General features: G+C 39.1%; 3 protein-coding genes across 3 annotated transcripts; all 3 read right to left on the reverse strand.

Annotated features, from left to right (window-relative positions):
• Positions 1–1,057: 1,057 nt before the first annotated feature.
• Positions 1,058–5,334, reverse strand: myd88 (MYD88 innate immune signal transduction adaptor). Its single transcript, XM_028005296.1, has 5 exons — positions 4,884–5,334; positions 3,956–4,087; positions 2,698–2,875; positions 2,352–2,443; positions 1,058–2,253 (listed from the first exon to the last, which is right to left on the reverse strand). Exons 1-5 carry the CDS (start codon positions 5,191–5,193, stop codon positions 2,099–2,101), a joined length of 867 nt encoding a protein of 288 aa, XP_027861097.1. The 5' UTR covers positions 5,194–5,334; the 3' UTR covers positions 1,058–2,098.
• Positions 5,335–5,536: 202 nt separating this feature from the next.
• Positions 5,537–13,703, reverse strand: cry-dash (cryptochrome DASH). Its single transcript, XM_028005295.1, has 14 exons — positions 13,510–13,703; positions 11,843–12,015; positions 10,528–10,621; positions 10,181–10,311; positions 9,927–10,075; positions 9,553–9,641; positions 9,376–9,449; positions 9,187–9,276; positions 8,645–8,724; positions 8,500–8,559; positions 8,252–8,409; positions 7,984–8,103; positions 7,648–7,824; positions 5,537–7,120 (listed from the first exon to the last, which is right to left on the reverse strand). Exons 1-14 carry the CDS (start codon positions 13,570–13,572, stop codon positions 7,013–7,015), a joined length of 1,566 nt encoding a protein of 521 aa, XP_027861096.1. The 5' UTR covers positions 13,573–13,703; the 3' UTR covers positions 5,537–7,012.
• Positions 13,704–14,296: 593 nt separating this feature from the next.
• On the reverse strand, positions 14,297–55,491 carry map3k22 (mitogen-activated protein kinase kinase kinase 22). Its single transcript, XM_028005098.1, has 18 exons — positions 55,093–55,491; positions 44,078–44,161; positions 43,687–43,731; positions 38,317–38,414; positions 36,621–36,658; positions 32,458–32,557; positions 31,007–31,123; positions 30,726–30,840; positions 28,792–28,925; positions 28,141–28,214; positions 27,092–27,153; positions 24,914–24,985; positions 23,942–24,106; positions 22,608–22,756; positions 22,349–22,480; positions 20,094–20,223; positions 17,580–17,757; positions 14,297–16,680 (listed from the first exon to the last, which is right to left on the reverse strand). Exons 2-18 carry the CDS (start codon positions 44,094–44,096, stop codon positions 16,452–16,454), a joined length of 1,857 nt encoding a protein of 618 aa, XP_027860899.1. The 5' UTR covers positions 44,097–44,161; positions 55,093–55,491; the 3' UTR covers positions 14,297–16,451.
• Positions 55,492–56,206: the final 715 nt, after the last annotated feature.

Below are 56,206 nucleotides of genomic sequence, written 5' to 3' on the forward strand. Positions count from 1 at the left end.
GATCACTCGGCTGACCCGCCATTCTCTTGTTTCTTCTCTCAGTTTGAATGAAGGCTTTTCCCAGTCAGAGCGGAATAAACTTCCGCCACCTAGTGGTTGAATTTTTTACCCAAGTAATTACAGTTGAATAGGTCCCAAATGCGGATTCATATATAAACAATCTTATAGTATTAAAAAGTAGACGTGGGTGTAATGACATATGTATTTTTCTCTCACAAAAATATGTCTAAGCCACGAGACAAGTAAAGAGAGAAATATGTATTGAACTGTGGAAAAAAGAAACAGTTCCGAAGAAAACTCAGATGTCCCAGCTTTTACTAGCATGTAAACGCACCATCTACACACAAATCTTGGAGCTTCCACCGAGGCGTGAAATGAGTCTCAAAAATAGTTGTGCACTCGTAACCGGATTTGTGTGTAACTGCAGTTTTGTGTGTGCGTACCAGGTGATTTGTGTGTACTTTTTCAACATGTATTTTATTTTTAAGGTTTACAAATCCTGTTACGCACGCACAAATCTTTTTACGCACGCACAAATCCTGTTACGCACGCACAAATCTTTTTACACACGCACAAATCCTGTTACACACGCACAAATCTTTTTACGCACGCACAAATCGTTTTACACACGCACAAATCCTGTTACGCACGCACAAATCTTTTTACGCATGCACAAATCCTGTTACGCACGCACAAATCATTTTACGCACACACAAATCTTTTTGACACTATTTTCACTCCATAACCTTTCGACTGAAATAAATACGAATATGTTCAACGTCTTTCTATTTTCTCTTTAACATAAAAGGCTTGGCAGAGCGAAGAGGCGAATTTCTAGCCCGGGTAAACAGCTAATAATAATAATAATAATTTTTTTTTAAAAAGCCACGGAAATAACAGCTTTCACGTGAGCTCCCCCCTTTGTAATGTTAGGGTTCAACAGCGCCATCTGCAGGAGACTTATTTTTATTTCACAATCACACTGGATAAGAGTGACTCCAGAACAGCCCGTGCTTTCAGATGTTCCCACGCACTTTTTCAAACCAAAAACTCCCCATAGAATAGAACAAAAGGGTGGTTTTATTTATAATTATTTCAAACAATCATTTTCTAAACATTTATGCAGGTAAAATACACACTCATTTATAATTAAATAGTTCTAAAAATTCATTGTAAACATATAAATCTGAAACATAAAAAGCACGAGGCAAAGAGCTGCTAAGCTTGTGCAATAATTACAGTCACAATTTCACTTCCTGCTCAGCTCCAATCTTGTCTTAATGTTGACTCAACAGAGGAAGTAAATTAGACACCTAAAATAGCTTGTACGGAAAACGTAGCACATCCTGCACTGCATCTGAAAAGATGTCCTACACTTAGAAAATAACAAGCAATGTAACTTTCATACTTTAGTAACATAGTAACTTTAGTAACTTTAATGTTGTGCCAGATGAAATGAATTATGATGGAAATGTAAGGGAAAGTAAATTAAAATGTGCTAAAACCCTCAGTGTGTTCCAGTGCAAGAACAATACACACAAAGAGAGGGAGAAAGTGGCGACAATATCTATTGGCATCCCTGGTAAATATGTGTAAAAAGCCTTAAAATATTTATTTGATTTATTTTTCATTTTATTTTACTTATTGCAGTAGCACAATCTCACACTGAAAAATAAAATATTTACCCTTATTTATAGAGATATACTGTATCTTATTATAGCACACATGGGATTTTGAATGTTTGTTTTGCCATTCAAGCAGATAATGTATTCAAAACAAATTAATACTGAAACAGAGGCAAATACTGAAAGATGACACTGTCTTGGAAATAGGACAGAGGAATGGTAAAAAAAAAAAAATCCATTTCCTCCAGCCTTTTTCCTCACCAATCCAACATATAAAAGATGAAGGTCTGATGTTTCTAAAATTTTCAGCTTGTGGTCATATTTTAAGGTTTTTCACATGTCTTTAGCAGACATGCCGATAAATGTGGAAACAATGCATTTGAGTCTGCAACATCTGATCATTGTCCAACATAAAACTTATAATGCAGTAAGAAAAGGCACCCACAGATACAAATCCACTCCTTGCTCTGCGGTTAGGGCAATGAGAGCGCTTTGGCGAGCCGAACCCAGAACCAAGCCTGGGTGCAGGGCCGAGTGTAGTCACATACTGTCAAGAAACGCAGGATGCTTGGAAACGGTTTTGTCATCGACTTGTAGACCACCGGAATGAGACGTTTACTTCGAGCCCCTGGAAAATTTTTAAGGTTTAGTTACGGAGTTTGTTGCAAAATACAGATTTAGGCTGTTTTAAACTGGCAAGAAATAGAAAATAAAAATCCTCTTTACCAGGGCAGAGGCTAAGAGCGAACTTGGTCTGAAAATCACAGGCATCGCTGTCCAGATATTCATCAGAAATCACCACCACCATCCTCTTACACCTGCACACATGAACACACACTATACAGTCGTGAGTTGAATGTGACACAAAAGTAAAGTGGGGAAATTTGAAGACTTTCAGCACATGAAAAGCTTTTCTGTTGTTATTCTCATTCTATGTTTAAATACTAACAATCCAACTTGTTTGAGCCTAATTAAGTCTCCACAATCACTGAAAGTTGAATCTTGCTGCAAAAACGTTAAGTAATTAAGAGTTGCGAAACAAAGAATATTGTATCGGAAACATAACGCCCACCTTCTCTCAATCAGCTCACTGGTGATGGTCCACACACATGAGCCTGGGAGTACATTCCTGTCGAACACGCAGAGTTTCAAGTTGTACTCTGTCTGCTCCAACTCCCGGATCATCTCAAGGACAAACTCAAAGTCGCTCTGGCAGTAGCAGATGAAGGCATCAAACATCTCTGGGATACCTGGGGTCAATGCGTTTCGATTACTTTCAGCAAAACTTTAACTTAGGGTAAAAAGAAAAAAGGTACATTAAATGAAACCCAAATGTAAGACATTCGCCCACACAATCATGGTCAAAAAAAAAAAGAAGAAAAAGAAAGATTTCCACAGAAGTCCAAAGCCGTTTGTTGCATTTATGGCTGATGTGCAAAACATGAAAACCCACGAGGCTGTGCACAAAAGTCAGAGTGATGCAAACTTTCTGATAAGGTTAGTTCAAGTTATCTCAATTCTGAGATAACTTGGAGCTTTTCCTGTGTTGATGCTCTGCTCAGAAACAGTGGTTAGACTTAAACTACTACAATTATTTTTTTGAGAACATAGAAACAAGTAGCTCTAATAAGAAGGATTTTATAGTGCAGAAAGAATGAAATAGGGCCATTTCATATTAATGAAAAACACGTAACTTTTTCTAAGCTTTTTTCAAAATGCCTTGGGTGGTCGTAAACAAACACCGTGCAACACGCCATACACCGTCTGCACAATGAAACATGGCTGCCGCAGCATCATGCTTTTGGGTTGGTTTATTCCATAAAAAAGCATGTTCATGTGTCAGAAGGCGACACACAGAGTCTGTGTCAAGATGCTTCACTTTTCCAACTTTATCTGTAAAAAAAAAAAAAAAATCTATATGAAATAAAGCTTCATTTTTCGTCCACTTTACATTTTGGGACAACTTTATCAAATGAAGCATAAAAAATATATGAATTTGTGGTTGTAATGTATAAAAACGAAGAACTTGAAGGAGTACAGATACTCTGTAAGGGCACATGCACTTGTCTTTTTTATTAGGTGAAAGGTGTTCCTTATCTACTTTGGCTGAGCATCTCAGTACAAGATAAGCAACATGAAGCCTCTATTGTGATGAACCAAAGACATCCTGCAACCCTTATAGCAAACCGATCACTGAATTTGAAACTACAAGCTAAAATACTTCTTTTGAAATCAGCATTTCAGCTGATCTAGACTGTGTCAAACACATCTTTGTTGTAAATATTTTACTCAGAGAAGAAGTGTAATAGTGAATTTAGAGAAAGACAAACCTCCTGGGATGTCGTCCACAGTGATTCCAGACCTCTCTGGTGTGCGAGGGACACAGCTGTCGACCTCAGGAACCTGGACTGGCGGCTCTGCTTTCTTCTTTTGGGTCTCAAGGTATTTCCTGACGTCCTCGTCTGGTGTCAAAATATACACGTATATGGATGTATATGGAAATAAGGAAGACACAAAAAGCAATCAAAAGCAACTTCAATGTGAAAAAGTAAATGTCCCAGTTCTAAGGTGAAATCAACCATTTAGCGAACTGACACACATTTGCTCTTCTAGGACCTGAATCACTTGTCATAATTGATGGAAACATGAATTTGTCTCTCAAGAAGAAAATCCCGAGGCAGAATGGGCAAACCAGCAGTTCTTGCCATATGCTGCCCCCCAACTCACTTGTCATAATAAAGAATAAAGTGAAAAATTTGTTTATGTTTTTTAAATATATAATCCAGTAAAGTAGGCATGACTAACTGTAAACCATTTGCATATCTAGATTAGGAAAAAACAAACAAACATGTTGACAATTGTTTTTAAGTTTTAGTGACATACTGTTGAGCAATAATTCACACACTGGATGGACAGAATAAGAATCAGATGAAATTAGGATGTACTTGGTAGAACAAACGGGGATCCTCTCATGTTCGCTTCATGTTCGACTGGATTCAGTCGAAAATGAATCCAGAAAAAACCCTACAAAGAAACCTGCAGCCCATTATTTTTTATTTTATTGCCGGTGAATAACATCAAAAATAATCGGGAGCTCAAACCCCAGAAAAAACCGGAAGTTAGACCGACTACGAAAACTGTAATGGCCTTAGTTAAAAATGAACCCCCAAATTATTTTCCGCCTTTGGCCGGTTCCGTTAGTCTATCAAATCAGTGAATTGCATCACTATGTATTAATATTTTGTATAAGTTGCGCACCTATCAAAGCTCGGAGATCTTCCACGATGTCTTTCCTCTCCACCTCCTCCAGAATAGAGACCAACTTTCCGACCGAAGTCTCAGAGTTCCGAGCCGCCCAGTCGTCTAGGATGGTCTTGGTGGGGTTCCTGGAAGCCTCGTAGTTCTTTATCTCCAGGTAAGAGAAGCCCATGGTCTCCGCGACAGCCGTCCAGTCGGCAGCCACCGTGTGTTTGGGGTTCAAATAAAGTCCCAACTTTTTCCTTACGGTCACATTAAGCGCAACCAGAGGGATCGAACCAAGATTGACTTTGGAATCGGTACCGTCCATGTTGAAAATAGTTTTTTTGTTTTTCCCCCCCCCCACGTCCTGGATTCTGTTTAAAATGAGTGGAAAACAACCTCTGGTGGCGACTGGTGTGATTTTTGAAGGCTGACTGTGTAGTTAGGCACAGCCCACCTGGCTTTTAGTGGAACAAGGAAGTGTTCGCGGCCGACTGCGTCACATCTGGGAGGAAGTTACCCCTCAGTCAGATTCATATGGTCATCTGTCTGCAGAGAAATGTTTAAAACTAATGTTGGCAGAACTGCTTAAGGTTCTCATTCACATAACGCTGTAAAAAAAAAAAAAAACCAAAAAAAAACAACTTTAAGGCACTTTTTTTTTGTTCCTGTGGAGTTTTGACAAACTAACTTTATTATCCAGATTCATTCAAATAAAGATATTGCAGCGTCAAAATCAGGTAGATAAAATAATCCGTATTGCATGTCCACCTGGTTGTAACAGTCATGGCGACAAGAGGGATGAAAAATAAAAACGAGAAAAGTTCTCAGTGGTTCAGCTGCCCAGAACAGGAAGTGAAGCTGAGACTCTGAAAAGAGTTTATAAGGCACATGAAGTGTCTTGCAAAAGTATTTATGCCTTGGACTATTTCACTCTGTCACATGACAAGCAAAAATGTATTTTATGTGGTGGGCTAACACAATTCTGAGAATCATGGCATGCATTTTCATTCAGCCCTTCCCGAGGAGATATTTTGTAGAATTATATTTTATTGTAACTGCAGCTGCAAGTACTAAGTTATATCTAGAGGAGATTTGTAAAGTTCTACCCATTCTGCTTCAGCTCAGACTGGATGGAGAGCAGATGTGCACGTCAACGTTCAAGCCATGTTACAGATTCTTTAGATTGGATTTTAATCTATCTGGACTTTGACTTGGCCTTTATAACTAATTGATTTCTTTGAATCTAAAAAAATCCTTTTGTATTCTGGCTGTTTGCTTGGTGTAAATGTTCTAAAGGAAGTTGAACCTCCCACACAAGTCTTTTGAAGCCTCTAACAGGCTGTATTCTCGGACTGCCCCATTTTTGACTACATCCATCTTCCAATCACAAAGTTGTTGCTAAAGAAAATCTTCCCCATTGCATGACGCAGTAACTACCCTTTTCCACCATCAGGCTATTATGTTCAGAGTGATGTGCACATCAGCCAAAAGGTTCAATGTTCGTCTTATTCAACCTTGGTGTCTTCTTTTACTACATGGCTTGTGGGAAACTGCAACTGGGACCTCTTTTGGATTTCTTTCAATAGCCTTTTTCTTAAAATGCTTCAGCGACAATCCGATTTGTGGAGTAAACGAGTAACACTTGTACTGGCAACAACTTTTCCCACATGAAGAGCAATTCTGTGCAGCTCCCCCAAAGCTCTCAGGAGTATTTTGCTGCTTCTCTAAGTAATGCTCTCCTTCTCAGGCCTGTCAGTTTAGGTGGACATCTACGTCTTTGTACGTTTCCCAATCGACAGGGCTCCGCAAAATGTTGAAATCTTGGGGAATCTAAAAGCAATGGCACTGGATTTAGTGGCAGATGTGTAAACGAAGCTAACTACCACATTTTTCAGATCTCCTATTTTAAGCAAATCTTTGTGTTAGTTTGTCAACACAAATCCAAATAAAATACATTCATGTGAAAAAGTTCGAGGGGTGTGAATGCTTTTGCAAGGCTTGATAGTATCAGTTCAGCTTTCAGTAGCAAACAAATAAACATTCTCTTCAGACAACTTCCCTATGTAACTGTGTAAACATTTACAGCACATGCAACTCTGAATTTGCAAGATTGAAGGACCGTCCATCCTCTGCAGTAAGACATCTCACAGGTTTTTACTTCTGGAGAAATAGAAGTCGATGCCTTTATCTCGATGCTGCTTGGGAGTGTGAGACGGGCCTTTCTTTCCTCTTGGCAATGGTCCTGCACCGCCCTGCAAAACGAGGTCAACAAATGTTGACTTGTATGAATCGACTTTATCATAGATAGCTAGACATTGAAGAGTGTAAAGAAAAAAAAAACACTACAGGACTGAAAATAAACTGCATTGATCTTCTTTACAGTAAAATGATTAAATAATTCATGCATAATAAAAATTACCATACGATAAAGGTTTGATTATGACTTAGACCATTTCAGAAGAGTAGGAACCCTGACATTGAATCATTTTTAATTATAAATACAAGACATTAATAGATAAAAACTAAAATAAAAAAAGTCTGAGTTATATTATATATAACACCCAATTCATGATAAAATCCTTCCCCTTAAAAGTTGGTTGCTATGATTTCACAATAAAAACTATAAGTTGTTTTTTCAAGAAATCTCTAAACGCTACTTATATGTAATGATTCAGGAAATGCATTCTCTTTCTCTCACCATTGTTTGCAGCTGTTATAGAAAAAAAAAAAAGCACCATTCTCTTTGAGTTTCCACTTCCCTTTTCTCTAAAACACCTACCGGTTTCTTGCTAAAGTGTCGACTCCATTCAGGCGCCGTGACAATGGGGTTTGGGTAAGTCTCACCGAGCGACACACCAGAGTGTGACAGTGTAGCAGAGCTCAGGTTCCAGGGCGTGTGAATGTCTGCCCCTCTTATAGCGCCCAACTCTGGAACCCATCGGCACACGTACTCCCCCTGAAGCAGAAGCATGAGCCCAAGTTTATGCATCAGTAGGTTTTCACAAATCTATGCTTGTGACTGTAAAACAAAGTGTGACTCAGGTACTTTGTTTCCATATCCAGACAAATACAGAAGGTGAATAAGATAAGCTTAAAACGTTTTTTTAAAACATACGTTGTTGTCATAATCGAGAGCTTGTTTGATCATGTTGAACTTCCTGTTTTCTCTGGGGTCATTTCCTATGCCAGCGCTGTACAGCCAGTTCCCATAATTGCTGCAGACATCATGATCAATCTTTGCAAGAAAAGGAATAAATTAATCAGGGTAAGCATGGAGAAATAAAAAAAAAAAAAAACCCTGTCAAAAATAAAATTATTTGGATGGGCTTTTTTTGTGGTTAAATAAGCTGATCAATAATATATTGAATGTCTACACATCATACCAGCAGATATTCAAACCACTCAGCTCCAAGTCTCCAGTCAAGGCCCAGATCCTTTGTAAGGAAGCTTGCAACGTTTTGTCGCCCCCTGTTGGACATGAAGCCTGTCAGCGCCAGCTCTCTCATGTTAGCGTCTACAAAGGGCACCCCTGTACGGCCCTCTGTAAGTGCAAAGGTCACAAACAAACCAAGACTTACATGAATTTATTCTAGCGTGAGACTATGATCAACTACATGCCATGAACTCCAACCTTTCCATGCATCAAACAGCTTCGTATCCATCTTCCATGGAACAGACTTTCCTTGAAGCCCTAAATTTAAATTGCAACACTGTATTTTAGATCTGCAGACTATATTTACAACATTAATAACAGATCGAACATTTCCTGACATTACCTTTGACCTGAAACATTTTGTTTCCGTACTTAATGCCCACAAACTTGAAGTAGTCCCTCCACAAGAGCTCAAAAATGACCCTGCAAGACAAACAAATTTCAAACAATCATGACCAGATTGTTTTATGGGTGCATCATTTTAATGTTTCAATAATTTGTCACATTACAATTACAAAAAAGATTTCTTGTACAAGTAAAAATGCTAAGACTGTTGAATGACTTTTCATACTAATACTAATATTACTGAGAGTAATACACCCCAATCGTGCACTGCTTGGAGGAAAGCAAACACTGCCAATCAACATGAACACAAAATCACCACAGCAAACAATGGTGATGGCAGCATAATGTTGGGGGCGGGGGGAGTACTTTTTTATGTATTGAAGCCTGCGGCTTGTAATATGACAAAGCGTAATAAAGTTTAAACACTATGAATACTTTTGCAGGCCACTGTCACATAATTCTATTTTTAAAAATCATTATTGTGTCTTAACTTCTTAACAAAATGATACAAGAAGCACTGATACAAGTACGAATACTGACCAGTAGGTGCTCTGATTCGCTGTCCGCTCCCTCTCATACTTTTTGATCTGATGGTAAATATACCTCGGAGAAATGCATCCCAAAGCCAGCCTGCAATGTGGTATCATAGAAACATGTTAGAAAAGCAACAAGAAGGGAAACATTTGAGAAATAATCCACAGTGAAAGTTATATTTAAAAGAAAACTCGCCATGGTGAAAATTTAGTTGAGTAATCCACCCCGATCAAGCCGTTACGAGTTTCTTTGTAAGTCGCCACAGCATCCTAGAAAAATAGGCAGGACACTTTATATTTCCTCCCAAAAATGTTTTTGATCAACAGTATAAAAATAAGTTTGTATATTTTCTGTAATGCAGGTTGCACTCACAGTGTCCCAAAAATAGTGTTTGAGTCTTGCAAGGGCACTACTTTCTCCACCAGTGCAAGGGAAAGCTGAGCGCGGATCAGTCACCGGCTCTGGATGATTAAACGGCACAAAAACAATGAAACACAATGATTCATAAAGGCTCAACTATATACAGGGATCCATCTAAACCAAAGCTGAGTTTTAATGAAGAGATTCATGCTCGACCATTTTCCACTGAAGTTTGACGTGGAGAAGTGGATTTACACACGCTTTGTGAATATGGAAGAATGTGGAGCTTTAGGAGTCCAGACTAGTTTGAAAGGAGGAATATGAAGACATAGAGGGAAAGCACTGGAATTAAGCTCTTCTCACTGAACAATATTGCCATCATTTACCAGTCTGCTGAAGGTCCTCCGCTGTGGGAATGGCTCCTTCTTCCATCCCCGGGGGAAGGGGATTCAGCCTCTCGGGGGTTAGCAGCACAGGCCTCACCCTGCTCTGGCTCTCCACCGTCTTTCTGAACTCAGTGTACACATCAGGCAGCCTGCAAGAATTAAACAACATTCCTAGAATTTCTTTCTCCTGGAGTAGCTTCTCTAGCATGAATCAGATTTGTTTTATGTTCAGCCGAGCAGCATCCTCCCCACACCTGGATATGTGGTGGAATGGCAGGTCTTCTCTGTGGAACAGCGTGGAGCCCCAGCAGGTGTGAACTTTCACGTTCAGCTGAGCACAGACTTCCTTCACCTTTTTCTCCACGTTCAGCTCTTCAGAGGCAACCTGGATTTGAGTACATGAAGGTAAAAATATGTTTTCAAACAGAATCATGCCTTACACAAGGTACTCACCTACATACACACTGCAATTCCTATGTAAAAAAAAAAAAAAGAAGAAGAAAAAACATACATCTTCTACCTAAATATGCACTACTTTATGTTGGTCTTGCACATAAAATCACAATGAAATACAATAAAGATGAAGAGAACATCAAAGTACCTCTTCATGGAAAGCCACGCTGCTAACGGAGCCGAGCTGCTTGATAAGGTCAGCGACCACCTCCTCCGGCTTACCCTTCCTCACCACCAGATTGCTGTCACACAAAAAATAAATAAACACACACGACTCGCAGTTGGCATAATACCATGCAGCTGCATCCTGGGCAGAGGGATTGCTGGGCGGAAAAAGTTATGGGAACAATGTGTGCACCAGCAATGTTAAACCCAGGTGTATCCTGATCCTGTCAGAAACGAGTTAATGTAGTCCTAGAAAGCTAAAAACATTTTCTGCACACGCTGTGACTTAGAATATATCCTCAAATCAAGTAAGCAAGGTTCTGCCAAATGTTTGGTGTAAAAATACTAGACTTTTCCAGATTCAACATTCCGGGATTCTCAGTTCTTTAAGCTAATTTTCAAACTGAAAATACTAAACTTGACTATGAATGTACGGCATATATTTCTAAAGTAATGAATGAATATGAAACCTAGAAAAACCCAAAACAAAAAAAACCAGAAGGGTACTTGAAGTATGAAGTAGACAAGGAAACAGCACAAGGAGGAAAGGAAGAAAGGAGAAACAGAGAGAACACAAGCAGAAAGGAGGACTCAAAAAGGGAAAGTAAGTAGGGATACAAAGAATGAAAAAACTGAAGAAAAATGTGTAAGAAGGTATTTAGGATACATGGAAGGAAAGAAAGGAACGGACAGAAGGATTTAATTGTGGAACCAATTAAAGAAGGAAACAAGAAAAAAAGAAACAACCACAAATGAAGAATGGTATATTTGGCCAGCCAGCAGAATACAGTTAATGTAGATGGAAATTTTTTGCTGACACATTTTTTCAGAAGGAAAATTTTAGGTTCAACACAAATTCTTTATGTTCTATGATCGCGGTTTTTGCTTTCTATTTGATTTGAGCAAGTAGAACCAAAAATGTCCATCAATTTTTACTCAGAAAGACCTGGGTGAACCCAACTTCGTCATTTTATTTTGATTTCTAAAAATAAAGAACAACAAAAGTTTTAAAAGAAACAGTGACCCATATCCTGGTGTTGTTAAGAAGAGACAAAAAAAAGCTTTATACAAATAAAAAAATATATCTTTTTATGGCCTTTAAGAACTTTCAACATGATGATTTTGGCCCAGGTGACAAAAAGTTTGGTCATTTCTGGGATAGGGATTAAAGACTGGAAATATATGGACTTATCTGTGCCCTTATTTTATATTTACATACTTTTCCAGACTGTGTGGGAGCCCTGTGTCAAATCTCCAGTCCATATAAATCATATAAAGCTATAAAGTTAATAACGAACCTGCCCTTGCTGAGAAGCGTGTTTCTGAGGTCTCGGACGCTCTCCAGTAAGAAGCGCAGACGGAAAGGTCCCGTCTTTGGCAGGTTGAAGTTGTACGTGCCCACATAATGTCTGGGGTCGAAGCAGTACAGAGGGACTATGCGTTCGGCATTTCTCTGAGCCCAGTGGAGGACCTGAAAATCAAAGAGTACAATGTCAGGATTGTTATAAATCTGAAAAAAAGAACATAAAAAAAAAAAAAAACATAAAACCACAAATGTAACTAAATCATGTTGCCTGTTGGTATTTAAAACACAAAATCTAGAATTATTTAGTTTTTTCTCATTTCAGACAGGTTGTTGGATGTTTGGAAGGATGATATTACATATGTGCACTACTTCCAAGAGAGACAAACTGACTGATTAATAGGAACTACTGTATTTTCCATCTTTAAAACTAATGTAGTGCCATCCAACACTCTCAAAAAGGCTGTTTCCAGTCAGCATGCTATGAGCAGCATGTTTGTTAGCTGACTACCTACAGTGATTTAGCTGCTCAAATTATCCGTGCAGAGCAGAAGATTCATGCACATGCAATGGAAAATTAGAGTAATCAGTTAACCAAACTGTCATATTTCTGGACTGTCAGACAACCAGGAGAGAACCCTGCATTCAAAGGGAGAACGGCAAAATTCATAGAGATACTGCATAGTATACTGCATAGTTTTTAATATCGTTTTAAGTCTACGTATTGAAATAATTGCTAAATGTTATGAAAAACATCCTGGCAACTGAAGAAGTCCTAATTGCATTAGTCTTAAATGTAACTATGTAATTTTACATAACTCTAACTCATATTATACCCAACTAAAACAGAAATGATCAAAATATTGAATCATTTTGCAGGATGGAATACTACTTCAATATACTGGTTTAAATAACCCAGTCAAGGGAAAACAAACCCTGACTTTCAATGATACACTTCTTTTGGTATCATAGTTGAAGCTTTAATATTTTTCTATTAAAATAATTGAAAGATATTTACTCCGTAGCTATGTTAGGTTTACATTGCATCATGTAAACCTAATGTGCAGTAATTAAAAGGAAACATCCAAACCAAAATGTCTGAAGAATTCATACATAAAATGCCCTCATCTAGAATTTATTAGATTAATGCCTGTTGATTTAGAACACCCAATGCTGTATTTCTTTTTTCATATACATTTTGTAAAAGTTGGGAAAAAAAGTGAAAAATAAAGGAAACTTTATAATAAATACACAGCAGGGTAATAGATGACCTACAGGATTTATTAAGGTGACTTTGTCTTGACATATTAAAATAGCATAACTGACAATGACAGGTTGTACTATAAGTGACGAACATATAATGGTAGTTTCGCTGATAGAATAAATTCTGACTAGTATCTTTATTTTACTCTGAAGTTGAGGCTTTTATTCTAAAGGAAACGGTGCCGGAAGTAAAAAGTTTATTTCCTTGTGTAATTTGATGCTGTTTTAAATGTGTAGATTTCTTTTTTCAGTGGCCCCTTTTCAGGAGATTAAACTCACCAGTAAATACAGCAAATATAAATGCAAATGTTAGCTAGAATTTATTTTACCTCCACAATTTAATCATTCAAGTCCGAACAAAACATTACCACACGTTTATTTGCAAGTTTACATTCTTACCTCATTGTCGTGAAGTCGCAGGTCGTTTCTCAGTAAACATATTACAGTACGAGAGGCTGACATTGTAGTTTAGTTTACAGATGAACAGAAGTTTTAAATGAAAAGTAATAAAACTCCAGGCTGACTGGAAGAGCTTCGTCCGTGTGATACGTCTCTGTGTTGCTGCGGCTGCTGTTGCGTTCACGGTCACGTTTTCAGGCACGACGTTACAAAACCTCAGGTTTTATAAGAAGGTTTTCTAACAGTTGATGAGGAGCATCATTGTTTTCGCAGTTCAATATAAATTGTCTTTGTAATTTGCTTATTGATTGTGTACTTAAGACTAACGTACGGAAGAGGATTAGGGCCACTGAAAACAAGAATTCAGACTTTAATCTCAATTCTGAGATTGAGACAAAAATAGAATTTCCTTTATAAGAATATCCTATTCGTTTAAAATGAAATATATATATCTATCTATATATAGATAGATATATATATATAGATAGATATATCTATATATATATATATATTTATATAGATATATATATATATAGATATATTTTAATATATATATATAGATATAGATATATATAAAGGTTAGGTCGCCAGTCTGTCGCACAGCAGTGTTTCTGATTCTGATTTGCTTTATTATACAACAAACCATAATAAGACTAACTATGCTGTTTATATTTCTCACTATTTGTTTTGTGCATAATCTCATGCACAAAACAAATGAATAAAATGATGTAATCAATGAAGGTGAAACAGAAACAAGATGGAGGAAAAAATAATACAGAATATAGTCTTAGACTTTAGATTTATTAAGTTAAATGTACAAAAGATCGATGACTTGATACATTTCATGTTTTAAGGCTTTGTCATTTCAAACAAAACAAGCTCTGTGTCAATCAAAAGCCTTCCGGTCCTTTAATATTGCCTGCCAGCTCTCAGACAGTCATACACACTCTTGTGGCAAGTTGTTTTTTTATTCTTTTTAGCTGCAGTAGTCTGCTGTATAACGTAGACTCTAGTCAAATAGATCTGCCTATAATGTAAAAGAGATTTAATACAAAAGCGCAGAACAAAGTATTTACAGAATAAGTAACTCGTGGGTGTGCTCTCTAACAGAGCAACCTTACAGGGAAGCACTTGGCTTTGGCAGTGAAGATTTTCATTTACAAAGAGAAACAGATAAGGCACCGAGAAGGGTTAAAAACATTTGATCGTTTCATAAGTGCCAACAAATCGTAGCTACATCCAAAGTCAGTTTGTCCCTAAGGTTTTATTTAAGGAAAACAGTTTGGTTCTGTGAGTGTCACACAGAGCAAGATGTGCTGTCAGCTCGGAAAGTGGTCCATCTGATTAGAGCTAAAGGAAGGCATGGTGGCTCACTGGATTGATACTGAACTTACAAACATAAAGAGAACTTCAATCTGTTTTTTCTCAATGCAGGGTTCCTATTAAGAGTCTGGAAAAATATGGATTTTCTTTTCTAGTATTTTCCAAGTCAGTAGACTTTAGACTTTATTCTCGAGTCCATTGTCTACAAGCACTCCATCCATCCAAACATCCGTTTGTCCATCTAACCATCAGCCTATCAGTTTGGTAACTGAATGGTTTACAATTCCACCACCCATCTTTACATGCATTTGTCCATCCATCCGACTGTCCATCTATGTCTGTGTAACCATCAAGCCATTAATTTTCCATCCAGCTATCCATCTGTCCATCCATTCATCCTGCCTACTGTCGAGACATGACACTAGTTTATAGTTTATACTTTAAAAATTGCTAAAAAGTAGTAAGAATTTCAGCCTGAAAGTTTGTCGTGCTGCTTAGGAACCCTGCAAACATTTAAAACACCACAGTAACGTAATGCATCAGATTTGGTCTGTGCAGTTCAAAGTGCACAAAGCTGCCATAAAGGAGAAAACAAGGCTTTTAGGGCTCTGAGGTGGCAAAAAAGTCCGCTGTGACTAATACTGCATGTTCTGCAAATCCTCTTTGGCCAACGGAAAATGGAACAAGGCTCACCAAACGGGTAAGATGGGATGATGGGATGACGGTCTCTGACTCATACAGCAGTGTTGTTATTGCTTAAGAGACATTGCACGCAGTTGCAAATGTTTGGTTTTCTTTACATATCAAAATAATAGTAAAAAAAAAAAATATTAGAAAAATATCTCCTCGGTTGATTATCTCGCACATGTAAATGTTTCCATACATGATATCAAAAGTGCAACTTTATAACATTCCTTCTGAATGGGGTTTGGAGTGCTAATAGGAAAAAGGAAAGGCTGTTAGAAAAAAAAAAAAGACATTCATACTTACAAATCATTATTGTAAGGCAATGACAAAAATGTATCATATTTGTCTTAAAGGTGACAGTAGAAATGGGATCTAAAATGACCGTGCATGTTGTATAAAAATATTTTTCCATCTTAATTTCATTCAGTTGAATTAAGCTGATGAGGAAGTTACAGTACTATCAGATGTGAGCGGCGTCACCAGTCAGTCACAATGTCAACTCATTGTGGAGACGCTGCAGCGAGACAGTAAGACGGGTAAAGAGAGACCCAGACAGCTTACAGCCTCTCTGTGCTCCAAGTTTGGCCACTTTTCCTTCTCTCTCCTTGAACAATGTTGACCCAGATCCTTTGAGACTGTGAAGTGCCACCTTGGCGGCCCGTTTCTGAGGCAACCAACGATAGATCCCTTAGATGACTCTAGAGGTCTGATCGCAGTCAGCCCTGCCTCTCAGTAAACAGTCTGTGTTGAGCCAGGCGTTGAGAACTGAAGGAGTACGGACAAGGCAGACACTGATCGATTATAGAGCAGGGAAGCTGGAGAGTTGCTGAACCCTGCAACCAGGTGACGGGAAGAGGGGGAGGAGCCGGGACCGCCGAGGCCATGGAGGCAGGCACGGAGGGGGGGTAACTCTGCCAGGGGTCCCTCAGCGTTCAGAAGCTACCCTGGACAAACGGGTGGCTGAGCAGAACGTCCGCCGTGGGGCGCCACTTCTCCTCCACAAACACTTGCCGCAGGAAGTCCCTGCACGAGTCAGACACACCCTCTGGAAGCATGGGCTTGGTGGGCTGGGTAGCAATCTTAAAAATGGCAGCCATGGCCTCGTACTCGGCCCAGGGAGGTTTCTGAGTCAGCATTTCAACAACAGTGCAAGCAACACTCCTGAAGGAGAACAACACAGGAACACAGATTAGTTTTACATGCTCAATTCATCATAAAACACTGCATCATACATGGAGCAAAAGTTTTGACTCTTCCCTCATTTGTCTATAACCTGACTCTAATTTGCTTAGATTTTTTGTAAGAAATACTGTTTTAGACATCAGAAAGGTCTTTTAAAGTTATTTTTTGCACTTTAGATGATTTATAACTCATTTTTTTGTTGATTTATAAAATTAAAGCTGACCTCGACTATCTTGAGTTACACAATTGATTACATCAGCTATATGTCAACAAATCTTGGCCCACAAATCATCCAAAAAGATTACCTTTTTTGGAACTGTAGCTTTATTTATTGAGTCATTTACAGTACCTTTTAAAAGTGCTCATGATAGTTACATTTAAAGAATAAAAATGGCCAGGTATACAGATTGGGTGGAAACACAGCATTAAGCAAATAAAATCTAAGGAGAAATGCCTACGCTTTAGATTTCTACATTAAAATGTCACCAGAAAAATCTTACTTCTTGGCAACACTGCATAAAGTTAGAGGTGATTTTTAGAGTTTTGCATATTTACTGTACATACCAGTTTTATATACCCATAAACAAACGGAAATCATGCATTTCAAATGTTAGTGAATACCACAACTAACCTGTAATACTCACCCAGCAGTACGCTGACTTAAACCTTTATTATGTTTTACATAATTTAACAGTAAAAAATATAACATTTTACAAAATGTGTTCATATCAATTTGCCAGAAAATGCCACACAGTTTTAACAAAAGTCTCATGAGGTTATTTCAGTGCATTTAATGCTGCTTTATAATTGTATTGCGCAACAGATTGATATCCCCTCTGGGAATCATTCCTTTCTCCCCCATCTGAAGGTATTCTTACCAAACATCAGCTTTCCGGCCATATCCCTCCCCGTTTATCACTTCGGGGCTCATCCAGTAGGGGGTGCCAGTGACAGACTTGATTCCTGTTCCAGTCATGCAGATGGTCTGGATCCGTTTGCTCGCTCCAAAGTCTCCGAGCTTGACGTTCCCAGAGGAGTCTCTCAGGATGTTAGCACCTGATGGGACCAAACAAAACGAGCTCAGAGCTTTTCATGACTCCTCCGAGAGCTGCCACGGAGAGTTCGTTTACCCGAGCCAGCACGTCCACTGACTTCAGAGAAACTGTTGAAGTCAAGAGCTTGACTAATCTGGCAGGCTATCTTTTAAAATACCAACTGAGATCTTCAGGCTGTCATTATATGCATTCTTTCCTTCCTATTTATTCATCATCCACTTTCCCTCCCTCTAAAGTGATTGCCAAGTGGGCTTATATGTATCAGAAGTTCAAATGCTGAATGAACTGCTCCACTTGAGACAAATCAGACCTCAGCCCAGTTTCCGCTATTTCCGTAGTACTTTTCCAACATGTCCGTCCCACTTCCTCTGGGTACGCCACTTGTTAGATCAGTGACTAACGTGAGCCACTTGCCATTCGCCCTCCACACCCAAAGAGGGATTAGATAGCCGCAGAGAGCGACTTGGGAGACTAAAACTGTAACATTTACTTGCTTGGTTCCACTTGAAGCACATATATTGATGTTAAGTCATCTGAAAACTCAGGGATTTCCATTTGTTTGCCTTCTTTTGAAATATTAGCTTGAGAAAAAGTCTCAAGCTATAGTCACATACCACCTGAGCTGACATTTTCTGTTGAAGAAAAAAGATGTTCTTGTGTGGTGAGCTGACCTCACGCCATATATTAAACGTGTAGAACATTTCCAAGTGGAAAATCCCACCCACATGTGCTGTCATGGAGCCTGGCTGTGTCCCGGGCGACCCACTATCTTTTTTTCCCTCTGCTGACACAACCAGACGGGATGTTTCCCTCTTTCTTGGCTGCTGCGGCCTAACGAAACAGCGACTCCCAAAGCTGTGGGCAGAAAAACCAAAGCCTTTCCGTCCGGTGTCGAGCATTTTTAGACTGGCCACCTTCACCAGCGTGAAGCCTTATATACCTCAGAGGAGATGCGAAAATAGTGCAGTTTTCCATCTACGTTCTGAGTAAGAGAAATTAAATGAGAAACTATGGGAACAACCTTAGATGTTGAAAAGAGGATTTTTTTTCTGACAGACCAACATGAAAATGGTGAATGTGTGAGAAGTTGGAGGCAAATAATAGGTGGTTTATACAAATAATCTTAAAAGTGTGGCAAGCATTAGTTCTCCCTCTGCCAACAGACCTGCAGTCTTTTGGGGTATGTGCATATTAGCTTTACACATCTGTAGATTAGGCCTGAAAGAATTAATCAGATTAATTGTGATAAATTGATTTTGTAAATAATTGTCCACTAATTTACTAATCAATTAATCGTTAACAGGAGTATACAGACTCAAAACAGGAAGAAACAACAACACACAGCAATTAAGTCAAAACTGTACAAAACATATTTACATTTTAGATAAGAAAGACTTTGTCTGTAAATATGTTCAACCCAGAACTCTTCAAGTGGCATAATTTTTGCGTAAAATTTATTAATAGGAGAAATCCTGTAAGGTACATTTTGATATCCAATTATTAATCAGATAATCCATAAAATAGTCACCAGATCAGTCCTGTGCTGTATAATGTTAAGTCAAGAAGAAAGAGCTGAGATTTTCACTTGTAGAGGATAGAAGTATTTTTTTTTTAGATCCTTAGCTACAAATAATGAAGCGTTCACTCAAGGAATGCCATTATTATATTTTAGTTAGTTTCTTATTTTAAGAAGGAATTGGATTATTTGGGTTTCTGTTTGCATTTTTATATTTATTTATAGTATTGCATAGAAAAAACCTGAAGTAGTTACATTAAAAAAAAACTGGAGAATGTTACAATTAATTGCCCAAATAATCAATAGAATAATCAATTACTAGACCAATTGTTAGTTGCAGTCTTATCACAGACCGCAAATTTTGTCCGTCTTTGCAAACTGGTTCATGCTCAGTCACACTGGATAGAGAACATCTGTAAACGTCAACTTTATGTGTGTATAACGAGATTAAATTATACACAAGTATATTTTACGCTCCAAATACCAGACGACTTCTGAAGACGTTTTGTAGGATTTTATAACGTGATTGAGCAAAGTGGAGTGAATACAAATGCATGCCACATTTTTTTGCACGTTTATTTGTAAAATGTTCGGAAAACTATGCATCATCTTCAACTTCACTGTTGAACACCACTTTGTGTCGATTTACCACCTAAATTCCCCCTAAAATACGTTGAGGTTTGTGGTTGCATTGTGGGGGAATGACTACTCTCAAAATGTTATAGTCTTCTGAGCGACTGTTCAGTTTCTCTGAAGTTTTAGAAGTCATAAATCAAATTAAAGCTTCTCTTTGACTTTTACAAGATTCCAGTTTCAGTCACCTTTGATGTCCCTGTGCACAATCATGTTGCTGTGCAGGTAGGAAACTCCCTGAAGGATCTGCCTGGTGTATCTTCTTGTCACCTTCTCCGTCAGAGCCCCGTAGGCTTTCAGCTGGTCCTTTATTGAGCCCTGGACGGACAGAGTAAGAGCAACAACAGCTTTTATGAGAATGTGTGGAAAAATGAATCACGCTTGCAGCGAGATTCATCATAGCTACCGATACACTCAAATAGAGCTATTTTTTGTAATGGAAACAGCGCCTCGCTGCCAAATTCCAAACACAAAAACCAAATATGTAAACAACGCTGGAAGAGGATTGTCTGATACTGAGATCAAACGGTGCTTTAGTTCCTTTTTTAAGTTCTTCCAAAATAAATCTTTGCAGAGTGAAAGTGTGATCCAATACCACTTAAGACGAAATAAAAAAAACAAAACAGTTCTCTTTACTTTCAGCTGTCAACAACACAACTCTAAGACAAACCTCGAGCTTAGCCCTCCCACTCTAAACCACCGGCTTCTTCCCTGGGCCACTCAAGTTTTATCGAGGACAGACCCACAAAATCGTTGGCCTTTGTCACCTCCTCTCTTACATCAGCCAACTCCAACACACTATAAATGTTTCCATTTCCAGACAATGTGTGACTAAGACCGAGAAATTAGAAAAAAAAAAAGATCAACAGGCGACAGTCTCTCACTAAGGAGCTCATTTTCACAGAAAATGATCCAATAAAACAGACTGTTCTGCTCACATTAACCACTGAGACCATGTTTGGTGACAGCTGGGGACGTTTTTCAAATTGTTTTCTAGCTGAAATCGACTGCAGGAATCGTTCTTAAAACAGACGAGATGAAACGAACGCTATGCAGAATGTTTTTGATTGTCCTCATAGTCATCATCAAAAACATTTTGAATTGAAGCCACAGTTCCAGTACAAAATTCTTTAGCTTTCCTTACTAATTATTTGCAAAATAATGTAGCACTGATCCAAATTTTCCTGGGTTACTAATGATTTCCAGTTTTGTTTGAGTTTTTGAACAGTTTTTTTCTCTCTCTCTCTAAAGTAAAGAAATAAGCAAATAAGATACAAAAGTAAATAAGATACAAAAGCCAGATGTGGGTTATTTGATAGCGGGGGTATTTTTTTAAATCTTAGTGAAAATGAAGCAATTACATAATTATCCCATTTTTGCATCACAGCTCATGTCCACAATCTTAATCTGATGTGATTTTTCTTTAACTCAAAAGGTGCATCAAAGTACTCACTGTTTCTTTATGCATCTGTAGACCAGAAATGGTTGATGCATCCCATGATTAGGGGTAAAACAAAATATCAGCATTAGCTTTAGTAAAGCATCAAACTGAAGCCTCATTTGCTCGTCTCTGCAAACTCACAGCAGGAGTCAACCTCTGTCTGCAGCCGATCACTGATTAGCAACAACTCTAAGAAATTTCAGTTTTGACAGCTAGATTATATTAGCCCTAAAGCAGGATGGGCACCTAGTTAAAAATGTCTGTTGCTAAATACAGCAGAGGCATTGCAACTTAATAAAATCAGACAAGCCATGTGGACAATTTAAAAGTTTTTTTTCCTATAAATAATTGTTACTTTGAAAAAAATGTCAAAAAAAGGAAACAATTATGGCTGGATAATCTGATTTATCCGATTCAGTGAAACTCCATCCAACAGTATGAATATCATATTGCCTTCTTATGACAACTGGAAATAACACCAAACTAATCTTGCATTCTAACAGTCCTTTGCAGTACTTTTAATGTGCAAACTGATACTAAAGAAGCATGTACTGTTGAATGAGGGTATTGAAGTAGCAACCCAACAGTGGAACCACAGCAGTCACCTTCAAAATAAAAGCGTTTTCTTTTCACAATACAATTAGCTTTGTGTGCAGAATTTAATGCCTTTTTGGTGTAAAATGCTCAGGTCTCATCTAAATAAAATGGAGGGATCTAGTGAAGTTTTAAAAGCAAGAAGATATCCTTCTAGCTTCAGGTTCTTATATGAATCAGAACCAGAATATGCACACAGCAGTCACCAAGTTCTCACCTTTGAAAATAAATGTAGCAGCTCTCTTCAGCATAAAGTAGCTAAAATTTATGCTCAGTTCATGTTTGTCATGTAAGTATAAGCATTATTATGTTCAAAGTTCCCACAAAACCACAAAAATAGCTTGTTTAAAAAAATTAAAAAAAAAACAGCATTCCACAAGCATGAGTACTAGATGTCAGAATACACACCCCAGGCATGAACTCAACAAAAATGGTGAGTTTTCTATGCTCCAGGTCCCGCAGACAGCCGTAGTACTGAACGATTCTCTCATGATGCAAGTTCTTCAGCAGCTGAATCTCGCACTCCAGAGCATTCACTTCCTACAGAAGAAAGGTCACTTAATATCTTTACATTTATTAATATTTAGCAGAAAAGAAAACACACACACACACACACACAAAAAAGTCTAGTAGATTTATTCCAAACAAATTTGCCCACAAACCTCACCTTGCTCGTTTCTTGACTGTCAGGATCAAAGGGCACCTGCTTGGCAGCCAGCTCGCGGCCTGTGTCTGCATCATAGCAGAGGTAGACCTCCCCGAACGCCCCTCGTCCCAAGAGCTTTCCCTGCCGCCAGTTGACTGGCGCCCGTGGTGCTGCAGAAAACAACACCAGATGATGAAAACCCACCGCTGGCAAATTTTTTGTCAACTAAGCCCCTCGAAGACAGACGGCAACGGCAGCACTGTGATAAACTGATCTGAGTGAGCGCCGAGTCCAAAGCAATAAAACACTACTTAGACAGTAAAACCCTCCAAGACAAAATGTCAAATCCACCTTGGTTTGTCGAATAGCTCCAACCGCAGACCCTCTCAGATTCAGGGAAACCCCAGATAAGACAGCCAGGCGGTGAAAACCCGCAACCCGCCGACGCAAAGTTGTCAAAACCTTAGAAAGATCGTCTCAGAAGCGCTCATCCACTCCAGTCCCAGACTCAGAGACTTTGTTTTGGAATTAGCCTGCTGCTTTGTGGCCGCATTAGACTGTGTGGTTGTGCGTGGGTGAGGACAGTGAGACGGAGACGTCGACCACAGACTGCTGAGCTGAGCTCTGGCAGGATGACAGAGGCTGTTTCTGAACAAACTGCAGATGTGATCAGTGAGCCTGAGACATGCACAGGTCTGCGTGATCAGAGAGGAATTATGCCTGTGGAGACTTACAGCATTACTGTACATCACTGCTGCTCCTTCACACTCTGCATCACCAAGAATTAAAATAAGGCTGACGGAGGGTTGAAGGGAGAACGGATTATCTTTGATTTGCCTTTTCGGCATAACAACTGAAGATTTTCCCCACTTGTGTTAATGGAAAGCGCTTTGCTGAAAAAAACTGTTTAAATATTAAAGCATGGCTATGTTTTATCAGTTTATAAGACTAATTAACTCAGGGTTTAAGAAAAATAATATCTATTTATGGGTTTAAAGAGAAATTAAGCAACAAATGGTTACAAAAAGCCAGATGTTCAGAGTTCCAACTTAAAGTGTGAAGATTTTCTGGGGGGTTTTATTATTGTAAACAGATTTTTTGCCCCATTTTTGGTTTGCCTCTTACACAGTGTGCAAACATTACCCCCAGCCTTTAGTTTCGCTGCCTGTTTGGATTCAAAATTACATCACACACAAACATCACAACTCATCTGCAGATCGATTTGTTCATCCAATGTGGCTCTCAGACATTTATCTTGAACTGAATTTTACCTTCAGTGGTCTCACTTTGTCTCTTTAGCACATTTTTGAAAATAGTCTTGCATAAAGGTTTTCGGGTTAGGCCACCCTACTCACACTTGGCTGTGCCGCGCTGGCAGCTTTTGTCGGCAGTCCGGCCCAGCGAGCGCAAGTCGCTGAATGTCAGCGAGCTGTCACCGTTATAACTGCGTGTGCGACTGGAGGGAACCAGCTGGAAAAGGTTCTCCTGGGGCATGAAGCTGCGCGGGAGTGTCCTGCGACCTGCAAGCAGAAACACATTGGTGAGGTTTTTTTTTTTCCCCCTCTCATTCTGTTACTCATTAGAGGCCAAGACTCAACGCCGGCCAGAGTCTCTCACCACTCAGTCCCACTTCCCTTTAGACAGGAAGAAGGCCGCTGTATTTTTATACAAGTTTGGGTTCGCCACAGGGAGACGTAAATCACAGCTAGTCAAGGTTAGCCTCAGAGTGAGCAATTACTTGCAGCTGCCTGGAACAGCGCTGCAACACTTAATACACCAAATCTATATGAGAAAAGTGTTTCGTCAGGGACAAAAAAAAGGGGGGAATGTTGAAGTAGAAAAATTATAATTCAGAAGGGGTCAGCTGCCAGACACCAACAGGCACAGAGAGCACATGGTTCCCTCAGTGCGTATGGTTCCGAACAGTGCCCAAACAATGTATATTCATAATAAATTGCATTAATGGAGTATATTTTTCAGATTACCCACCAATAATGTCATTGTATGCTTTCTGCTATGTGTAAAGCAGGAGGTAATTATGGAACTGACACACCAAGATTATCTTGACTGATGTCATTCTAAGATATATAACTAAGATCTTATTGTGAGAACCTGGAATTTTCCAGCCAGGAACTGGTAATTGCTTCAATCTCGACAACCTGCCATAATATGCCAGAAAAGAACTCTTTAATTAAAACCAACATGCAACATTTTTGAAACTCGGACAGGGCACATTTTCAGGTATTATCAACCTGACCATTAAGGTTTGTGCTTTCTTTATTTTGTCATAACAATCTGTTGACTTTGTAGTAAAGGTGATTTCTTACGATCGCCATAATCCTTGCTGCGATTGGGCAACTGGAACTGCCGTGGGAAAGTTCCTCCTTTCCCGTGTCGACCTGAAAGAGGGAGCAAAGAAGCAAAACCTTCATTCGCTGAAACACTTAGTTTCCCCTTACACCCATCCACCTCTCAGTACTTCTCACGTCAAACCTCATGCACTCCTCTTCAAATGTGCACCGACACACTGATGGAGTGCAATGATTAGAGAAGCTCTCATTTCCATAGATCACGTCTGACAAGTCCCAATGCACTGTTCCTGCTCATCCGTGCATGTCAAATCAGAGTTGAGCTCAGCAGAATGACACGCAGCTTTCCACACATGTAGCCCCGCTGCTGCGTCACCCTGATGCAGCCGAGGCAGAAATTGAAAACAGTCCTCCACTCTGTGGAGGCGTATTAAAGGCAGGTGGGGAGCCCCGTTGACGCACGTGAGCGGCGACCCTCGCAGCACACGCGCTAGCATAGGAGTGGTGGTTGTGGTGCTGGTGGTGGTGGTGGGGAGGGGTACTGGGTCTCAATTGGAAGCAGCTGTTCCGTCACATGATGGCCTGCTCTCGCGCTGTTATTGTGGTTGTATCCCCATGGAGACAGGAGTTATTTTCTGTGTTTGGTAACATGGGACGGAGAGGAAAAATCTACTCACAGGGAATGATAAACATTGTAGGGCCTGACAGGAGGGGGCTGGGCTCTACATCTGGGGAGAGGAGAGCCTGTGTGTGCAGTTGTGTCCTAATGTACCATGCACACGATCTGCAGCATTTCTTTCTTTTTTTAATTCGGTGCATGATGGGGAGCGAGCGGCGCGAGACAAAAAGAAGAGAGCAGATTGGGAAAGCTGCTCCGCTCAGAAGAGTTAGTGTGGCGTTGTCTGCCATGCTGCTTTCTTTGATCCGTGTTCTGAAGACACAGACGGGAACCCAAGGGACCCGAATAGAGGGGCTTCAAGGGGCTGATGACTGGTCATGAAAAGCCACTGCTTATTAGGGCTACTAAAACAATGGTAAAATGAACAGCGCCCTGAGACCACTAACTTTAATGCGTTGTACTGGGATTTAAAGTGATGGATCAGCACAGAATAGAGCATGTGACGCAGAAGGAAAATTACACATTGCTTTCAACAAACTTTCAAATAAAAGCTTGGACTAATTTTAATTTTGATTCATTAATTACATAGATTTTAAAAAGATGTTAAAAATTTTAACTTAACTCGTTGCATTTTTCTGTTTTTCATAAAAATGGTCCCCAACTGAATCCTTTTATACTGTGTTTCAGTATGTTCTTAATTCAGACGTCCGCAAACAGCAACAAAGTCACTGTTAATTTTTGCTTCAAAACACAATCGAAAGGGACGGGGGACAAGATCATTATTGTGTACAAGTTCGGCTCAAAGGAGCACCAAAGCTATTAAAGCCTAAAATGCCATCTCAAAGGTAAACATGTTCCAGCAAGCGCAGACGTCCCCGACGGTAATGTCAGTGTTCACAGTTCACATTTCTGAAGTAGTTTTTCCAAGAAGTTATGAATGATCAGGAGTTCCTGAAACACTTGAAAGAAACTCCCTTGAGATTGCACCGCTCAGTTGGCTGAGTAACCTAAATACCAGATTTTAACACTAAATAACATTTTTGCTGAGCTTATGTTGATTCAATCAATGATTTAGCAGCAAAAAGGAGTCTTACGTTGAAAAATTTGCTTTCTTTGTCAATATATTGTTTTTGATTAAAAATCGATTAATTTCAATAATTAATTGCAGACCCCGCAATTAATATGATAGGAAAAATTTTAATCAAGTCACAGTACTATTAAAAATTTTAATTTGGCGGGCATTTGTATTCATTTCCCCCAGTATTTTGATACTCCCAATTACCTTCAGGTATCATTTAAATAGTAAGTAACATAATTGGAACTGCATCTCAGCTGGTATGTGATGAGGTTTATTAGAGAACATTATTCAACAAAGACCATTATAAAGACCAAGGAACACAGAAGATAAGGATACAGCTGTGGAGAAGCTTAAAACAGGGACTTAGAACTGAAGACTGTTAAGTCCATCATCAGAGCATGGCACGGATCCAAATCTTTTGATCACAGCCGTCTAACTAAACTGACAGACTAGACAATCAGAGCACTGAAGTGGCTGCAGTAGATTGTCTGTCTCTTACCTTTGTATTCGTAGTTGAGGTTCAGGTAATTATTGTCCCGGTTGTTCTGTGAGAACGGAGGGCTGAAATGATAAAGAACAAGTAGAAAAAGTTTAGGAATCATTTGCTTGTTTGGTTTAGCCCTAATTCCCCCCTTGTCTTCAAAACAGAGTCTGGCTGAGAGCTTCGCAGTAAAGGGGAGCCTCAAAATGCTGCTTGTGTTGAAAGTATTTTACAGTTAGACATGCTGGGTGTTTCAGAACAGTGTTCTAAATTAGAGCAGATAAGCTGGAACCTAGTTGTAATAATAATAATAAGAAGAAAACAGTGAGAAAAAACGTTTTGGCATTGCTGACCTGGCAGTCAAGCTGAGTGTATTGTATGTTCTTAAATGCACTCCCTCCCATCCCCGGTTCTTTAGCCTCCAAGCCTTCCACTTTCCCTGGGTGTTTGTGACCAGCCCCTCCAGAGAGTGACGTCTCTGCTGACCGCAGGGCGGCGCGGGGCCACGAGACCCTGGATAAGGGGCACGCATGCCCGCTCGCGGGGAAAAGTTCCATGCACTTGTTTCCTGCCATTGTTCTGCAGCCTGGAGCGCTGATAAGCCTTGTGCAGGTAGAACTGTTTCCGTCCTCTGGCTCTCTCAAACCTCGCTCTGGCTTACTTTTTATTTTCCTTTCGACTCTTATTCAGTCCTCTCTCTCTCTCATGTCGGTTTCTCTGTTTTTTTCCTTTCTTGTTTTCTGGCTCGGTCTTTTCATCGTCTCGCTCTGTCCGTCACATCTCCCACTCAGTGACCAATATCCTTGCTCCCGTGATAACAGAGGAATCCAGGCGTCCAGATAAGAAGTTTAGTCACTATGGCAACAGCAAAATGACCTGATTCCTATATTCTTCCCACACAGTCAGCTCAGGAAAGGGTCAGTTATACAAACTTCAATCTGTTGCTGCTTTGGTTAGTGGTGTTTTTTTTTTAAACCAATCTCATATCACTAACGCTGGTTTGGAAACATAAAAATTCATCTACATAAATGATGACCATGAATCCCAGCGTCTGCACCAACACTCACCTGTCCAGAGCTTGATCTATTGACTGACAGCTGCTTGACAGCGAGTTGCCTGCACTGCCGAAGGGATCCAGCATCTGACAGTTGCAATGACACAGAGAGAGCAAAGGTCACATGAGCAGACAGTGATGTGGTGGAGATGGAGACAAATGGATTTAAGTCTCTAGCATTTTACTGCACAGCAGAATTCAAATAAGGATTCAGGAATTTTCACAAATGTCAAGCAGCTGCATCAGAATTAAAAATGTTCATTCTAGAAAGCAAGAAAAAACCCAGCTTTTTTTAAAGTATGAAAAACTTGAAGCTGTGAAAGGTTTGGGAACCTTTGTATTAAAAAGTGTCAAAAGTGAAAAGAAAAAAGTTACACCTCCATTTCACTAAAGAAGTTAACTTTTTGAAGTTGACATCAGAAAACGTTTCTGAGATCGACTTTCACCTTTTTTGGTGTCTTTTTTGCTTTCACAAAATATGAATGCATTAAACAAGATTTTAAAATATCCTTCATAAATGTAAATGTCTGCAAATGTAATTTCAGATGCTGAATGAAATCTTTTCAGCCTTAAAATGAAGATCACCAAACATAAAGACATTTTAAGACCTCTCAGAAACCCTGAAAACTGTTGAACAACTTTTGTTACGCGGAGCAGAGCTTACGTTCTGGTCTGGGGTCTCTGGGATGAACTCCCCCTCACTGTGGATGCTGGTGTACGAGCCCTGACGAGCGATCTGCTGCTGCTCCTCGGGGACGCTGCCTGGGGGCGGGGACGTCCGACCGGTGTGGAGAGAACCTGAGAAAAGCCGCCGGTTAGAGGATGAGAAGCAGAAAAAGATGAAATGCAGCCGAATCAAATGAGGGTGAGGAGATAAAGAGCGTCGATTGAGGGAAGACGGAATAGGAGGGAGAGAAAACAGTCAGTCTGTTATTCTTGGATTCAAGTTCAAGAGAGTCGGAGATGATTCACTAAACCACGCTGCCGCCACCTCTAACCTCAATTACTGTGACAAACGTTCGCCCTGCCATGCTGCTGCAGAGCCTGAGGACTTGTCCTTGTAACACAGACTGAAAGTATCACTGATTGAGCTGAGAGGGATTTCAAGAAATTCACGAAAAAGAAAAATGCTTAAAATGAACAATCAAACGATCAGAAACTACAAATCTCTGTTTAACACAGGTCAGTGTTCCTCACTGCATGATCTCCCTCCCCTCTCCTGCTGTTGAATGTCTTCAATGTATCCAGGCTCACACTCTTTGCTCAACCATAGACTGTAACCGCTCTCCTGTCGCCTCCTATCTGCCGCCACTCCTTCTCCTCCTCTTTTCATGCTTACAGCAGGAGAATAGATGTAGCTGATGGGTACTGGTACAGGGACAGCATTCAAAAGGAGATAGATTGGCATGAAATTTCAGTGCTTTTACTTTAAACTGGAAAATGCAAATGGTTTGCTGCTGCTCGTGTTTAAGACTTGGAACATGACCTTTGTGAACAGAGCTGATGTAAAGGACAGAGAAAAAGCTGCTCCGCAGAGAAGACTTCCTCTTCACGCCGAGTTACCAGACATGCCAGGAGGGACAACAGACCTGGACTGCGCTGTGTTATCCAGCCACAAAGACTATGACACGACACCAATCTGTCTGGGAGGATTACTTTGACATTTTGGGGAAACATTCGTCTCACTCGGAGTTCGATTAAAAGATTAAATCTACAATAATCCGCTCTATATTTCCTAAAAAAAATTAAAAAATGTAAAATGTCAAATGATGCCTTCATAAGGTAAAAAGGGATTCTTCATACGCTGGTGGTGGCTTGCTCTGAAGGAAAGTGCGTCCTTGCTTTGACATGACGTTTCCCTGCCTTCGCTTACAGTTTGCGTCTTCTGTTCTGACCAGCAGCAGCCTTCATTTTGCCAAAAACATTTTTGTGACAGGCAGAAACAGATTGAAAAATCTTGAAAGTAGAAGATTTCATGCAAAGTGTCCTGATCTGAGTTCTTATACCCAGCAGATTCCCACTAACAGGTTTTATCCTAATTTATTAAGTCTAAACAACCCATAAGTAAAGATGCACCAATCAGAAAAATCAAGGGCCATTTCCAGCATCAAACGCCGCATTAGATTGCAAGAACACTATTAGTAATATTTTTTATCCTTCCTGTGACAATATCACACCTCATGTGTCAAATACAGTAATTATTGCCAAAAATAATTTTATGGTTTTAAAACAAAGACAAAATAATTACAGAGATTAGAGTTTATGCCCTGAAGAATGTAGATTCTTAACTTTACTTTGAGATCTCCAAACATTTGCCAGCATTTCCAAATCCAACATGTTTTCAGACAGAGGCTGAAAGCTAGCAAGGAAAAGATAGCACAACTCTGGTGTTCTCCTTCTAGCCTTCCTGTTGTCTGCTGTAAGTCTTGCTCTCTCTCACTATTTTGCAGGTGGATTGGACTACAGGCATTTCACAAATTTGTTGCATTTTACTGCGACCTGATGGGTCTTAAGGACATGTTGTTCAGAGACCAGCTTTTTTTGGTTTCTCAGTGCATCTTTACCCATGACTTTTCCGTGAGATTAGTGGAAGCTCACCTGTTGAGTGTTTGCGGACCCTCTCCGACCCTTTGAGCAGAGAGCCCTTCAGGTCTCCTAATGACCGCGATGACTTCATCTCACTCTGCTTGTCCCGGCTGTTCACCTGTAGATACTGCAAGCAGGAAGAAGAGGACATCAGTTGAGGAAGTGAGGGCAGTATTACAGCCTTATTCATCGCTCTTTCTGGAAGAAGTATGACTTTATTCAAATCTGACATTCATGACCGCAGCTGGGGTTTCAATGATGCACATGTACAGTGAACAATGAGAGCGACTCACAGGGTTGTTTTTAGGGGTCTTCAGCAGAATCCTGAGCAGCCCGTTAGTTCCTGAAGTGTTGCCCAGAGACAGCACCGCCTGATCCAGGTCCTCCTGGCTTTTCAGCGGCAGCAGCAGCTGAAGGACCAAATACAAACATTACCTTTCTTTTCTTATTGTTGCATAATGCAACAGCAGTTTCAGAAAGGTTGAGATGGGAAAGGATTCTTATTAAAGAAAGTAAACATTCTTTTATCTGATTTTCCCTGTGCACTTAAGCTGAAAGTCCCTCTTTAGGATGCAGATGCTTTCTGGAGTTTGACAGTGAATGTTCACTTCCTGGCAACTTTTAAAATCCACATAAACATTTGAAGCCGTTTTTTTTCTTTTTTCTTTTTTCTTTTTCTAACGGGAAATATGACTGCACTTTGAGTTGCATTTCTCCTGTGAAGTTGCTCAGGGAATCGCTGCACATTTGTGTAATAGGGAGATGAAAGGCAGTGCAAACCTAAAACTGAAAAACTGAAATGTTTTCCTTCATCCATGTTTTTTAAAGTCTTTTAAAGCTGAAAACAAAACAAACGGAAAGTACTCCATATCTTTTGTGCTTGGCTTTGTCTCATACATTTTGTTTTTCTCTCCTATGGAAAGTACTCTGGCTCAATGCCAACATGCGTCTCATTGCTGCACAAACCCATTGATGGACCATTTGTCCATCATGGCATTTTATATGAATCTGACTGTGATTTGATTGTCTTGGAATAATTTGCATCAAACAAATATGTATTCTGACGGAAATTGATTACAGGTAATACAATTTCAATTGGTTTGTCTTATGAAGTGTGAACATGTTTCCTAATTTAATCTAGCATTAACATTGATGAATAAATGTTTATTATTCAGCCACACTCTGTAACTTGGTACTGATTACTAGGTTCTGAGTGGGTTGTTGTTCTCTTTCTGCAAATCTGAAAAACAAAATCATGGCTTTTCTGAATAATTAGGATGTTAGCACCTTGGAGAAAGAAAACATGTTTATGCAGCTCACACAGTGTCTGAGGTCTCCTAGAAGCATCATTAACCAAATCACTCAGCTACAGTTTGCAGATTTCAACAAGTGAGACTGTCACAAAGTCAAACGTTTACTGCATAATTACCACAGTAATAGTATTACTATTACTATCACCAATAGTAATACTATTACTATTTTTGGTAATAGTATTACCAAAAATAGGTAATACTATTTTTGTGGTGTTGAGATAAAAGATCTGTAGACATAGCATTCATCATCCATTTTATCTCTTTTCTTTTCAACTACTTCCTCTTGCAGTAATTCTGGGTGTTTGTAACTACAGAAGAAAATGTGTAAAAAACAAAAAAAAACACATTATGTGTATTTTCACATATTTTCTGTTGTTGCATTCATTCTACTCAGTCTGTACAGTGTTAGAAAATAACCTTCCTTCTCTTACCTCCTTCTCCATAAAGAAGAGGTCCATCTGCTGACCAAAGGCCTCTGTGACTTTTTGCAGAAGCTCTTTGATCTTCAGCGGCCTCTGAAACGGTATGATCCTGAAATGGGGTGGAAACATCAGCAGCGTTAGGAATCAAAGGGATATTTATGTCACATCTGGGTGCAGACACTTTGCAAGGAGATCCCTCATAAACAGGAATTAACATTTTCTTTTCTGGTGCTTTTGGTAGCCACAAAATAAGTCATTTATTTCACGAATGTGGCGAAGAGAGCGGAAAATGTTCAGGTCGGGCTGGGTCAAGGAGAGAAGAGTGCAAAGGCGTGCAAGATACTGACAGCAGATTAATCAACAAGGAAAAAAGCGAGGAAATAAACCTTCTCAGAGAAAATGCACAGTCTATCTGCAGTTATCTATTCAGAGGGATCATTTTGTCTTTCAGTCTGATTGCAAGAGAGTGTGTATACGGGGCAGCGTGTTTGTAAAACTACATGCATGAGCGTGCTTTCCAATCAGAGTATGCATCGGCTGCTGTTTCAACAACGGCCGGGGTCTCTCCGCTAAGCCAGCACAAAGGCAGATGGGAAACTTCCTGAGAGGAAAGAAGGGGGGCTGAAGCGGGGGTTGGGAGGGGGGGGGTCCAGAGCGGCAGCTAAAGCCGCAGGATGTGTGTCTTTCCCTCCTCTTTTAGAGAGTGACAGAGTGATAGATATAGAGACGTGGAGATATTTACAGACTGCGAGTTACAAAATAAAGGGGACAGCCTGAGAAAATAAGACTCTCTGCAGCATGTCTCTCTGCCTGCTTTCAGTCTCATTCTGCTTGCAAAGAATCTGCAGCCGCCACTAACTCTTTATAGTATACTGATAAAAGAGCTTGTTTTTATCCCATCGCTTCCTCATCAGAGGCCAAAGCTCTGCCTATCTTAATGACTGCTCATTGGTTCCCTCATTTAAATGAGAGGATTCTGGGAATCGGCAGACCTGCAGATCAGAGGCGAGCAATGGTGCAGCTAAACGCTCCCCGACTGTTTAGATTCAGCGATGATGTGTGCGATAGAGAGCAGAAGGGATGTGGCAGAGGGCTAAAAAGGGGGTTCTGCGCTAAAAGATATGGCTTTCCTTCCTCTGCAAGCAAGCACGGGGAAGCAAAGTTGCAGAGAAAAAAAAATAGAAGAAGGAACAGATTTGCAGATGAAAGATTGCCTTCACACAGCGCGCTGGCTCTGTCTTTTCCTAAAAATCACAAACATACACACACAGAAAGAAAAAAAAAAGAAGAAAAGAGTAAAGGTCTGGCTCTGGTCCTTCACTCTCTGGCCAAAGGAAGAGAGAGACACTCTGCAGCGCTTATTTCCTGCCTCAAACCTTCAGTGCCTGCCAATGAAAAGAGAAACCTTCCAGTTTGAGTCCATTGTGGACAGACAAAACGATTATCCTGACTCATGGATTCCTAATACCTAAAGTGCTGCAGATGCTTATGGGATATGGCATTATATTTACACAGTTCCTGCACAATCCAGTTGTCTTAAAGAGCGAAAAAGGTCCCACCACGGAGGCTTACATAAATAAAAGAAAAGTTTGCGCTTCTTTTTTTTTCTTGTTTGCTAAATTGAAATGTGTCCTTAGTTGCTAGCTCGTGATATTTGAGGGATGGAGGCTCTTTTCTGCTCTATAACCAGAAATAAAACAAATATTTAGATTTTAAAAAGAATATGCACTTAGCAAGATTTAAATTGTAAGCAGAAATGCTTTTCAGTGAAAACATAACCAAAGCTTCTGTTTATTTAAATCTTCTAACCTTTTATGTATGCATGGCAAAAATGCCAGTAAATAATGATTTACTATTAGGTCTTTATAATACTTGAAAAAAATGCACTAAAGTTGGTAACTAAACAAAAATTTAAGTCTACAAGTGTTATGCCTTCATTACGAACACGCACTCTGGACAGAGATTATTCTTTCGACAGAAAAAATGAAATACATAGTTTTCATTCAAACATCACAGTTTTATTAATAAACTTGCTATAGCTGCTGCTGTATTGGTAATTAAACAAATTGACCTTATTATTCCCTTATTATTCCACCAGAATATCTTAACATCATCTTAAAACATTTGCTGCTGTTTTTAACAACAAACATGACCAAATCTATGGTATCCAGAGCATGGATACATTTAGTTTATATAATTAGTTAGTAATTGTCGTTTTTTTTAAACCTCCTCAACTGAAGGATACTAAGACATCTTCTTGTTAGAAAAAGTAGAATCCCAGTAGAATCATGATTTACATGAAATCAGGTCATGTGTAACCTGGAGCTGGATGGTCAGTGGGATAACATGAGAAGAATAAACATTAGGGGTGTAAAAAATGCACTTATACCCAGTACAGCTCAGTTCAGTGCACAAATGTACAAAAAACTGAACTCAATTATGCACCTGAAGCAACTAATTGGCCAATTAGTTGTGGACAAAAATCAGCTGATTTCCAAAAAGTTTTCACTTTTTAAAGTTTTAGACAACAATAAATTCAAATTTATAAATTTAAAAAAAAAAAAACCTTTTTCTTTACTGCTGACCAAGGTTTAAAAGATTTGTATCTGGTTTACTTAACACAAGTAAACCAAAAAAATGTATGGATCGTGGCTTTAAAACTGAGATAAGTACCAAACTGTGATTTTCTGTGCACCATAACAATCCTTGTGAATATGTATTGAGTTAACGCAAGAGGAAATGTCTTGTGACTGTATGAGTGGTGCCTCCGCAAAGGGAGATGTCTGTTCTGGGAGACCAGAGTGATGTGAGCAGGCTCATGAGGAAGAGCAGATAGCCGCGAGGCTTAGAAAACAGAGGGAGGCAGGAACACAGAGACAGCAGCGTGGAAAAACTTATCTCTTCCACAGCAGCAGCCAATTAAGGCTGTGAAAAAGTGGAGAGGCTCATTGTGGATCCATATTCTGCTGGAACAACATGCTCCTTCTCACTTGTGTGAGCCTGCAGCTTTCTAATCACCAAACCAGTTCCTCTTCCTTTGGTCCAAATAACTGTGAATGAAGGTGGTGGGAATTCATGTAGTTTTCGCCTCCGTTTCTCCTCGCTAGCAGAATAAAGTGCATCAAAACTAGTCTTGAGATGGATAAAAACAGGCCACCATTAAGTTTCTTCTCAAAGACCCACCATTAATCCTATAGAAAATGTGTGGACAATGTAAAAACAAATGAGAGCTGCATAAAGTTCTACCTTATTTTTTGCTCTGCATCACACACCTGCAGCTTTTTCAACCTCTTATTTTGTACTGGTCACAATTCAGAGGCCAATTTCAGAGAGGAAGAGGATGTACTAATTTTATTCCAAATAAATCTTCCTTTTACATTATTTTGTTATATTTTGAGAAATTTCTGTGTCAATTCCTATTAAACACACCAGGTGACACTAAGCTATTATGAATGGATGCAACACACTTGGCAGAAGAAGAAGCATCCTCTCCTCCCACATTCACACACTTCCAAAAAAGGAATGGAAGAGGTGTTAGCCATAGTAGGAATTAATTTAGGATTAACCAGGAAACTAAAGGTCTGAGGACTTGATAAAAAAGCCAAACGTTTCCCAGAGCAGCCAAAGACAGAACAACATGAGCTTATTTCACATGGAACAAAGTTACCACCATTCAGAAGATTTGCTGTTTATTCTTACATACTTAGTGGACAAAGTGTTCCAAAGGTTTTCATCAAAGCGTTAAGCACTTTCTATGAGAGTTTTCCTCCGTTTGAAGCCAGTGATGAGATCAAACAGCACCAAGGATGCAGCATGAGATAAAATATTAATTCAGGGTGAGGAGAGGACAGTGAACTGAAAGACTTCCCTCTCTCCCCGCCTTTAATCACTCCCTCTCCTCCAGACCTCCGTGCATCTTTTCCACTCTAAAAACCGACTCTGGAACACAGAGCCTCGGCTAAATAATCCAAGCAGGAATTTTCCTTCTCTTTCTGCCACTCTGGCATGTAACTGCGATTTCCTCCCTTAGACACAAAATCCCCGACATGGCAAAGCAAAACAAAAAAGATCCAAACTGACAAAGTCTGAATGTGGACAGTTGAACGTAAAAAATAAAAAAAAAGAATTTAAAAATGAAAGAAAGAAAAACAATAAGGAGGTTTCCAACATACCGCTTTTCTCTCTCATGCTCCAGCTTGACTCTTAAATCCTGTTGAGAGGAAGAATAACAAGAGAGAGGAGTTACAGAGGTGGAAAGTTAAAATGATTCATGGCTGTATGAGGGATTTGGCCTGAAGAATAAAGCTGGGGAAAGAAATTAGGTGAAGCACTATGATGCCTTTTGTTTTTGTTCAGAAATAAAAAAAAAGGAGGACATGACAGTCTGTGTGTGTTCTTGTAAAAGTCTTAACCAAAGGGAGCAGGAATCCAGAGGAGCCTGTAAGTCTGCATGAGGTCATTTTGATAAACTAACACTGTCATCATATCAGCGCAGGAGATTGGGTGAAAATTAGGGGGAAGGGGTAGTTGGGAGTTTACCCCTTCTGACAGAGGAGAGCCGCTGTCCGGGCGGAAACTCTCTCTGCTCCTCACCAGCTTGTTTACTTCTCCTCATAAACACTGCCGCTTTAAGAGGATTCGCCAATTATCATTCCATGGACGGGGAACAAACGTGTGAAGAGGCAACTTGAAACCAGCACTGCTTTCATTGACCAATCCTGCATTTACTGAGTTGATTGGTTTCAATCTCGAATGAAACTCAATCCCAATAAGCTCTTTCGTTTGAGAATGCACCTTTACTACAACCTTTACCTGACTTTGGCAGCAAACAACGTCTCAGTCCAGAAAAATAAATCCTGACGACAGAGTGGCTGAGGAACTGCGAGTCAACGCCGGTCAAGGTTAAAGGAACAAGTTAATAAATTGCTATTGAAAAAGGATAACAGTCAGATTTAACTTAAGGAGATATTTTAATATCCACCCCTCATGATGCTTGAGGAATGTTAAGGTCAATACTTTTCCTTTTTCTGGGTTAAATGAAATCATCACATTGAAGCTTAATCTGCCAGATATAGGAACAATTGTGGGCCCATCGATTTTGTGTAACTTTCTGGACATTCGGGTGCAAAACATTAACCTGGCTGGAATTTCTTTAATGTTCTTCTAATTCAGGCTTCTAATTCTTCGCATGGCACCGTAATTCTGGCATAAAGACAAACTTAGAACAAATTATTTTTTTAAATCAGAAGCACTTTTTTATCCTTAGCCAAATATCTATTATTATTATTATTATTATTATTATTATTATTAAGCTAAGCTTTTCACCTTTGACAAGTTTAAAGAAGCAGAATTAGCTTTAATGTTCTAACATTTAAATCAGTTTCAGTTCAGTAACTATAAGTCAAGTTTAAAACACCAACCTAAGAAGGTACAAAAGCAAGAAGCAGTAAAATATTAAATTTTTTATATTTAAAAGCTTTTAAAATTATGAATCAATGTAAAAAGAACACTTAATTTTCAAGAAATATCTGTTTGATTGATGGAATATTCGAGCAATAAAACACTAAACAATCAGCTGTGAGCTTTATTAGCTAAAATCAATTTTATAAAATTCAGTTAATATGTGAACATTATTTATAAACAGAACTCTTTCCTGTAATACTTTGTTGCAATTATAGAAACTCATCTGTAAAATCTAAAGTTTTTATATGGAAATTAGTATTTTCCATGACTTCCTAGTTAGTTTTGTAACGAGAGAAGGTGCATTTGGACATAATTATATTTAAGCCAGTCAGACATTCTGGATGATATGAATATTATAGCTGCAGTAGCAGATGAGATATGAATGCATTCAGATGTGATGTGTACCTGTTTGTAGAGTAAGGTTCTGTTTTTGTGCTTGTGGCTGGAGTAGCGACCCAAAGCGGCCAAGTCCTGCATGATGGAGTTGAGCGCCTCCTCGTCATCTGCAGCCAGAAGACGCACATTAAAAAAAATAAAACGAGAGAAATAAACAGACACAACTTAAGTTTTATTTTATAAAAATGAGTCATGAAATTAGCGTCCACATGGAGGCTTTTTTAACAATTCGATTTGACGACTGTCATGCAGTTAAAGCTGCAGCTTGTGTTGCCTCAGACCACACTTATGAGGCAACACCTGGGCTGCTACTTCCTGTTCTTGCACCATCTGTCGAGTTTCCACTAGTGGGAAAATTCCAGTGGTTGTTCGCTAATTTATTTTATTTTTTTTTAACTCACACATGCTTCTCAATCGTTTGCACTCAAACAGAGGGATCTTTATTAACTGGGTGCTTTCAGCGCTGCTGTTGATGAATCAATAATATTTAATAATGCACAGAGTATATCTATTGCATGAGTTTCTGTTGCATGAGGCTGTTAGGTTCTGAGTTTTTCCCTTTCTGAATAGCAGCAACTTTTTTCAGGCAAATAAATCAAAACGGGTGAAAGCTTAAAATTGAAAGCGAACATTATTTACACTTAAAAGTAAAATGGGACAAAATTTCTGTTCCCGACATCTCTCTTATGCCATATAAACACACACGCTCCCTCATGTAAAGGAGATAATCATGCAGACGAGCGTGTCAGGCATTACCATATCAAGAGGCGTTAATGGAAGCGATTATCCGAGCCGTGTCTACGGTATAAAGAGGAGGTGGTTGACCTCCACTCAAGCCTGCCTGCTGGATGAATGAGTGACGAGCACATTCATGGCTAAAATGCACACACAATTTTTCCCACGCAGAAACCAGGCCAGGTGTGTGAGACAAACAGCACCTGCAGGAAAGACCGCATTCTTTCAGATGAAGAAACGCTCTGGAAGAGTGTCTCCGCGTGGAAGACCACTGGGGACGTCTGGAGGCCGGCTAACACAGGCAGCAGATGGGAGCCGAGATGAAATTTGATCCCGCTCCATCCATGCGGCCGGCTGTCCGCTGGCAGCGGGTCTGTCCGCTGGGTTCACCCTGAGGTCAGGGGGAGACCCTTTAACTTAGGGATGATGTTACTGATGCATCACTGTGACTTTCTCTGCTCACGTCTCAGAGGGACTAGAAGCAGCCAGCAGTGACTGAATAAAAGTGAATGTCTCTATGAACTCACACCCCGAGTTTCACACACGCAGAAACTGAAAATGTCTTCCTGAGTGTCTTTGAAGAACTTGTAAAAATAAATATTTAGGATTTTGGAATGCTTCTGCTGTTACAATTACAAATAAACCAAGAAGGTTACCAAAAAAAAACAAACCAACACTGTAAATAGATTCACAAAAAATGGTGGCAAAAATCTTTTTCATTTTTAAAAGATAAACTGAGATAAAGCCCCATCAATTACACAGCAGAAATACTGAAATTACTTTTTAAATAGAAATTAAATTTTATTTGTTTATTTATTAGCACTGATTAATTGCATCCTGAACTTTCTTTCCAAAATAGCTTTATCTGTAAATATCAGCTAATAATTAGTGTTAGTGTGTTATTGGTTGAAAAAATGGTTTAAGGGGAGAACATAAATCGCACGGCAAGTCTGTTTGCTCTGACCTGATGGTATTAAGAGGAAATGAAAATTCTCCCTGGGCCATTTTGGTTCTCAGACATAAGTCCTAAAGAAAACCAATGGGATGAGCTGAAGAGAAGAGAGCATAAAAGAACATCCAGGACTTTGGACAATGTAGATAGTGTAAAGACTAATGATTAAAGATGTTTTTCTCTGCAAGCTACAACCTTGATCTCAAAGGACTGAAAGCAGGAGTGAAAACTAGTTGTATTTTATTTTTATTGTATACAAATATGTACATTAATGCAGGAGTTTTTTCCCATTGATTAATTGAGCTCACATTAATTCTTACTGCAGGAGTAAAGTCTTACAAGAAATGCTTGAATCTATGTCACTGAATTGTGTCCTGTTTTGTTTGTAGGTCAAAATCCACTCAGCAGAGTTTCACTCAACCCAGATTTATCAAGAAAATGGCCTAGTTGCTCTCTAGGAAACTCTAACCTTTCAACCCTGATCTATAAATCTGTGAGGCTGGGTAGCTAACATGAAAAGGCATCGATCCCCCTCAGCCAAACACATAGAAGTAGTATATTATTATTTATTTTTTCTGTCCCTAAACCCACATTGCAGCTGGAGTGAGGTACGAAATGACCCACAGCCCTCTGCTGCACAGCACACTCCCTTCACTTAGAGACAAACTAAATAATGGAGCGCGATAAGAAAAGTTACACCCACCATATCTCAGCTCCAGTGCAAATAGTGGAAACAGTGCAAGGGGTGAACTGGTATTCTTAGAACAAATGGCGATAAATCCGGCAAAATATGGTATAATTACCCACTCAAATACGTGTAGCTTTATTAAGTCAGAGCACTAAAAATAACAGAGTTGGAATAATATGCTTTTCCTGTCTTGCAGAAAAGTTGCCCAGTTTTTTTTTTCCTGTAGCAGAAAACTTTATCCTACAGGTATTTATTCATGTAAACAACTCCCATTTTGACACGGACAAATCACCTCCAGTATCTTCCTCCCTGAGTTTCTAAAAGAAAGAAAGGTGATCACACGTGTAAATAAGCCCCATACTTCTACAAGCAAAAATGTGCAGGGCTTCACGCCGAAACTTTATTCTTGATACAAACACAGGAGGCAGAGGTAGTTATAATAATCTGTGGCGTCAACAGAGGTGAATGACTAACAGCTCGGTCCGGCCTGTCCGAGCAGGAAGGAACTGAATCACTGCTCTGAGCGCAAGCAGGCAAACCTGGTTTATTACTCCACACAGGAAATTCATGGATTTCTGACTGACTCAAGGAAAAACAGTTTTTTTTCTTCCCTTTGCCACTCTAACTGTAGAACGAATATTATGGGTGCCATCTTTTTTCTAGAATGAATGGCTTCTGTCAGTAGAAAAATACACAACAAAGAAATAAAATACGCTTTAAGACTTTAACCTATGGCTACTTCACTCCGGTTGATGTCTAACCAGAGATCTGCTTTAGATAAAATCATGTTTCAAAATGGCCCAGTCAAAGTCCAGAGGAAAATCCAATTCAAAATCTGTGCCACAAGTTGAAAATTGATTTTCAAAGCTCTTTGGAAAAGAGTAATAAGCAAAAACAAAAAAAAAATCAAGGTGGCAGGGAAGTTCCTCAAAATCAGTAAATGCAGCAATAGGCATTCTAAAGACTAACTTGGGGGGTTGAATATGAATACTTTTTAAATTATTTGTAAAACATGTGGAATAACATATTCATCATGACTGGGATATTTGTGGATTTTAAAGTGTCAAAATGAAAAAAAGTGTCGTTAATACTTTTGGAGGGCACTGAATAAGACAGATTTTTTTGTGCCTATTCTATTATGAAGCATTTTTCATAATGATGGGCCGCAACCAATTTCTTCGTCATTTATCAATATATTGTATGAATATGTCTTATATACATTAAACAAAACATTTTAAAACAGAAAACCTATCACAGAGTCTCTCTAGTGATTTGTTGAGCCTGCACAGGCCCGGAGCTCTAGACTAACCGAAGCCCTCGCAGTCAAGGATACAAAACAAACACAGTCCCACAAGTGTATGGGATTGTGAGTTTCTTTGTAGGAGGCTTGGTTTGTTGCCTGTGGATAATAGCAGCGTGGGGAGAGCAGGAGGCTGACGGGTGCAGGGGGCAGTCGGTGTGTGAGAAATGCGTGGTGGTGAACAGAGCCGGCCTATAAATGAAATTATTACCTCACTCGGGCCTGATTCACGGCCACTCGCCAAGGTAGAGGCCAGCCAAGGCTAACCGCCAGCGCGGTGGGAAGCCACACCAAAACTGTCAGTGACTCAGAAACTGCCTGCAAAAAAACTCCTGAAGCAGAGCGAGTGTGACCAAGGATTTGGATCCGATGTGCCGAACAGTTTGGGATACCTGCAGTTCGTTTCCTGAATTCCCCCCTTCAGTCTTGAGAAAAATGTGACCCCCAAAAGAACAGGGGGAATTCCAGGAAGCCGGGGAGAGTGAGCAAAGTTGCACAATGGAGACTGATTACAGGACATTGCGTCATCACTGCATCTTTTTTTTTCCCCTCCCCTTTTCTCAGGATTAAGGTGGAAACCGTGAAAGTGGCAGGAACTGCTGTCCGAGACAGTCGACATAAAAGGAGGCGTCTGCTTGCAGCTGCTGCTCAAGCAAACTAAACATGCGGGCTCGCATTTTTACCTTAAGTTTGTTTGGAGAACAGCCTCTGTTTTAAGAGACGAGTATTACTACTTGCAAATCAGTGCTGTGTACAGACCAGGAAGGCTGTGAAGAGTGAGGCAAACTGCCTGGAAAGACATTGAGGGGATTTCCTTGAGCCGAGAGACACATCATGGCAAAGGCATCCGGCGGGATTAGCAGCCGGAGCCAAAATATGTCCTCACTCCCCTGCAGCAGCCAGGTCCAATCTCTGACGCACAACACACGCTCAGATGCACACACATGCCAGCAAGACACACTGTAAACACCAGTCTCTGCTCAGCTTATCAAAAAATGAAGCACAGTCAATTTAAGACCTAATGGATGTAATGTTTAAGTGTTTAGAGTTAATCTTTAACTAGGAGTAATAGCTCTGATGTCATGCTGGGAATTGTAGGTGTGTAACAATAGCTGTGCAAGCAATGTTTGCACAAGGCTTGTCCCAAAAGTCCAGTTTTTGATCAATAACTTGACCAAATCTACATATTGCATGACTTTTTTTAAAATATTGATGTAATTAGATATTGTGCATACAGTTAGGTGGATGCATAAAACTGCTACTTAGCTTCATCTGCTCCTTTAGCTATGTTCAACAAAGACCTGTTACCGGAAGTAATTCCTTGCAATGCCAAGGAGCACCATGTTGTTACATAATGTCTTTATGTAATCACACGCAGTCATTTTTGGTATTTTTGCTTTCAGTAATGCATATTGCAATAAAATAACAATAAAAAAGGGAAGGATATTTTATCAGAGCACATGAAAATGAAGATTTGTATTTGTTTTAGTGTGTTTTACATCATGTAATGACTAAAAGATTAGCGGGAATGCGTCATTATAGTTTCCCTTTTTAATTTTCTCTTTCCTTGACTGCTTATTAGATGTTATTGTTACTAGATTGTTATGTTATCTTACTAGATGATCAGATTTATATTATGTGCTATGTTAATAAAAAAAGTAAATTTCCCACATTTCTCTAATTTAAGCATTAGTGCTTCATTACCTTGTGTGTTCCTGTGCTGTCCAGGTCCATTCTGGAGACCGTCATCTGTAGCAGAAAGAAAGCAATATTCGTTTAGGATCATGATAGAAACAGCTCTGAAGCAAATATTTTAACTGCTGATTGCTATTCTTCAGAAATCTTCAGGCAAGTTCCTTAATCTTCAGATGTGGCTGGTTTAAAGATCAATGAAGGTACAAATCCAACATTTCCAAATGATAATGCTACTTATCTCGCATCCCTTTTTTAAATTATAACTTTGTCCTTTTTTGAATTGCTCCTATCTGTACTGTTCCTGCCAGAGGAAGTGTAGAGGATGGGTGTGTTTTATGTGTGGAAGTAGAAGTTTCTATATGAACGCACATAGAGCAACCTGCTTTCAAATGCAACTTACCCATGTTTACTGTCATCATCAGGAAGTGGCCCTGTTGAACTTGAGCACGGAGCTCAACTTCTCTCTGAAAACGAAGACTTCACCCTGAGGCAAAGAAAAACAACAGGTTTTCAACATCCGTGAACTGGGTCATTTCTCCTTAAGCTAGCTGCATAATATTTCTGTGATTACACAAAAACAATGACTAAACAGGACGCAGGTGGTGGTACCAACACAAAGGTTTTATTTCCTAAATCGCTCTCAACGCTGGTGTTATTTACTTAATCTTTTCTCTAACCTGCTCTCCTGAGATTGGCATATCCTTTTATGAAAAAACAACAACTCAGCAGCCAAGAGCTGCGTTTGATGCTGGCTGGTAACGCACGTATCTTTATTGCCTCTATCAAAACTGCAAGAGAGTCTCATTGAGGGAATTCCTACTGTTTAATGATAGAGCCGCATACCGCCTAAATCCCATGATGCAGCCTTTGGGAGTACAGGAGAAAAACCTGCCTCGGGTTAAGGGCATAAGCTTTCAAAGAATAAAATCAGAGCTTTGCGCTCATTAGGTGACATACACCAAAAAAGGAGCATAACATATAGGAAGAATTATCTAGCTCTGAAGACAAAGCTTTTCGTTTATGACAAAGGAAGAATGCTGAATCATTGACATTCTGCCCTACTTGACCCAAATACCTTTCATACATGTTATAGCAAAAGATTTACTAAAATGCCTACTATTCTTGGAGACAATGACTGTGCCCTATGAGAGAGGCCTCATAGATAAAATTCACTCATGCTGAGGGACATATTTGTTTGTTATTTAAGAGCAGAAATAGAAAAGGGGAACAGGAACTTTAGAAAAAAAATAACAAAAAAATAACAGCTGCTCCACAGTGCAACAATGTGGTTATGAGCTCATATGTTATCCATTACAGTATCTATCAATTACCTTAGCGGAGTTTTCTGCATATTTGTGTACAGCAAATAGAGCAGGTTTAGACCTAACACCAATCTAAATATATATTTTAATTTGCATTCAAGATGTCATATTTGAGGCCAGGAACAAATACCGGTGAGGAAATTCAATCTTTAAAGCCATTACTAGGCAATACATCTGCTTATGTTAGCACTAACTTTACAATGAAAAAGGCCAGAGGTTCGTTAAATTAAGTCAAAATGAGAATTTTAGAACTGAGCTGCTGGTGTTTTTTGTTGTTTTCTTTTCCCACCAGAGAGGTTCCGGTTCCTAACCAGTGCTGGTGTTGGAACCAGTTCTTAACCGGTTCTGAGAAAGAACTGGTTTGTTTTTCCACCACCCCAGAGTCAAGTCAGAACCACGGCATTGTGACAAAACCAACATTTTTGTAGTATTGTGTTTTATAGTTTTTAAAATGTTTAGTTTGACCAAAAATATTCAAACTAAATTTTGGAATTTTAAAATATGAAACTGACAAGGTTTCAATCTTCTGCTCTTCCCAATGATCCCGCCCAAAGCTCCTAATATAAGATGTTTATTCCTTTAGCAAATCAGCATCTGGGACTGTCTGGGATATCTCCAGTTTTTGGTGCAATGGCCAAAATTTACTTCAGAGGTCACAGAAAGAACTGGTGCTTAGTAAGCTCTAGCAGCAGGTAAGCTGTGGAACCGGTTTGGTGGACAAAGTATCACAGGATTACAGCTACTTATGTGTGTGGTTTCAGACACAGTGTTAGGGCCCCTTGAGTAAAATAAGTTAAGTTGCTGCATGAATGTCTGATGCCCAATTTTTGAACATCCAGTCCAATTCAGAGACAGATTTTCCTCCTACCCGAGTAGTTTGGCGAAATAAAAAGCAAATATCAGTTTGCTATACTGGATTTACTCTATCCAGGCCATTGCCTTCCACTAGATCCTCATTTCCCTTCAATGCTTCTTCTACAATTTGTCCCATTGAGCTTGATTTCTCTGGTCGAATTTCAACCGGACCAACTAGCAAACAGAAGGAAATTTGTAAATAATCCAAATGCTGACATCACTCTCCCACGTAACAGCCTGGCGATGCACTTTCATGTACCATGTACCTACAAACACTTCACATTTCCTTAGGATTCGTTTTGATCCCTGATTTTAATCCGTGACTGTTCATGTTTTCATCATGACTGTTCACAGATGAATATATTTCCAAACAGCTGCATTTTTCTTTTGTTCAAACACTAGTAGAGTAAACTAGTCTAATTTCAGATGCAGAGCAACAAGTGGGGGAGAACCGCCATGTGTTACTCCATCCTTTGGCCACTCCTCCAGATTCTCTGGCATTTCGTTGGAAAGACTGCCAACTGTAGCAACTGCATGATGGAACTGTAGGATATATATAAACATTTGATCTTAATTGTTTTGGTAAGATATAGCAGGATACTAAATACAAGTCGAATATGTGATGTTCCCATGTTTTGTGCTACATACAAGTAGAATTGGCAGGTATCACTCAAAAGGTGCTTTTGCACCCTTTCTAGGGACACAAATAATTTCAATATCGACTTACTTTTGCATTTAAACGTTTTGTCTTGTTTGCCTTGAACAAATCAAGCTTGTTTTCTGGCTTTCAGTGTATGGAGCAATCGTTTCAGTGAACTCGTATGAAGCAGACATTTGACCTCCTTGCCATACTTGTACAGTTTTGGCCATTTTGCACTAAACTCTCATACAAAATTATTCATGCACTACACATAAATTCATATCACACAGATGTTTATTACCTGCATTAATAAAAGACATTCATCCATCTATTAGCATCTATTATCTAAACTCGCCTATCCTTGCAAGGTTGTGGTGCTTTTGTCCAGCAGTCATTGGTCATTCTTGTAAAAATTGTACTTTATATTACAGTTTACATTAATTTTGTTGTAGTGAATAATGTTGGAAAAAAAATAAAGCTGGTAAAAACTTGATAAGAGACAAATTATCTGGTAAATATGACTAAAAGGTAAGTGGTTCTTCACTTTGTACAGGCATGTTCAGCTTCTCAAAATAGGCTGGTTTTCTCAAGTGTTTTGAATCTTCTAAGTCTGTGTACTGAAAATACCACTTGTCCCTAATACTTATGGCAAAAAAAATGGTTCTCCTTTCTCTTCTTGGATTAGCGAGAAAACTTTTCACAACCACAAGAAAAACGGGCACGAGAGCAATTTAAAGATGAAACACAGAGGCTAAACGTCTTGAATGCTAAAACATTTACAAGAATAAACATCGTATGAGAAATGACACTTGACTGGCCAAAATGGATTGAGGATTCAAAGTGAAGATAATAAAGAAAAGTAAGACATCACCTGATGACAAGTTTCACAGTGCGAAAAGAAAAGGAAATCTGATATCTTCACTGCGAATATCTGAATTAGCCTGTGCTTGTTTGTCTGCTGCCACTGACCACGCATGAAAGAGACGAAGAACATGACAGGTGGTCTTCCAACACCATGCCGCCCAGTCTGTCGATGCCATGCACACACACACACACATAGACAGTCACACACAAGCAAGCCTCTGTCCTTCTGCTGCCAGTCACCAGATGGTCCATCTGCTTCGGCCCTCTGCACAGCATGATGCCGAGCTGGAGGTGCCCACTGATCGCCAGCCCACTTCTCCACACAAGTGGGCAATGTGACAGCCCTGCTTATTGAAGATCAAATACTAAATAGTGCTCCTCCTGTGCTTGTTGCTCAGCAGCCACACGTACCGAGTGACAGGACTGTGTAAAACAAACCTGCAAACATTGTGACACATTTCTCGTGGATAAAATCAGCCAATAGGATAAGGCTTCTCACTTTCGTCAAAGCACGAAACACCACTCTAAAGCCGATCAAAAAGGACATCCCTGGAATTTCAGAACCAGCCAAAAAAAAAAAAAAGTGGAGCTAAACTCTTTAAACTTTATACTGCAGTTTTATTTTTGTTGCAATGATTGAAGGGAGAGTGCAGCCCAGACTATGCGGGTCAGCATGTATATGCTTGTGAGCACACACTAAGCTCTTACAGCTCTCTTACATCACCCTCCAACCAAGCAAACACTGTAATGCTGGCGTTGGTCTCCAAGGGAACCCCCTCTTTCTTTAGACTGCTCAGCAGCTGCCTGGTGGTCTGAGCAGCATGGCCTCATATCTGACATCACTGTTGTGGAGTCCCAGAGTAATCAACATTTCTGAGGTTAAGTATCTAAACACTGTGGAGCTCAGAGGGCTTCCATCTCCCAGCTAAGGCCAAAGCAGATGGTCCGCAGAATTGTGGCAATTGGTACGTTCTGCATTAGAAAAGATGCCAAATATGCTGCCCCCCCCCCCCCCCCACACACACAAAAACTTGTTTTTGTTTTTTTTTATCACAGTTAGCAAGGCATGCGTTTTAAGAAATTACAATTTCAAAATTGGAAAACTTTATGTTGTCATAACATGACAGGGGAAGGACACTTCACTTTTCTCTTTCTGACAAAAGACACAAATTTAGGTTTTTGAAAATATTTCTGGTCACGAAAAACATGAACAGTCATGTTGCAGAAACTAAAGTAACACCACAAATTCCTCACTAAAACAGGCTATATTTGGTTGTTATACTTGAGATAACATATAAAGAGCAAAACAGTAAAATGGCACAATATTTCATACAATTAGCCAGGAATAAAATAAAGGAACAAAGCTAAAACCAACAGAATTTGTGTGAATCTCTGAGTATATAACAACATGTATGTACAAATTAGTCCTGGTCTTCCAAATAAAATCTGAACAAATTTAGTACCTTGATATCTAAAGCTGTTCTGTCAGTATTTTTCAGATCAACTTTGTCAAATGCTTAACTAAGATTCAGCAATACCATACCAAATGTTTTAGATATATCGTTGAAGATGTGTATTAAATACAACTTTTACAAACATGGACTCCATTCTATGTTGTGGTCAAAAAACAGACAGAAAAACAAAATGGACATATTAAAGGACATATAACTATAAGAAACATTGAAATACTTTAGCAGCAGTAAGAATATTTATTGCTGATTTGTTATGAAAATCATTATAACTTACTTGGTAAAATGCCATTTTTTGCTACAAATACCATGATACCATTATTTTTACTCAAGCTTTTGTTGCTTTGAGACTCTAATGCAAAAAACCAACTGCGGAAAATGCATTTTTAACATATTTTGGAAAGATTACAGTGGATTTCAGGGACAGTAAACAGAAACATTCAAACTCTAACAAATATGTGAAGGGAAAAGTACAGGTAAAAATGCATTCTGAATCAGTAAGTTTGAGATAATGTCCCTTGACTTAATGACACATCACTGATTGTCTTAATCACACAACGTACAGGAAGTGAAGGGTAATTAGTAAGTCGTAGCTATTTAAGTGACTTACTCTTTTCACAAAGGTCAGCGGTGGGGGTGTCCTGCATCCTGAACGAAGGCCAAGACTGCCGTGTGGCTTCCCCACATGAGTCATAAGGTGTATGTAGGCTGATTCTGGGAAGCAGGACAATACAGCATGTCCTTTCACTCACTAATAAGCCAGACGAAGTGTTTGTATTCTTGTCTGAGGAGCTTATTTTGTTTGAGGTGTAAGCTTTAATTTTAGTGTCCAAACCCTTCCTCTCTTTGCTTTGCTCACGTATGTCATTGCAGTGAGGAAACCAAAGCTCTTACACTGGGCCTTAAAATCCACATATAATTTTTGATGTCATCGTTTGTAAAGTCCTAACTTTTGTTTCAAGTGTAAACAGAAATGTCAAGTCTAAACATGTTGAGAAAAACTAAGAACATCACCAAACAAAAAATATTATTGGGTGTGAACTTTTCTTAATCTTACAACCATGACTTATTAGATGCATAAAAACATAAAAGCACCAGGTGACAGAACCAGATAGCCACGATTCTGATTTGTTTTTGTTCACTATCGATGAATTTAGCAAAGCCAAGTGGTCAATTGTTTTTAAAAAAGCACACGTTCTGTTTCTAAGGTCAACTATGTGTTTCAAAATGAAGTCACAGGAAGCACAAAAGGTGTAAATGACATTGCTATAAATACAACTATATATTTTTTAATAGTTTGCCACTTATACAGACTGAAACATGCCTTTTTTGGTACCCCTCCTGAAGTGCTAATGCAAATAAGAAACTAGCAGATGAAATGACAGCAAGTCAATTTAGTCATCCATATATGATAAATACTTCATGACGATAACAGAGTGGTCTGTAAAAACAGAAAATATCCATTATAAATCAGTTGTGTGGACAAAATTGGCTTGATGATGTAAGAGCAAAATGGGTCAACATTATTAATGGCTTATTATGAAGTTAGTCACAGAAACTAATAGTGTCCAGTGGACAAATATCTTATTCTGATTATTCTAAATCTAATGCCACATGGACGATGATGTAAACTATAACTGTGACACCTTGGATTATTTCAAAATGTATTTGAGATTAAGAAAAGTAGTTAGTTTTATTAACTTGGGTAGCACCTGGACCATTTCTGCTACGTACGAGGCTACTAATCTTTTTTTGCCACAATCACCTGAAGAGATTACTCAGACCCTATAAATCCTGCAAGATTCCAGGTGACGATCTACAAGTTAAATAAAACTTTCACAAAATTCACTTATGACAGGAGAGATTCTCGAGATAACGTCGGCTTTACACTCATCCGCCACTATATTAGATACACCTAATTTGCCGCTGACATCCTTTAATTCACATTCTGCCTTGGAGCAGAAGCTCAAGCTGCTGGTAGTGGTGGCATAAGGGTGTGGGGATATTTTCTTTGCACACTTTAGGCTCCTCAGTTCTGTTTGACTAGAATTTAAATGCCACAGTCAACTCAAGTATTGTCCCTGACTATGTCTGTCCAATATCATGGCTGGATCTTGCATGCAGATATCTCAGTCTGACTCTGAAGTATCCTCAGAATTGAGATAAATTAAAGAGAACTACAATCACTATCAGCTGATCTAAAAATAACCAAATGTACAAATTCCCCTGCTTTAACTGTCCACAACCCACCTAGTGCCTTCCTCACAAAACTCTACAGCAAAGGGGAATCTCTGCAATCTGTAAAGTAAGCTGTCTTTTCCATTATGAGATGATGTGCTATTACAAGCACATTTATTTATTATGTTTCTCCACCCAAATGAAGCCAAGCAGAGCAGAGACGCAGCTCATAGACTTGAATCAGTCATACGAAACAAAGTGTTTGAAAACTGCAGTGCTACAGGAAGAGGCACGGGTTGTAAAAATACAGCCCATAAAAATTACCTTGGAGCGCAGTGTTAATAAATTTGTGGTATTTCTAAATGACTGCAATGCCTGTCCAGTTGCTGCATTTTTTTTTAGCACTGTGGGGACACACTCGTCCTCCGTGTTATTGTACGACCCAGAGTGTGTGTAGTCTATCCGGCTGTCCTTGCAGCCTCAGGGCTCCATTTGCTGCTGATGGCATTGTCCTAACATCCAGACAGGCCTCGCAGACAAAGCTCAATCGAGACAACTTCCTCTGAGTTTCTGGAGCGCCGACCTCGCTGGAACCTCGCTGCCCTTTCCCAGATAAAGAAAGGAGACCCAGACTGACTTTACATAGCACCATGAACCCTTTCACTCTGACAAGATGCTGTCCTGTTGTAAGCTCAGTTCAAATTTGATTACATTTGCATTTTTGGACTTTGCAGCAATGACATTTGATAATGGTGAACAAATTTACAGGGAAAACAAATCATAAATGTTACATCTCTGTACAAAACAGCTAGGAATGTTAGGTCTAAGGACATTTTCTGAGCCTTTTGGTGGCAAAGATTGTTCCCACTGATTCACTCACTCTCCATTTCTAATCTTGCCATCTTCTACTGATCTATATCAATAAAAAGGTTCAACTTACTCAACATTTTTCACTAAAATATTACTTACGCGCTCCAATCCAGTGCATACTAGCAATGCAAAAAAAATGTAATTGGGGTGATGTTTGGCTGCAACTCCCATCCAGTTCTCCAAGTTAACCAGAGTTTAGACCAGAGCATTTTATCAAAATCCCGGAAGAACAAGAGCCAGACCAGTTCTTCATTAATCATAATGTAAATAATAAAATCACTACATTTACCATGGTTATTAGTGAACAAAGATATCATTGCAGTTGTACAATCACACGCAATCTCTAAGCCCGGAATATAATTGTGCCCCTGCTTCTTATTACTAAAATTAATCCAGCTGTCAAAGACACAGATAAACTGATATTTCAAGGCAAAAGAACAGAAAATTAACAAAACAACACTATTTTGCTGGGATTTTTTGCGCTAGGCCAAAAAAAAAGTCGTGCCTCACTGTGAAGTGAAGGGAAAACAATACATTGTTTCTAAATGGTTTTATAAGAAAACAAATAAATATCTGTCTACATCTGTATTCAACTCCTTCTTATACCCCTAAATACAAAAATATTGCAGTTAGGGGAAGAGTTGTAGTAAGTTTGCACAACCAATATAAACCCATCCACATAAAGGAGAGCAAAATTCAGAAAATCAGACAAGTAACCTAATAATTCTGGAGGAGCAGCAGTGAAACACAGCTCATGAGGGAGACAGTCTTTTGACATGTCAAAAAAATTCTCTTTGCAGCTTGTCATAGGTCAACTAGGGGACACATAACATATTGGACATGAGTCATGTAAATAACCCAGCAAACAGGTAAGAGAAGTTTGATGAGAAGCAAAATGGAACTTTCTCCCCTACAGTAATAATACTTTGCATGTCAAAAGAGTAACATCACACTGAACACACACCATTTCCAGAGTGAAACATGGCAGGGGAAGCATCAACCTGTAGACATGCTTTTCTGCAGCAGGAAGCAGGAAGTGAATGGAAAGACGGATGGAGCTAGAAGAAACCCTCTTAGAGGGACTTAGAGACTTCAAACCAAAGTGGAGGGCCATCTCCATTTGATAATTATCCACCAACAAATATTGGTTTGTCACAATAGTTCGCAGTTGCAATAAAACAAAATTCCATTGTTTGTCTTTTTATAGATTATTTACAGCACTACTGTCTGAAAACGAAATTTAAAAAGAAAAAAAGATTCCTTTGTCACAAGAGGATGGAAAATGTTTTTCTTTTTGTATTCCATTCTCAACTCTGTAAGAAACAACTTGACTGAGTTTTTATGAGGACATAAACATACCCTCCATATGATTCATGGTAAACTTTGACCAGACGTGTCTGCTCTGTGAGCGTCTAGCAAACCATCATGGAGCATAAGACAACATTATTCCTCTCAGTTAAGAAGCAAGTTGAGTTTTTCTTTTCTAAGAAATTCTCTGGTAGATCAACAATTTACTCTGCATGCCAGATTTCCATGCTCTCCACTTCACAAGGAAAACACATTCCAAGCCAACCCTTTCCATTACTCATCAACATTTGCAACAAGTTAACGTGTAAAACGCAAAAATCTGTAATAAATTCTTCAGTTAGAGCTCTTTCTTCATCAGTCCCCATCAAAACATTTAGTATTAGGTTCCTATGTGTGCATTCACTAGGATCCAAAGTGGGATCCAGCCTCTTTATCAGGCCTGCAGATTGTTTTACCAGAGGCACAGCAGCCATATCTGAGGGCTGTTTCCATTAAACAGCTAAACTATGGCTTTAGAGCTAGTTGTGAGAACTAGGGCATGTCATAGTGCTGATGAACTCATCCCTCCAAATTCATCTGATTCTTTCAATATATACGTATATTGCATCATCTGAGTGATCAATCACCTCAGTCATGGGTTTGAAGCACAATTTCTTATACTTCTGCTTTGATGGCTCAAACACTGAACTGGACCAGGAAGACAGTTGGGATTAGAAAATATAACTTTCAAAGTATATTTTGATTAGCTTGTCGTTTTCCAGTAAGAACAACTGAATACAGAAAAAAATAAAATAAAATAATAATAATGATAATAATGTTATGATACTGTATATGTCTCATCTCACAGCCTTGCTCCTTTTCAGATTCAATTTGCTTTTTGAGATTCACCAACCAGCCTTTTCCTAGTCGATACAATTTCTGCTTTTCTTTGAGGTCTGACCTACCGATTCCGATAATGACCAATTCCATACCAATTTTTTCTAATCTAAAATAAAAATGAGAAAAAACGTGATTCTGACCAGATGTTTTGAATCCAACAAATACAAGTGATTACAGAACTATCTTCATTTAAGCAGCAGTCCCTGATCAGATTTAACTGAAAAGAAGCAGAGTGCATTGAAGTATATGTTGTCTGATGTGTTTACATAGTTAAAATAGTTTAAATGTTTTAACTGTTTTCTTAAAAATCTGATTATTTATACACTTGATCCCTCACCAGTTGGAAAACTGGTCAATTAATTGTTGCATGTCTATTAAATATAAGCATCACATGTAATTTAGTCACTTTGAATTCTTATATCTGGATGAATGGAAACAGATGGAAAGACGGATGGAGGGGTGCTGGATACATTTTTTAGATAATAGCATATCAAATAAAGACTGGAAGTATAATAATTTTCTACAGATTTGTTTTCTTATTCTACTTTTATCCAGACGCAAAAAAACATCTCAATCCGAGTTCCAAACTTTTCAAGACAAAACAAAATAGAAAAATAGGGGGGGAGATTGATTAGTTCAAAATGATCTAGTCATCCAGGTTATATCACTGAAAGAAAATTTCCTGTGCAGAAAAAAAAAATTCTTGACGTTTTCCAGAAAGCAAAACTAAGCAGGATGAAAAAACAGGAAAAGAAAAAAAACATTTGTTTAGTCTGTAAAGCATAATTGTGGGATTTTCTCAATTCAAACTCACCACAGTAACAATTGCATTGAAACCAACTGGAGTCTGTCCAAGTAATAGTTTCCATTTGCGAGAAGAAAAGCTCTGTAAGCCTGCTGCCAGTGCAAACATTAATCCATATACTAACAATGATCGGAAATAAAATTTATTTTAGTACCCAGGAATTTCGTTTTCGATCAAAGAAAAAGCTCAATAAAAAAGTAATGTAAAGCAAAACGAAACCCTTACCTTGTTGGCCAAGTGTGTCCATGTTACGCATGTGGATGCAAGATTTGTGAAGGTGAATGTCTTTCTTCTTGGCTATAATTCACACTGGACAACTCCCAAGTTGCAGAGCAAATCTTTCCAAAAAAGAACCGAGAGCTCAAAATCCGGAAACTGCGCTCAGCAACACGCAGAAATTACAGCGAGCCAGCAGCACTTTGGCAGAAACAGCTCCTCTTCCTCTCAAAGGTGCATAATCCAGAGTCGGTCCCTGTGTTTAACGGGAGGGGGGAACAAACTGCACCGGGAACCCGATGGGATGCGGGGTAAAGTTTTCCCGACCCGCGCTCGGCTTGTCTCAACACACTCTCCACAAGAAGCGAGTTTCTGATCCGAGCTGCGACTCTCTGATGTCAGCAACAACGTAAGCTCCGGGAAGTGGTGACGCTCTCCGGTGGTGAGTTACCAAGGCAGCGGAGACAAACAGGTGCTAGTGCTGCCCCCCAATGGACTTCTTAACCCACTGCAAATCTGAGGACTTTTTTTTTTTTTTTTTTTTTAGATTTTTAATATCTTTGAAATGTTATTAAATTATATTTACATCACAAAAAATCACTGAACTGAGAAAAACGGACCATTATTAATTTGAAGTAAATGTCACATTACCAGGACCATTTATTGAACAAAACTTTGTTTTATTATTTAATGGTTCTAAATAAAAATAGCAAATGATTAAACAGAATGTATTGTCATATTACTGTCAATAAAAATAGCTTAGGAATTGTTGTATTCAATGTAAAAAAATAAAAATAAAAAATATGTTACTAACGCTGTCTAATAAACAAATGTCACAACCCCATTTTTATGTGTAACAAAGGTAGGACTCATTAAAATAACTAAAAAAAAAACCTTTAGTGCTGTTTTAAAACATAAATAATTAATAAATCACAATTCATCCCAAATCCATTAATGCAGTGCAAAAATAAATAAATTAATAAATAAATACACAGAACCATTTTTGGTACATATAATTTGAGAATAAAGTAGATAACTAAGTAGACATATAAATAAATATCACACTATTGGAATTCTAGTAGGAATGGTAATTTAAACGGGGCCGTGTTTAATACGTTTTTGT

Source organism: Xiphophorus couchianus, chromosome 21 (genome assembly GCF_001444195.1).
Source record: "Xiphophorus couchianus chromosome 21, X_couchianus-1.0, whole genome shotgun sequence".
Taxonomy (NCBI): Eukaryota; Metazoa; Chordata; class Actinopteri; order Cyprinodontiformes; family Poeciliidae; genus Xiphophorus; species Xiphophorus couchianus.

Bases quoted from the DNA above. Each gene is read 5' to 3' on its own strand.
- map3k22 (XM_028005098.1), bottom strand. The intron at 28,215-28,791 runs GTAAGCTCTGCT...TGCAACTGTCAG, and splicing joins CAGAGACCCCAGACCAGAAC to ATGCTGGATCCCTTCGGCAG. The intron at 20,224-22,348 runs GTGTGTATTCTG...CTGTCCGTCCAG, and splicing joins TTGTTGAGTTCATGCCTGGG to GGCTCAATAAAGGACCAGCT.
- myd88 (XM_028005296.1), bottom strand. From the start codon at position 5,193: ATGGACGGTACCGATTCCAAAGTCAATCTTGGTTCGATCCCTCTGGTT. The intron at 2,444-2,697 runs GTGGGCGTTATG...TCATGTGTGCAG, and splicing joins AGTGAGCTGATTGAGAGAAG to GTGTAAGAGGATGGTGGTGG. The intron at 2,254-2,351 runs GTAAAGAGGATT...AAAATTTTCCAG, and splicing joins CGCTCTTAGCCTCTGCCCTG to GGGCTCGAAGTAAACGTCTC.
- cry-dash (XM_028005295.1), bottom strand. From the start codon at position 13,572: ATGTCAGCCTCTCGTACTGTAATATGTTTACTGAGAAACGACCTGCGA. The intron at 10,076-10,180 runs GTGTGGGGAGGA...TAATTCTTGCAG, and splicing joins CCATTCCACCACATATCCAG to GCTGCCTGATGTGTACACTG. The intron at 8,410-8,499 runs GTTGGAGTTCAT...TTGCACTTACAG, and splicing joins GCTGTTTGATGCATGGAAAG to AGGGCCGTACAGGGGTGCCC.